At 48.6% G+C, this 72089-nt stretch overlaps 1 protein-coding gene across 3 annotated transcripts; it reads left to right on the forward strand.

The window, feature by feature from the left end:
• Window positions 1-46547: 46547 nt before the first annotated feature.
• vstm2a (V-set and transmembrane domain containing 2A) lies at window positions 46548-59891 on the forward strand. Of its 3 annotated transcripts, none has more exons than XM_072509892.1 (5): window positions 46548-47194; window positions 48261-48430; window positions 52138-52188; window positions 54696-55059; window positions 58386-59891. In XM_072509892.1, the coding sequence occupies exons 1-5, from the start codon at window positions 47116-47118 to the stop codon at window positions 58463-58465; spliced, it is 744 nt and encodes a 247-aa protein (XP_072365993.1). In that variant the 5' UTR covers window positions 46548-47115; the 3' UTR covers window positions 58466-59891. The 3 variants fall into 3 exon arrangements, with proteins under 3 accessions (XP_072365993.1, XP_072365994.1, XP_072365992.1); XM_072509893.1 differs by having other exon boundaries at window positions 46549-47194; window positions 58755-59891; XM_072509891.1 differs by having other exon boundaries at window positions 46550-47194; window positions 58636-59891.
• Window positions 59892-72089: the final 12198 nt, after the last annotated feature.

The raw sequence follows: 72089 nt of genomic DNA on the forward strand, positions 1-72089 counted from the left end.
TCTTAATGCGATGGCCAACGGCTCAATCGTGAGTGCAAACAGCAGGGGGGATATAGGACATCCCTGCCTAGTCCCATGGTGGAGAGAAAAGTATCTCGAGCTGATGTTGTTTGTATGGACACTCGCCCTCGGCTCCTTATATAGTTGCTTTACCCAGTTCACAAATCTTAGTCCAATCTCAAACCGCTCCAGAACTGTCATCAAGTACCCCCATTCTACCCGGTCAAATGCCTTCTCAGCGTCCAATGCCACAACCACCTCTGTTTCCTTCCCCTCTGCCGGTGCCATAACAATGTTCAATACCCTTCTAATGTTTGAAAAGAGCTGCCTCCCTCTCACGAACCCTGTCTGATCTTCACCTATCACTTTCGGGAGGCACTCCTCCAGCCTACCCACCAGTACCTTCGCCAATACTTTTGCGTCCACATTCAGAAGTGATATGGGCCTATACGACCCACACTCCGTTGGATCCTTATCTTTTTTTAGCAACAGGGAAATTGACGCCTGCCCCAAAGTTTGTGGTAACACCCCCTTCCCTATCGCCTCCTCAAACATCCCCACCATCAGGGGTGCCAGCTTATCCTTGAATTTTTTATAATATTCCACCGGAAACCCATCCGGCCCTGCCACCTTTATCTCCTGCTCCAGTATCACTCCTTCTAATGTAGCTAACTCACTATTGGCCCGGGTTTGCGTACTCCCGTGCAATTGGCCCCGAGCTGATCACATGGGCAATCAGGCACTCCCCTTAAAGGGGCCACGCTACCAGAGGGCCATAACGCGATTCACCTGGCTCCTGGAATTCACCCACCTGCCTCCGCAATGTGAAGCCGGCGTGAATCACAACTGGTCTCCAAAAACGGAGACCAGACATGATGACCATGCCGAGGCGTTGGGACCTGAGGCTGGCACCTTCGGCAACCCCGTAGCGGGGTGGCACTCACTTATCGGGTAGGGGGGCCTGAAGCTGGTGATTGGGAGGCTGTGGTCGACCGTCCTTTTTTCTTGCCGGCGTCTTTATGTTGCGAGACATCAAGTTCTTTTAATTCCACTTACTCTTGAAGTCGATTTAATTAATTTTAATGGCCTACTGTGGGCAAAAGAAGCCAGTCCCACTATTTCACTCATTCAATGACATTCTGAAGTTGCACCATTCGGTAATTAAATGGGATGTTTTCAGATCATGTTTGTGTGAAATTCTTTATGAAGAAATGTCATTGCAAAACCAAGAAATTACAACAGTTATTGTTTGCACCTCGTTATATTTAACTTCAGCTTATAACCATGCATGATGGGAATTTTGGGCAGAAATTCTGATTGGGTATGTTCCCCTTTTCTAGTCCATAAACAGCAGTTAATTCCACAATTAACTATAGCTACACTGTGATTTTGTTCTCTTATTAATGATCAATTTATATTTATGTACCTACTTATGATACAAAAATGCCTCAAAGCACTTCACAAAGTTACATTTTTTGAAGTCCAGTCTCTACTGTTACAATAAAAAAGGCTGCAATTATTCAGCACAGTTAAAGTAATAAAAACATCCCAAGGCCATGTTGAGCCACATAAAGTAATAGAAGAGAGGTGACCAAACCTTGGTCAAAGCGGTCGGTTTTAAGGAACATCTTAAAAGAGGAGAGAGAGAGAGGGGCAGTGCTGAAAACACGGCTACCAGTAGTAGAATGAAACAAAATCAGGGACAGATACTCAATGGAGTTTAGAAGGACGAGGAAAAATCTTATTGAAACTCACAGAATACTGAGAGGCCTAGATAGCGTGGACTTGGGGAAGATGTTTCCACGAGTAGGAGAGACTGGAGCCTGAGGACACAGCCTCAGACTGAGATGAGGAGGGGTTTCTTCAGCCAGAATCTGTGGAACTCTTTGCAGCGGAAGGCTGTGGAGGCCAAGTCACTGAGTGTCTTTGAGACAGAGATAGATAGGTTCTTGATTAATAAGGGGATCAGGGGACACAGGGAGAAAGCAAGAGGATGGGGATCAGAAACGTATCAGTCATGATCGGGTGGCGGAGCAGACTCGATGGGCCAAATGGCCTAATTCTGCTCTTATGGTCTTATGGGCAAGTGGCCAGAATCGAAAGAATATAGAGATCACTGGGTGCGCTAGGGATGGCACATGTTACAGAGGTTGGAACAGATGAGAATTTTAAACTCGAGGTGTTGCCAGACAAGCAACCAATGTGGGTTAGAGAGCACAGCAGTGATGCAAACTGGCAATTGCTGCATGTTCAGGTAAGGGTTGGGTTGAGGTTTGTAGGAATTGTAAGATAGAAGGTTAACTATGAGAGCTTTTGAATAGCTGTATCTTGAAACAACAAAGGCCTGGGTGAGGGTTTTCAGCAGCAGATGGACAGATCGAGGCAGGATTTGAGACAGAAGTGGAAGTAGATGGTCTCGATGATGATACAGATTTGTACGGAACCACACACGATGCTAAGGCTGCCGCCAGCCAGGCTCAGCTCTGGACAATTGCCAGTGAGAGGTATGGAGTCAGTGACTAGGTAATGGGGAACTGAATACAATGGGAGTGAACCTCATTTTAATAAATTTGAATGGATTTCAATGTTATTAATGCCCCCATTCACCCGCCAAATGATCCCCCACTCACTAAATATTCATACCTCGCCGAAATGATTGCAGGTTTGGCCAGGCGTGAGACAGTCGGGGGAAACTCTCCAGGGCGCAGATATACATATAGCCCTTGGGTGGGGGGGGGGTTGAGGGGCATGCCCTCTGGCACAGGTTGGCACTTCCAGGTTGGCACCTCCAGGTTGGCATTTCCAGGCTGGCACTGCCAGGGAGCAGTGCCGGGGAAGGGCTTAGTGGGAGCCTCATGGCAGATGTGGGGGGGGAGGGGATGCTGCTTGAATCTGTTGGATCGGGGGAGTGCCGGCTATACTTCCACGGTGTTGGTGGCGTGGTTCAATATCGACAGCAGATGTGTGAGGGTGGGAGTGAGCATTACGGTGTCAAAGATTGTCACGGAGCGGGGGAGCCGCCGATATTCCCGGGATGGCACCCCAATCTCTTTGGAGACTGTTCCCGGCTCTAAGAAGCCCCGCCCTGCCAGAGTGATGGCTTAAACCATGCCCACCCATTTTTGTGCAATAGACTCAATATTCCGTCAGAAGATTGGCCTGTGCAACTGGAAAGTTCCACGCAAGTTTTCTGTCTGAGTCCAAAGTCTGGTCAGATTCCGCCCAATATCTTTGGCCATCCTAATATTTAGTTGGAGGAAACTTCTGCTTTTCAAATGCCACTAAACAGATAACAGAAGAAATATCGATAAACACAAGAATCAGTAAACACATCAAACATTCTGTGACAACAATATTCCATAAACAGCTATCAGATGAATGACTAGTGTGCTTTTTGTTGGCATTGATTGAGGGAGAAATGTTGGTCAGGATATCAGGAGAACGTGCTTACCTTCTTTGTGCAGTGCCACAGAATCCTTTAACCTGAAACCTCAGAACAGGCAGTCGGACTTGGTTTTTTAATATGCACAAATAGAGGTGCAAGCCACATTAAGTGAGATGTGTAAAAGAGCAAACATGAGAGGATAGCTATGTGGCACCAAATTGGCTTCCTTCATGGTAGCCATCATTCTTTTCAGGGGTGAGCAAGAGAATAAGAAAATTCTGCAAGTCCACCTTTCCAGTTAAATACGCATTGCGCGGGACTTTGGCAAACAAAAGAGACAAAGGCACTTGGGTGATTTTCGCCTGACAGCTTCATGTTAGGTGCAGGACTTAAATTCACTTCAAGCTAATTCTCACAATCTTTACCTCAGTTAATTAACGTAAGAGCAGCCTGTCCCCACAGAATCTACAGACATTAATCAGTTTAAGGTCCACTCATATCTCTTGCCAGCCAAAGATATATTCCACCATCTTCCATCTTCTTACAGGGGAAACTTTCTTGTAATACATGGGAGAGATTGGCTGAAGAGGGTGACTGCCCAACCATGGCCTTTTCATGCATTGTGAATGCAGAGTCCATTCACTCCGAGAAAGATCAACAGTAGGAACGTTGGCATAGATGTGGGAGAGCAAATGCCAGCTGTAGCTTCAGCATGGCATTCTGATGCTCTTCTGTGGGGAGCTACATGACCGCGCATTTCATCTGGAGGCTGGTTTCTGCAAATTCACGTCACATCGATCTGCTGTGACTCACAAGAGGACACTCCGCTGCAGTCCATTTTAACCTCTACTCTTCCTCTTTTCCTCCTCCTCCACTGAACATTATGCAAGAAGGCGCTCCGGTTTGCCCCCCAAAAGACGTGCTTGTTAGGTGAATTGGACGTTCTGAATTCTCCCTCAGTGTACCCAAACAGGCGTCTGAGTGTGGCGACTAGGGGATGCAAAGCAACCAATGTGCCCTTTTACAGGGGCCAGTTACAAGGCTGACCCAGTCCTCAGGTTCTAGGATGAGGTGTGTGTCCTTGGGCATGGGCAGCTGGGGGTTTCTTCTTGCCAAACCTTTCCTAGTTGGACAGGACTAGTCCTACAAATGATTGCCATTGTCTTTCTCCATTCCAATTTTCCACTGGAGATATCACTGCAAAGTATGGAAACAGTTCCGCTGACACGAATATTCCACTGAAACCTAACCCAAGTCTGACATTTCAGGTATGAGCTTGCAGTCACAGTTGGCGGTGTGTTGATTTATGTGGCCAAGCAGGCTTCACTTGTCTCACCTCTGGAATCACTCTGGATTTACTCTGGCTCGTTTTATTCTGTCGCTGAGAGCATTCAGGTGCTTCTGAAGAACCAACGAACATTACAGTTAGTCAACCTACCTGTATCTCCGTCACTGAGGCCGTCCTTACCACCAATATTGGGCTTTGGAGCCTTCAGATAGGCTGGATCTATGCACAAGTGTGGTAGGTGCAGTCACCCGTGCGTGAAGGCTGATACAACCTTTTCAGGCTGGTGTCCTCCATTGATTCTCCTCTTCTTCCTCCAACAAGATCCGAAAGGGTGATTCTCATCGGAAAACTAGTTGTCAGTACCAGTGGTGGCAATATAGAAAAAGGCTGCCAATTAATTACCACAAAGGCTCTTCAAAGCTGACGTGGAAACCGAATGAAAATTAAGAAAACGGATATAGCGTAAAAGAAACCCAGTGATTTGATCATCTTATTTTGCTCTTCAAATTAATTTCCTGCGCTTCTCATTTTCTTTTTCTTTTCAATTAAGGGGTAATTTAGCATGGCCAATCCACCTACCCTGCACATCTTTGGGCTGTGGGGGTGAGACCCATGCATACTTGGGGAGAATGTGCAAACTCCACACGGACAGTGACCCGGGGCCGGGATCGAACCCGGATCCTTGGCACCGTGATGCACTCACTTTCAATTATATTGGATCGGACCATGTACAGGGATGATTTTTAATCTCACACTGCACCAGTGTTACAGCCAGAAAATAGCAGATGCTGGGTAAGGAAGTCAATCTTGAGTAATTTAATAAACTTTCCAGCTGTTTCAGGTGGGATCTACCTGTGCTCTCTCCCCATAGGGAAATGTGCAACTGGTACAACCAGAACAGGGACCCAAGATGAGACACAACCTGCAGTGCAGAAAGCAGTCCAATTGGTTCATGCCAATTTTATGGATACTCCACAGAGACTTCTTCCGACACTAAATATCTCCTCTCACTCTCCTCTTACTCAGCTCCCATGTTCCCCTGTTTCCATTTCATTCACGTATGCATAGTCTTTGTTTTTTTGTCCAGCATTCAAAGTTGTCATTCTTTAGTTCCCTGCTCTGAAATGTATTGATCCGTCATGGGCTATGATTCCATTTCAACCAGCAGAATTTCAGCACGTTCTCCTAAGAACTTTGATTATCACACGATACCAATGACGACACTTTCCACACAGGTATCTTTTCCACCAGGAGCTTCTGTATAGGAGCAGGATCCCAGGTAAGCATGGTAGCACAAGTGGATAACACTGTGGCTTCACAGCGCCAGGGTCCCAGGTTCGATTCCCCGCTGGGCCACTGTCTGTGCGGAGTCTGCACGTTTTCCCCGTGTCTTTGTGAGTTTCCTCCGGTTTCCTCCCACAGTCCAAAGACGTGCAGTTAGGGAGGGGGGGGTCGGAGAATCCCGCCCAATGTGTCTACGTGTGGGGAGGAGCAGAACTTGAGGCCATCAATACAAGAGTCACCAAGAAATCAAATAAGGAATTCAGAAAAAAAGAACGTATTCAAAGACTGGTGAGAATGTGCAACTGGGCACCAAAGGAATGTTGAAGTCAGCAGTGTTGGGAAAATCATGGGTGGGATTCTTCGTCCAGTGATGCCGGAATAACCAAAGGCAATTTGGCGGAGAATCGTACGTGAGCCGAAAATCGTGGCCGGCGCCAGGCGCCCGACGGAATGCCACGCTCTGGTGCCTCGACCGTGGTGCCAATGCATTCTACTCTGCACATACAGTAAACATCTTTGGCACATCATTAACAGGCCCAACCCGGTATTCCCCGGGGCTTTCGCGATGCTCTGTCTCCGCCAGGAGGAATTTCTGATGGCGAGTTTCAAAATTGGGAAGCAGGCGCCGTAGCTGCTGGGAGAGAGGAGGTAGGACATGTTCCCAGAAGAGGAACCATGGGCTGCCGGTCCTGCCGCTGGTATGGCTGGCTGGTGGGGGGATGGGTGTAGTGGGGCATGGAGGGGGCAGCCCACTGACTGCCCACCGTGGCCCGTGGCTGCGCAGAGTGACATTGGTCGTATGGATGCACCCACCCCCCATCCCCAAACGCTCCCTCCACCCTACCTCCACCAAATCAGACCTCCCTGCAAAGCTTTCCCTCCACCCCATCCCACCAACCAATCCCCCCCCCCCCCGCCCACAACTGGACACCGCCCACAGGAGGGGCATCACTCGGCCCTGGTAGCCGCTATAGAAGGGTGCCGGACAGGGGCTGCAGAGCGTACCGCTGGCATAGGTAGCACCAGCCACCGGTACCCCTGCCAGAAGGGACGAGTGCTGGAGCCAGCGGGCACCGACAGGGCCGGGGTGCAGTGCGGAGGGCCAAGTGCCAAGGTGAATGTCTGGGAGTGGATGTGGGGATGGGAGAGGTGGGAGGTGGGGAGAGGGACATGCAGGGCAGGGTGTGCAATGCAGGCCCCCGGTCCCTGGTAACCCATTGGACCTGATTGGGCACGGAAGTATATACCATGCAAACATGTCTGCCTTTCACCCCCTGTAGGCAATGCACTCCGGAATTCAACCAGGAATGATTGCCTTCATCTTAGCCGCTGCATCGAGCTGCTCGGGGAGGGCCATGCAGCAGCGGAGCCTGCCCCAGATCAACAGGAGCCAAACAGTGAGGATGGAGAGCCATAATCCGAAAGGGGTTCCACTCGATGAACGTGAAGCTGGTGTGCGACCACGAGATGCACATCATGCATGTCTGTCCTCGATACTTGGGCAGTGTACACAACACCTTCATCCTGGCACACTCGATGGTTCCCGACACTTTCGAGATGCACCCCTGGGTGAGGGGTTGGCTCCTGGGCGTCAGGGGTTATCTGCTGTGATCATGGTTGACGACACCTACCCGGAGGCCACAGACCAATGCGGAGACCGCTACAAGGGCGCCCATGCTGCGATCAGGGTCGTGGGCAAGTGGTGCATTGGCCCGCTCTCATCCCCACCACAGTCTCCATGCTCGCGGTTATGGAGAACACGGACTGGGGGGCCACCTCCCTCTGGGACTGGCTCAGGTCAGCCACCACCTGGGAAATGCCGTCGACGCCTGCAGCCATGACCCGTTGTGACTGGGCAAAGCTCTGGAGAGCCACTGCATGATCCAGGTGGCCCTGGTACATAGTTGCGTGTGTTAGGCCAGCCCTGCCCTGTGCCTCAGCCCCCACCCATACAGAGTTCCCCAGGCCTTCGACATCCTGATCCATGGTCGATACCTTCACCCCCAAGGTCTCCATCGCGGATGCACCCGTGTGGTGTTGGCCTGGATGGCACACATTGTCGGCACCGCCTCCTGCCCCTGCTGATGATTGGACTCCTCCAACTGCACCTGCAGGCCCTGGATGGTTGCTGACACCCCCTCATGTAGTCCCCGGCTCTGTGTCTGCATCTTCAGCATCGATTGGATCGCCTTTTCCAGAAGCCCGAGACCCATCTGGACAGCAGCTAGTCCCTTCGGTCGGGCTGCCCTCCAACCGTCTGCCACCTCTGGAGTTTCTATTGGTTTGGAGGTGATGTGGAGTACTGTGGTGGTGTGGGGGTGGTGTGTGGGCGGTGGAGTGGTATGTGCGTGGTGTGGGGGTGATGGGGATGGTGCACAAGTGCCATTGGAACACCGCAACTCAGCAGGGGCTCATTTGCTTGCCCGATGCCAACATCCGCCTCAGCAACTGCCCACTCCGGGCCCCGAAACCAGATCCAGTGACCGGCGCTCCGCAACAGTGAGAGGCCGCAGGTCGGGCAGTTTCCCTCTAGTCTTCTCTCTCTCGCTTGTAATTGTGCACCGCCTTCTCCTGGGAGGGCGGGTGGAGACAGAAAGTGCAAAGTGTTAGGCAGTCAGACGCATGTGGCTGGCACAGGGGGTGGGCAGCTGATGGCCTATGTGCCTAGGGCACTCGGCCCATGCGGGCACTATGGGTGCTGGCATGTGGTGCAGGGTGAGGTGCGTGCACACAGCCGGCCAGTGTGGTTCAATCACCCTCCGCATGGGGGGGGGTTACCGGTGTGTGGGATGGATGGGCTTCTTCCGGCACTGCAGGCCGGTCCTGGCAATGGAGACCACGGCGCTCATGACGTCTGTCACCTTCGCCCAGGCCCGGTGTACGGCGGCAGGTGGTAGCCTCCTTCCCGTCCCGTGGAACAGGATGGCCAGTCCCTCCTCCATGGCGTCCAGCGGGGTCTCCAGCTCCACATCTGCGGACGGAGTGCCATTCTTCGTCCTGCCTTCTTGTTGGCTGGAATGAGTCTGGATGGGGAATGTAGTTCTCATGTGCGGCTGCTGCTTGTCAAGGTCTCGAGTTGCAATCCCGACCTCAGTGAATCGGACACCTTTTGTCGATGGAATCGGTGAAGTTCCACGGGGGGCCGGTGCTAGCCTCTTAACAGATCATGGATTGCTCCGGGACCAGCGCCATTTTAGTGGTCAGAGAAGTCAACCGATTCAGTCCCGGCCTCAACACTTACTGCGGATTCTCTGTTTCTGAGACGAAGGCCGGGATTCTCCATTGGCTGACCCCGAAATCACAAAACACGATTGGGTGGAGAATAGATACTGACGTTAAAGTCGCGGCGGGCACGCTTCTCCGTCACCTCGACAGCGGCGTCAATGCGATCCAGAACACAGGTACAGTAAACACTTTGCATGTCATTAGTGGGCCCGACCTGGTATTCTCCAGGGCCTTCACGATGCTCCTCCTCCGATGGGCCGCTTTCCTGATGGCCCGGTTCACTTGAGCTTTTAAAAATCATGGAGACAGCATCATGGCTGCGGAGGGAGAGAGGGAGTACGGAAAGTGTCCAACATCGCCATAGTTTGCTGACAGTTGTGCCGCTGGCATGGGGGCTTCTCCCAGGGCTGGGGAGAGTACCAGGGGATGGCCAGGAGGTGGGTTGTGGACGGGCACGGAGCATCATTGCGGCAGCCGGCAAGGCAGTCATGCAGCTATACATGTAGCTAACAGCCCGCTGTGAACTGAGGGCCACTGGTCATGTAGGTTGATGTGTTGGGTGTTCTGGATCACATACAGGTCACCAACACTTGAAATAGTGCAACACTATTTTATTTAACGGTTAACTATTTAAACATACTTGAACTGTGGGTAAATATGATACCAGCTTTAACTAAAGTCCTTTACCTTGTCCTAACCAGTTGATTCCCTCAGCACATGGTGAAAATCTGTGTTACAGGCTGTGAGCTCTTTCTTCCTAGCTAGCTGCTACTCGAATGAGTGGGAACTCTGATGCCCCCTGTCTTTATAGTGCGTGTGCTCTCACTGGTGATTGGCTGCGGTGTTGTGTATGTTGATTGGTCCCAGTGTGTGTCCATCAGTGTGTGTCTGCACCATGATATACTGGTGTATATTATGACATCCCCCCTTTTATATAAAAAAATGTGCCTGCGTGACAATAAATAGTGTGTGGGGAATGTTCCTGACTACGTGTGTGCGAAATATTTACAGGACTATGTACATAAAACTAAGCTATTTACATGGGAAGGTGCCTGGTGCAGATAAAACAGTGTGTCACACAAATAACGAGATGAACACTATACACAAACCACTTGAACGATTAAATGGAAGAACAGAACAGACCAGAGAGTCCATTAGTGCACAAAGTTCATAAATTAAGTCTCTGAGGTGGGCGACGAATTCTGGTTGACCATCAGGGTGCACACCACTCATCGTCTGGATCGATGCTGTATACCGACAGCGGCTGGTGTCTTTGCTTCGGGGACAGCCTGTTTTTCGTTACGACACCGACTCAAAAAGGCGCCTTCGGGTCCTCGGTGTCACTGCTGTGTGGGAGGTCGGAATCGGACTCGGTGACCATGGGTTGAATTGCCTGAACGTTCCTGCGAGGCTGGCTGAAGCGATATGAATTGGAAGGCTGAGCTGCTCGACAGCAAGCAGCATAGTGGCCAAGTCTTCCACATCGTAGGCATTGTCGAGATTTTGCGGGGCATTGCTGCTTTAAATGGGCGGAGCCACAGTTGCCGCACGTCGTGACGTCAACACGTTGGCTGCGCCACCGCGCATGCGCAGTGCGGTCATGCGTGGTGCGCACCTGCGCATTACGTTCCTCCACGTCGCCGTCCCCTCGTTTGTTGCGTACAAGCGCGGGAATCTGCGAAAAGCGCGCGAAATGGCCGCCCTCATCCAGGCTGAGGCCCTGGAGGTGCTCAATCACTTGGACCCGTTCCGCCTCGCCGTGCCGTTTCAGCCGCTTGTATATGGGAGTACCGACTGGTGGCATTTTCATGTAGGACACAGGTCTCAATGGCGGTCGCTAGGGTGAGTTGCTTTGAGGAGCTGCTGACATAGGGGGTCCGACTGAACACCGAAAATGATCTAGTCGCGTTTCATGGAGTCGGAGGTGGGCCCGTAGCTGCAAGATTGCGCAAGGATGCGGAGGTGCGTTAGAAAGGATTGGAAAGTTTTTTCCTTACCCTGCAAACGCTGCTGGAACACGTAGCATTCAAAACTTTCATTCACCTCTACGCTGCAGTGAGTGTCAAACTTGAGGAGGACCGTCTTGAGCTTCGTCTTGTCTTCGTCATCTGCAAAGGTGAGAGAGTTAAAAATGTGGATGGCATGGTCCCCGCCCGTGGAGAGGAGAAGAGCAATCTTTCTGGTGTCCGGGGCGCCCTCCCTGTCCATGGCTTCAAGGAAGAGCTGGAAGCGCTGTTTGAAAATCTTTCAGTTGGCCCCGAGGTTGCCAGCGATGCGGAGCGGCGGCGGCGGGCTGATGTTGTCTATGTTGCAGGATGACGGAATGCTGGCGGAAGGCAGATCACTTGCAGGTAGGTCTAAGAAGTGCTAGTACACAACCACACCTGGTATCATGATGTGTTGGGTGTTCTGGATCACATGCAGGTCACCAACACTTGAAGTAGTGCAACACAATTTTATTAAAAGGTTAACTAAAGACCTTTGCCTTGTCTTAACCAGTTGATGCACTCAGCACATGGTGAATGTCTGTGTTGCAGGCTGTGAGCTCTGTGCTCCTAGCTAGCTGCTACTCGAATGAGCGGGAACTCTGATGCCCCTTGTCTTTATAGTGCGTGTGCGCTCACTGGTGATTGGCTGCGGTGCTGTGTATGTTGATTGGTCCTACTGTGTGTCCATCAGTGTGTGTCTGCACCATGATATACTGGTGTATATTATGAGATAGGTGTCCCCCCCCAGTGCACCTCCCTAGGTGCCCTCTGGCCCCAGCCGACCCATCAGCTGTATGGGCGCGCCCAGCACAACCAGTGCCTTCTTGTTGGCCAGGATGAATGTGCGTGGGGAGTGTAATGTGTAGGTGCAGCTGCAGCTTGTCAGCTTCCCGAGTGTTAATCACAGACCCGGCGAATCCTGCACCATTTTTCACTGGAATCGATTGTGTTCCACGTGGCGCCGGAGCTAGCACCTCAGCGGTAGCAAAACCGACCCAGGTTCGGCACCAGTTGATCTGCCGTGAAAGTCCACAAATTCTATGTCGGCGTCAACACTTACGACGGGATTCTGCATTTCCATTGAATCTCGCGAGACGTTTCAAGTGATGCAAATGTCACGAGAGGCCTCTCGCGAGATTTGATGGCCTTGTCTCGACAAGTCGATCGTGACGAGGCTGCTGAATCGCGCCCTATGTCTCTCAGCCACTCACAGAATCTCTAGATTAACCTACCAGAAATGCTAGCACTAGCTTTAGTTCCTGTTGCCTGCAAACAGCAATGACATTCATACTCCAAATCCCCCGTTTCCCCTGACCCTGTCACTTGTCAGGTGGAGGACGGGAGTCCATGATTTCTCTTTTCAGCATATCTTTGCATTCATTGTGTTGTGCAAGCACCATCTTCGAACTGGTACAGCAAAAGAATAACAGACACCAGGATATACTCAGAATGAATTAATTCAATAGGTGTTTCAATGCTTGTGGTTTGTCTTCCACGTGTACTTGGTTCAAACGTTCTCAGCTGTGTGGTGATTCATCTAACCAGATGGCGCTGTGAGCAGAATCCTTAACAGTTTGTTTTTATAAATTTAGAGCGCCCAATTATTTTTTTCCAATTAAGGGGCAATTTAGTGTGGTCAATTCAACCAGCCTGCACATCTTTGGGTTGTGGGGTTGAGACCCACGCAGACACGGGGAGAATGCGCTTAACAGTTTTTAATAGGGACGTGAATGGATATTCGAAAAGAACAAATATTAAAAGGTGTATGGGAAAGCGCTGAGGAATGCTGCTAAGTGTATAGCTCTTTCAGAGAACGAGCACAGGCCCATGGGTTGAATGATCTCCTCTTTGGGGTTTATGATCAGGAATTTCCTCTGTCACTGTGCCATCATTGTTAAATGTGTATCAGAAACACCATTCACTCACAATGAAGTTACAACCATGGGACAGGACCAACTTTGAGGACATTTCTGTCCTTTGATTCCACCACCAAGTGCACTGCCAGCTGAGAGAGTACTGGAACAGGCCATTCAGCCCTTTGAGCCAGTGTTGCCATTTAATTGGATAAGTATGTCAAATAGCTCCATGGCCAGTTGCAGGATACAAATTTAGTATTTACAGCTAACCCTGAAGAGCCGGAATCAGGAGCAGATCTCCCAGACTGGAGTTCCTGTCGGATCATTCATCTCAGAGGCCGAATCCACTGATCCGCTTGCAGGACTCTGATGGAGCAAAGCTACTGCTGAAATGAGTGATAACAGATTGCTCTTGTGCTATTCCCCACACTGCTGCTGATGCAGACACCCTCTACATGTCACTCACTGTCTAACCATTGAACACAGGACAGTTCAGTTGGAGAATCCCTCTCTCTTCATTGCCTGCAACCATTATGCAAATCATTTGAAGATAGCTGTGACTACAGTGCCCTCTCTTTGTCCCACATATATCTTTGGTTTCTCTTCTCTTGTCTGCTGCGAATATCAAATCATCCATTTAACCATCCCCTGTTCCCATCCAAGATTATTCTGCTCTTTTCTGTTTCTTCCGAGTTATGTTTTTATTTTACCCATTCCCTTCTTTTTGAAATTATTTCATTTAATAATAATAATATTCGCTTATTGTCACAAGTAGGCTTCAATGAAGTTACTGTGAAAAGCCCCTAGTCGCCACATTCCGGCACCTGTTCGGGGAGGCCGGTACGGGAATTGAACTCGCGCTGCTGGCCTTGTTCTGCATTACAAGCCAGCTGTTTATCCCACTGTGCTAAACCAGCCCCTACAGTAGCTTGCTGTTCCTCCTGGAAGCAAGGTTCAAGATCTGCAACGTTAGTGGAATATTGTTTTCGCGACGGATGATTTTTTTTAAAATTCATTTACGCGATGAGAGTGTCACTGGATAGACCAGCATTTATTGTCCATCCCTAGTTGCCCTTGAGATGGCGGTGGTGAACTACCTTCTTGAACCGCTGCAATGTCTGAGGTGTAGGTACACCCATAGTACTGTTCGGGGGAGAGTTCCAGGATTTTGGCCCAGCGACGGTGAAGGAACAGCGATATATTTCCAAGGAAATTTCCGAGGAAAGGCTGATGGACTTGAGGTTGTTTTCGTTAGAGAGAAGAAGGTTAAGAGGAGACTTAATAGAGGCATACTAAATGATCAGGGGGTTAGATAGGGTGGACAGTGAGAGACTTCTCCCGCGGATGGAAATGGCTAGCACGAGGGGACATAGCCTTAAACTGAGGGGTAATAGATATAGGACAGAGGTCAGAGGTAGGTTCTTTACGCAAAGAGTGGTGAGGCCGTGGAATGCCCTACCTTCAACAGTAGTGAACTCGCCAACATTGAGGGCATTTAAAAGTTTATTGGATAAGCATATGGATGATAATGGCATAGTGTAGGTTAGATGGCTTTTGTTTTTTGACTTCCCATGTCGGTGCAACATCGTGGGCCGAAGGGCCTGTACTGCGCTGTATCGTTCTATGTTCTATGTTCTAAGTGGGGATGGTGAATCTCTTCGAGGGGAACCTCCAAGTGGTGGTGTTCCAAGATATCTGCTGCTCTTTTCCTTCTAGATGGTAGGGGTCGTGGGTTTGGAAGGTGCTGTCTAAGGAACCTTGGCGAGTTACTGCAGTGCATCCTGTAGATGGTACACACATCTGCCACTGTTCGTTGGTGGTGGAGGGAGTGAATGTTTGTGAAAGAGGTGCCAATCAAATAGCTGCTCTGCCCTGGGTGGTTGTAGAGATTCTTGATTGTTTTTGGAGCTGCACTTGTCCACGCAAGTGGAGAGTATCCCATCACACTCCTGATTTGTAGCTTGTGGATGGTGGACAGGATGTGGGGAGTCAGGAGTTGAGTTACTCGCTGCAGGATTCCTAGCCTCTGACCTGTTCTGGTAGTCATGGTATTTATATGGCTTGTCCAGTTCCCCAGATGTTGATAGTGGGGGATTCAGTGATGGGAATGCCATTGAATGTCAAGGGCGATGGTTTGATCCTCTCTTGTTGGAGATGGTCATTGCCTGGCACTTGTGTGGTGTGAATGTAACTTACCACTTGTCAGCCCAAGACCGGATATTGTCCAGGTCTTGTTGCATTCAAACATGGACTGCGTCTGTATCTGAGGAATAGCTATTATACTGAACATTGTGCAGTCAATAGCAAGCATCTCCACTTCTGACCTCATGATGGAAGGAAATCCATTGATGAAGCAGCTAAAGATGGTTGGGCCTAGGACACTACTCTGAGGACCTTCTGCAGTGATGACCTGGGATTGAGATGATTTACCTCCAACCACTACAACAATCTTCCTTTGTTCCACGTATAACTCCAACCATCAGAGCGCTTTCTCTCGATTCCCATTGACTCAAGTTTTGCTGGGGATCCTTGATGTCATACTCAGTCAAATGCTGCTTTGATCTCAAGGGCAGTCACTGTCACCTCACCTCGAGAGTTCAGTTCTTTTTCTTCATTCATTTACGGGATGTGGGCATCTCTGGTTAGGGCAGAAATTATTGCCCATCCCTAGTTGTCCTTCAGAAGGTGGTGGTGAGTTGCCTTCTTGAACCACTGCCATCCCTGAAGTGTAGGCACACCCACTGTGCTGTTAGGGAGGGAGTTCCAGGATTTTGACCCAGCGGCAGTGTAGGAACGGTGATATATTTTCAAGTCGGGGTGGTGAGAGATTAGGAGGGGAACCTCCAGATGGTGGGGTGCACAGGTATCTGCTGCTCTTGTCCTTCTAGATGGTAGTGGTTGCGAGTTTGGTTGGTGCTGTCTAAGGAACCTTGGTGAGTTACTGCAGTGCATCATGTAGATGGTGCACACGGCTGCCGCTGTTCGTCGATAGTGGAGGGTTTGAATGTTTGTGGAAGGAGGAATAATCCAGCAGGCTGCTTTGTCCTGGATGGTATCGAGATTCTTGAGTGTTGTTGGAGCTGCACTCATCCAGGGTAGTCGAGAGCATTCCATTACACTCCTGACTTGTGACTTGTAGATGGTGGACAGACTTTGGGGTTCATGAGGTGAGTTACTCACCATGGGATTCCAAGCCTTTGACCTGCCCTGGTAGCGACAGTATTAATATGGCTAGTCCAGTTCAGTTTCTGATCAATGGTTACCCCCTGCATGTTGGTTGTCCATGTTTGAACCAAGGCTATAATCAGATCAGGATCTGAGTGACCCTGGCAGAACCGAAACTGAGCATCCGTGAACAGGTTATTGCTGAGTAAGTGCCACTTGATAGCACTGTTTTTTTTAAAGAATATTTTATTGAAAAATTTTGGTCAACCATCACAGTACATTGTGTATCCTTTACACAATAATATAACAGTATAAATAACAATGACCTGTTTTATAAACAAAGAATAAATAATATATAACAAAAACTAAAACTAAATGGCAACTGCCTTGTCTCAGATAAACACTCTCCAAAAATATGGTTTAACAATCCAATATACAATTATTTATAGCAACGACCTATACATATTATACATATATATTAATAACCCTGAGACTCCTTCTGGTTCCTCCCCCCCCCCCCCCTCCCCCCTGGGCTGCTGCTGCTGCCTTCTTCTTTTCCATTCCCTCTATCTTTCTGTGAGGTATTCGACGAACGGTTGCCACCGCCTGGTGAACCCTTGAGCCGATCCCCTTAGGACAAACTTAATCCGTTCCAGCTTTATAAACCCTGCCATGTCATTTATCCAGGTCTCCACCCCCGGGGGCTTGGCTTCCTTCCACATCAACAGTATCCTGCGCCGGGCTACTAGGGACGCAAAGGCCAAAACATCGGCCTCTCTCGCCTCCTGCACTCCCGGCTCTTGTGCAACCCCAAATATAGCCAACCCCCAGCTTGGTTCGACCTGGACCCCCACTATTTTCGAAAGCACCTTTGTCACCCCCACCCAGAACCCCTGTAGTGCCGGACATGACCAGAACATGTGGGTGTGATTTGCTGGGCTTCTCGAGCATCTCGCACACCTATCCTCTACCCCAAAAAATTTACTGAGCCGTGCTCCAGTCATATGCGCCCTGTGTAAGACCTTAAATTGAATCAGGCTTAGCCTGGCACACGAGGACGATGAGTTTACCCTACTTAGGGCATCCGCCCACAGCCCCTCCTCAATCTCCTCCCCCAGCTCTTCTTCCCATTTCCCTTTCAGCTCATCTACCAGAATCTCCCCCTCGTCCCTCATTTCCCTATATATATCTGACACCTTACTGTCCCCCACCCATGTCTTTGAGATTACTCTGTCCTGCACCTCATGCGTCGGGAGCTGCAGGAATTCCCTCACCTGGTGCCTCGCAAAAGCCCTCAGTTGCATATACCGGAATGCATTCCCTTGGGGCAACCCATATTTCTCGGTCAGCGCTCCCAGACTTGCGAACTTCCCATCCACAAACAGATCTTTCAGTTGCGTTACTCCTGCTCTTTGCCATATTCCAAATCCCCCATCCATTCTCCCCGGGGCAAACCTATGGTTGTTTCTTATCGGGGACCCCACCAAGGCTCCCGTCTTTCCCCTATGCCGTCTCCACTGTCCCCAAATTTTCAAAGTCGCCACCACCACCGGGCTTGTGGTGTATTTCTTCGGTGAGAACGGCAATGGGGCCGTCACCATAGCTTGTAGGCTAGTCCCCCTACAGGACGCCCTCTCCAATCTCTTCCACGCCGCTCCCTCCTCTTCCCCCATCCACTTACTCACCATTGAGATATTGGCGGCCCAGTAGTACTCACTTAGGCTCGGTAGTGCCAGCCCCCCCCTATCCCTACTACGCTGTAAGAATCCCTTCCTCACTCTCGGGGTCTTCCCGGCCCACACAAAACTCATGATACTCTTTTCGATCCTTTTGAAAAAAGCCTTCGTGATCACCACCGGGAGGCACTGAAACACAAAGAGGAATCTCGGGAGGACTACCATTTTAACTGCCTGCACCCTCCCTGCCAGTGACAGGGATACCATGTCCCATCTCTTGAAGTCCTCCTCCATTTGTTCCACCAATCGCGTTAAATTTAACCTATGCAATGTACCCCAATTCTTGGCTATCTGGATCCCCAAGTAACGAAAGTCCCTTGTTACCTTCCTCAGCGGAAAGTCCTCTATTTCTTTGCTCTGCTCCCCTGGATGCTCCACAAACAACTCACTTTTCCCCATGTTCAGTTTATATCCTGAGAATTCTTCAAACTCCCGAAGTGTCCGCATTATCTCTGGCATCCCCTCCGCCGGGTCCGCTACATATAACAACAAATCATCCGCATACAGAGATACCCGGTGTTCTTCTCCTCCTCTAAGTACTCCCCTCCACTTCTTGGGGTCTATGTTCATACATCTTTGAAAGTTGCCACTCAAGTGGATAGAGCTGTGAAGAAGGCCTATGGTGTGCTCGCGTTCATTAACAGAGGGATTGAATTTAAGAGCCGCGAGGTGATGATGCAGCTGTACAAAACTTTGGTACGGCCACATTTGGAGTACTGTGTACAGTTCTGGTCGCCTCATTTTAGGAAGGATGTGGAAGCTTTGGAAAAGGTGCAAAGGAGATTTACCAGGATGTTGCCTGGAATGGAGAGTAGGTCTTACGAGGAAAGGTTGAGGGTGCTAGGCCTTTTCTCATTAGAACGGAGAAGGATGAGGGGCGACTTGATAGAGGTTTATAAGATGATCAGGGGAATAGATAGAGTAGACAGTCAGAGACTTTTTCCCCGGGTGGAACAAACCATTACAAGGGGACATAAATTTAAGGTGAAAGGTGGAAGATATAGGAGGGATATCAGAGGTAGGTTCTTTACCCAGAGAGTAGTGGGGGCATGGAATGCACTGCCTGTGGAAGTAGTTGAGTCGGAAACATTAGGGACCTTCAAGCAGCTATTGGATAGGTACATGGATTACAGTAAAATGTTATAGTGTAGATTTATTTGTTCTCAAGGGCAGCACGGTAGCATTGTGGATAGCACAATTGCTTCACAGCTCCAGGGTCCCAGGTTCGATTCCGGCTTGGGTCACTGTCTGTGCGGAGTCTGCACGTCCTCCCCATGTCTGCGTGGGTTTCCTCCGGGTGCTCCGGGTTCCTCCCACAGTCCAAAGATGTGCGGGTTAGGTGAATTGGCCAATGATAAATTGCCCTTAATGTCCAAATTGCCCTTGGTGTTGGGTGGAGGTGTTGAGTTTGGGTAGGGTGCTCTTTCCAAGAGCCGGTGCAGACTCAAAGGGCCGAATGGCCTCCTTCTGCACTGTAAATTCAATGACAATCTATGATTAATCTAGGACAAAGGTTCGGCACAACATCGTGGGCCGAAGGGCCTGTTCTGTGCTGTATTTTCTATTTTCTATGTTCTATGTTCTTGGAACCCCTCAATGCTATTGCCAGGGGCTCAATCGCCAGTGCAAACAGTAATGGGGACAGAGGGCATCCCTGCCTTGTCCCTCAATGGAGCCGAAAGTATGCAGATCCCCGTCCATTCGTGACCACACTCGCCACTGGGGCCCTATACAACAGCTGCACCCATCCAACATACTCATCTCCAAAACCAAATCTCCTCAGCACCTCCCACAAATAATCCCACTCCACTCTATCAAATGCTTTCTCGGCATCCATCGCCACCACTATCTCCGCTTCCCCCTCTGGTGGGGGCATCATCATTACCCCTAGCAGCCTCCGTATATTCGTATTCAGCTGTCTCCCCTTCACAAACCCAGTTTGGTCCTCATGGACCACCCTCGGGACACAATCCTCTATCCTCATTGCCATTACCTTGACCAGAATCTTAGCGTCTACATATAGGAGGGAAATAGGTCTATAGGACCCGCATTGCAGCGGGTCCTTTTCCTTCTTTAGGAGAAGCGATATCATTGCCTCAGACATAGTCGGGGGCAGCTGTCCCCTTTCCTTTGCCTCATTAAAGGTCCTCATCAGTAGCGGGGTGAGCAAGTCCACATATTTCCTGTAAAATTCAACTGGGAATCCATCCGGTCCCGGAGCCTTCCCCGCCTGCATGCTCCTAATTCCTTTCACTACTTCCTCTATTTCAATCTGTGCTCCCAGTCCCACCCTTTCCTGCTCCTCCACCTTGGGAAATTCCAGCCGGTCCAGAAAGCCCATCATTCTCTCCCTCCCATCCGGGGGTTGAGCTTCGTATAATTTTTTATAAAATGCCTTGAACACTCCATTCACTCTCTCCGCTCCCCGCTCCATCTCTCCTTCCTCATCCCTCACTCCCCCTATTTCCCTCGCTGCTCCCCTTTTCCTCAATTGGTGGGCCAGCAACCTGCTCGCCTTCTCCCCATATTCGTACTGTACACCCTGTGCCTTCCTCCACTGTGCCTCTGCAGTACCCGTTGTCAGCAAGTCAAATTCTACGTGTAGCCTTTGCCTTTCCCTGTACAGTCCCTCCTCCGGTGCTTCCGCATATTGTCTGTCCACCCTCAGAAGTTCTTGCAGCAACCGCTCCCGTTCCCTACTCTCCTGCTTTCCTTTATGTGCCCTTATTGATATCAGCTCCCCTCTAACCACTGCCTTCAGCGCCTCCCAGACCACTCCCACCTGGACCTCCCCATTGTCATTGAGTTCCAAGTACTTTTCAATGCACCCCCTCACCCTTAGACACACCCCCTCATCTGCCATTAGTCCCATGTCCATTCTCCAGGGTGGGCGCCCTTCTGTTTCCTCCCCTATCTCTAAGTCCACCCAATGTGGAGCGTGATCCGAAATGGCTATAGCCGTATACTCCGTTCCCCTCACCTTCGGGATCAACGCCCTTCCCAAAACAAAAAAGTCTATTCGCGAATAGACTTTGTGGACATAGGAGAAAAACGAAAACTCCTTACTCCTAGGTCTGCTAAATCTCCATGGGTCTACTCCTCCCATCTGCTCCATAAAATCTTTAAGCACCTTGGCTGCTGCCGGCCTCCTTCCAGTCCTGGACCTCGACCTGTCCAGCCCTGGTTCCAACACCGTATTGAAATCTCCCCCCATTACCAACTTTCCCACCTCTAGGTCCGGGATGCATCCTAGCATACGCCTCATAAAATTGGCATCATCCCAGTTCGGGGCATATACGTTTACCAAAACCGTCTCCCCCTGTAGTTTGCCACTCACCATCACGTATCTGCCCCTGCTATCCGCCACTATAGTCTTTGCCTCAAACATTACCCGCTTCCCCACTAATATAGCCACCCCCCTGTTTTTCGCATCTAGCCCCGAATGGAACACCTGCCCCACCCAACCTTTGCGTAGTCTCACCTGGTCTATCAGTTTCAAGTGCGTTTCCTGTAACATAACCACGTCTGCCTTAAGTTTCTTAAGGTGTGCGAGTACCCGTGCCCTCTTTATCGGCCCGTCCAGCCCTTTCACGTTCCACGTGATCAGCCGGGTTGGGGGGCTTTTTACCCCCCCCCCCCTTGTCGATTAGCCATCCCCTTTTTCCAGCTCCTCACCCGGTTCCCACGCAGCTGTGTCCCCCCAGGCGGTGCCCCCCCGCCCATCCCACCCCATACCAGCTCCCCCCTCTCCCCAGCAGCAGCAGCCCAATAATTCCCCCCTCCCACCCCCCCCCGCTAGATCCCCCATTAGCGCAGTTACATCCCCCATGTTGCTCCCAGAAGTCAGCAAACTCTGGCCGACCTCGGCTTCCCCCCGTGACCTCGGCTCGCACCGTGCGATGCCCCCTCCTTCCTGCTTCCCTATTCCCGCCATGATTATCATAACGCGGGAACCGAGCCCGCGCTTCCCCCTTGGCCCCGCCCCCAATGGCCAACGCCCCATCTCTTCCACCTCCTTTCCTCCCCCCACCACCTCCTGTGGAAGAGAGAAAAGTTACCACATCGCAGGATTCATAACATAAAACTCCTCTTTCCCCCCTTCTTCGCCCCCCTTACTCGCCCCACCACGTTGTTTCAAACGTTCTTTTTTTTAATAACCCGCTCATTCCAATTTTTCTTCCACGATAAAAGTCCACGCCTCATCCGCCGTCTCAAAGTAGTGGTGCCGCCCTTGATATGTGACCCACAGTCTTGCCGGTTGCAGCATTCCGAATTTTTATCTTCTTTTTGTGAAGCACCGCCTTGGCCCGATTAAAGCTCGCCACCTCCGCACTCCAGTCTTGGTATACGCGGATCACCGCGTTCTCCCACTTACTGCTCCGAGTTTTCTTTGCCCATCTAAAGACCATCTCTCTGTCCTTAAAACGGAGGAATCTCACCACTATGGCTCTAGGAATTTCTCCTGCTCTCGGTCCTCGCGCCATCACTCGGTATGCTCCCTCCACCTCCAGCGGACCCGCCGGGGCCTCCGCTCCCATTAATGAGTGCAGCATCGTGCTCACATATGCCCCGACGTCCGCTCCCTCCGCACCTTCAGGAAGGCCAAGAATCCTTAGGTTGTTCCTCCTCGCGTTGTTCTCCAGCACCTCCAGCCTTTCCACACATCGTTTATGGTGTGCCTCGTGCATCTCCGTCTTCACCACCAGGCCCTGTATGTCGTCCTCATTCTCGGCAGCCTTTGCCTTCACGACCCGAAGCTCCCGCTCCTGGGTCTTTTGCTCCTCCTTTAGCCCTTCGATCGCCTGTAATATCGGGGCCAACAGCTCCCTCTTCATTTCCTTTTTGAGTTCTTCCACGCAGCGTTTCAAAAATTCGTGTTGTTCAGGGCCCCATATTAAACTGCCACCTTCTGACGCCATCTTGGTTTTTGCTTGCCTTCCTTGCCGCTGCTCTAAAGGATCCACCGCAATCCGGCCACCTTCCTCTCCTTTTTCCATCCGTATCCAGGGGGGATTCCCTTCTGGTTCACCGCACAGTACTTTTAGCCGTTAAAATTGCCGTTGGGGCTCTTATTAAGAGCCCAAAAGTCCGTTGCACCGGGAGCTGCCGAAACGTGCGACTCAGCTGGTCATCGCCGCACCCGGAAGTCCTTGATAGCACTGTTGATGACCCCTTCCATCACTTTCCTGATGATCGAGAGTAGACTGTTGTGGTGATAATTGGCTGGGCTGGATTTTCCCATTGTTTCTTGTATGAAAAACAGACCTGGGCAATTTTCCACATTGCCGGGTAGATGCTGTACTGGAACAGATTGGCCGGGGGCATGGCAAGTTCTGGAGAACAAGTCTTCAGTACTAATTGCTGGAACATTGTCAGGGTCCAAAGCCTTTACAGTATTCAGTACCTTCAGCCATTTCTTTATATCACGTGGAGTGAATCGTATTGGCTGAAGACTGGGGACCTCTGGAGGAGGCCGAGGTGCATCATACACTCGGCACTTCTGGCTGAAGATTTTAGCATTTACTGCATCGCCCTGCTGAGTATTTCCATCATTCATACCATGACTGCTTGAGAGACTCGATGTTTGCCTGAAGACACTCTCAGGAATAAACCACATCAGATAGTAGCGACATGGAGGAGTGTACAAGAGCAGATGGTCAACTTTTGCCCCTCAACCGACACCAACAGAGATTCACTGGTTTTCTATCCCATTGCTCTTTGTGGACTTTGCTCTGCTCTGTGGAAGCTGGCAGGATCCTGGGCGGGATTCTCTGATCCTGAGGCTAAGTGTTGATTATCATAGATTATCATAGAATTTACAGTGCAGAAGGAGGCCATTCGGCCCATCGAGTCTGCAACGGCTCTTGGAATGAGCACCCTACCCAAGGTCAACACCTCCACCCTATCCCCATAACCCAGTAACCCCATCCAACACTAAGGGCAATTTTGGACACTAAAGGTAATTTAGCATGGCCAATCCACCAAACCTGCACATCTTTGGACTGTGGGAGGAAACCGGAGCACCCGGAGGAAACCCACGCACACACGGGGAGGATGTGCAGACTCCGCACAGACAGTGACCCAAGCCGGAATCGAACCTGGGACACTGGAGCTGTGAAGCAATTGTGCTAACCACAATGCTACCGTGCTGCCCTCGTGATGCTGCCGTAAACGCCGTTGCATTTCTCGAATTCGTCAACATGGCCTCAGGAGACTTCCGGTGGCGGCTATGAAGGAGTAAGTCACACATTTGGTGGCTCGCGCTCTGGTCGGACTTTTGCACCTTTTCCCCCGATCTTTTAACCGACTTGAATTGTAAAACGGATGTTAGTGGCAATTCTCTACTGAATTCCCACTTCGGTGCATGGAGAAAAGGACTAAAAGTGTTCGTAAGGGCAGGAACAGGAAGACAGAGAAGACTTGGGCTGTAGTTGCAACAGGGGACAGCATGGCGGAGGGGCGAACCTCGGGCTTGTCGACCCAGCAGTCTATGGAGCAGCTGATGCAAATCATCCAGGAGGGCTTTGCTACACAGAAACGGGACTGCTTGGACTCGATAAAAGTGTCGATTGAGAGGCTGGAGCTCAGGTTGGACGCCAAGGATTGGGAGATACAGAAGGTGGAGAAGGCGCTGGCTGAGTAGGAGGAGCATCAGACCGCGGTGGAGCTGGAGGTTGGGCTGCCAAGGGACCAGCAAAAGAAGCTTCTGGAGAAGGTGGAGGACCTCGAGAATAGGTCCTGCCGGCAGAACTTAAGAATTGTCGGGCTCCCGGAGGGGTCCGAAGGAACGGACGCTGGGGTATATGTCGCAGGCATGTTCGAGAAGCTGCTGGGGGGTGGGGCATTCTCCCAGCCCTTGGAGGTGGATAGGGCTCACAGAGCACCTACGAAGAAGCCGCGAATGGGAGAACCCCCGAGGGCTATGGTGGTGAGATTCCACAGGTTCTCGGATAAGGAGCGTAATCTGCAGTGGGCCAAACGGATACGGAGCTGTAAGTGGGACAATAGCATCCTGCGGGTTTACCAAGACCGGAGCGTGGAGGTGGCCAGGAGGAGAGCAGGCTTCAATCAGACCAGGGCGATCCTTTTCAAGAAAAAGGTGAAGTTTGGACTGTTATACCCAGCCCGTCTCTGGGTCACGCATGAGGATCAGCACTTTTACTTTGAGTGGCCTGAGGACGCGTTGGACTTTGAAAGAAAGAAAGGGCTGGCGAAGGACTGAGAACTTTTGAACTTGGCTGCAACATTCGTGTTTCTTCTTTCTCGGTTTTGTTTCTCTGTTTTTGTAAAACGTTTCTCGTTTTGCTTGGGACCAGCAGTAGAGCTGAGTGAGTTTAGGTTTTTATCTGTTGGGGGATGGAGGTGCGCTAGTTTTGATCTGGGTAGTTTTCGGTTGGGCAATTGTGTGGGGATTGTTTGATGTCGGAACTGGTTTGTATGAGCGGGGGAGAGGGTGGGGAAGGAACAATAGGTGGGAGACTATCTGGCGCCAGCGATGGGGCGACCAAGCTAGCAGGGTGAGCTGGCTCTCGCAAGTGCAGTGGGGTGTGTGCATATGTTTGGTTTAGGAAAGGGATTGGGTTACAGGGTGTTGTTGCGGGGGGGGGGGAGGGGGTGAATGTTCTGCTGGCGAGGGAAACACTTGGGCTGATGGATAGAGAGGAGGTCGGGGGCAGGGGCTGCCTGGGGATGGACCGGTGAAGGCGCGGATCACAGGCCGGTGGTGGGCCTAGAAAAAGGGGATGACTGATCGGCGGAGGGAGGGGGGCAATGAGCCCCCCAACTAGGCTGATCACCTGGAATGTTCGAGGGTCAAAAGGGCACGTGTGTTTGCGCATCTTAGGGAATTGAAGGCGGATGTGGTGATGTTGGTGATGTTGCAGGAGATGCACCTTAAGGTAACGAACCAGGTTAGACTGAGGAAAGGCTGGGTCAGCCAGATGTTTCATTCGGGACTAGATTCAAAGACTAGAGGGATCGCGATCCTGATCAATAAGCGGGTGGTGTTTGTTAGAATAGTCTCGGACGTGGGAGGTCGGTACATTATGGTCAGTGGGAAGCTAGAGGGGGTGCAGGTGATATTAGTAAATGTGTATGCGCCAAATTGGGATGATGTGGAGTTTATAAAGAGAATGCTGGGGAAGATACCGGTCCTGGACTCGCACAGGGTGGTCATGGGAGGGGACTTCAATACAGTTATGGACCTGGGTATAGACCAGTCAAGCTCGAAAACGGGCAGGGTGTCAGCAATGGCAAAGGAACTAAAAGGGTTCATGGAACTGATGGGGGGGTGGATCCATGGCGATTTGGGCAGCCGAGGGCGAAGGAGTTCTCTTCCTGCTCACACGTGCATAAAGTGCATTCCCGAATCGATTTCTTTATTTTAAGCAGAGCCTTGTTGGCTGGGGTGGTGGACATGGGGTACTCGGCGATAACAATCTCAGACCTTGCACCGCACTGGGCTGGCCTGCAGGTTAGTAAAGACAGTAATCAGCGCCCGCATTGGAGGTTGGATGTGGGACTTTTGCACAGCAGCTTAGGAAGAGGGAGGCAGCTAGGGAGATAGGGAAAGTAAAGGACGGTGAGGGGAACCTTGTCGGTGATTCGGTGGGGGTGAATAAGGCGTTTAGAGATTTCTACAGCAGGCTGTACAGGTCGGAACCCCCTATGGGGCCGGAGGGGCTGAGGCGCTTCTTGGAGGGGCTGAATTTCCCAATGGTGGACGGAGAGCGGGTGGAAGGGCTGGGGGCCCCAATTGAGCTGGAAGAGATAGTGGAGGGCTTGAAGGCCATGCAGGCGGTAAGGCCCCGGTCCAGACGGGTACCCAGTGGAGCTTTAGAAAAGATTCTCGGGGATACTGGGGCCAGTGTTGTTGAAGATGTTTAATGAGGCAAGGGAAAGAGGGGTGCTGCCCCCGACGATGTCACAGGCATTGATTTCGCTGAGTCTTAAGCGGAACAAGAACCTGGAGCTGTGTAGATCCTACAGGCCGATCTCCCTGTTAAATGTGGATGCCAAGTTGCTGGCCAAAATCTTGTCCTCCAGGATTGAGGACTGTGTTCCGGACTTTATTGGGGAGGGCCAGACGGGGTTTGCTAAGGGTGGGCACTTGGTGGCCAATGTAAGAAGGCTGCTAAATGTGGTCATGTTGCCCCCGGAAGGCAGGGAGGTTGAAGTAGTGGTCGCAATGAATGCAGAAAAATCTTTTGATCGAGTAGAATGGGACTATCTGTGGGAGATACTGGAACGGTTCGGATTCGGGCGGGGCTTTATTGACTGGGTCAGGTTACTGTATCAGGCTCCTGCGGCAAGTGTGCGGACGAACACGACAACTTCGTACTATTTTAGACTGTACCGGGGGAAGAGACAGGGATGCCCCCTCTCCCCACTGTTGTTTGCGCAGGCTATAGAGCCCTTGGCGATTGCTCTGAGAGCTTCAAGGGGCTGGAGGGGACTGGTCCGGGGGGGGGGGGGGGGGGGGGTGGGGGGGGGGGGGAGCACAGGGTTTCGCTCTGTGCAGATGACCTGCTTCTGTACGTTTTGGACCCAGTAGAGGGGGTGGAGGAAATCATGAAGATTTTAGGGGAATTCGGCCCGGTTTTCGGGGTATAAGTTAAACGTGGATAAGAGTGAGATGTTTGTGGTTCAGGCAAAGGGACAGGAGGGGAGACTGAGGGTGCTGCCGTTTAGGTCAGTAGGGGGTAGTTTCAGGTATTTGGGCATTCAGGTGGTGCGGGAATGGGACTGGCTGCATAAATTGAATCTGGCTAGGCTAAAGGACGATTTCCGGAGATGGGACGCGCTCTTGTGTCATAGAATTTTTATCATAGAATTTACAGTGCAGAAGGAGGCCATTCGGCCGATCGAGTCTGCATCGGCTCTTGGAAAGAGCACCCCACCCAAGGTCAACACCGCCACCCTATCCTCATAACCCAGTAACCCCACCCAACACTAAGGGCAATTTTGGACACGAAGGGCAATTTATCGTGGCCAATCCACCTAACCTGCACATCTTTGGACTGTGGGAGGAAACCGGAGAACCTGGAGGAAACCCACGCAGACGTGGGAGGATGTGCAGACTCCGCACAGACAGTGACCCCAGCCGGGAATCGAACCGGGGACCCTGGAGCTGTGAAGCAATTGTGCTATCCACAAGGCTACCGTGCTGCCCCGGAAGGGTACAAACAGTGAAAATGACGGTCCTCCCGAGGTTCCTATTTGTATTTCAATGTCTCACCATTTTAATTCCACGGTCCTTTTTTAAGCGGGTCAGCAGGGTGCTCACGGGCTTCATCTGGGCGGGCAAGACCTCACGGGTAAGGAAGGTAATGCTCGAGCGGAGCCGGGGGAGGGCGGGCTGGCGCTGCCAAATTTCAGCAACTATTACCGGGCGGCTAACATAGCCATGATCAGGAAGTGGGTGGTGGGGGAGGGGTCGGTGTGGGTGCCGATGGAGGCGGCTTATTGTAAGGACACCAGTTTGGGGGCATTGGTAACTGCGCCTCTGCCGCTCCCGCTGGCGCGGTACTCCACCAGACCCGTGATGGTGGCGGCCCTGAGAGTCTGGGGCCAACGGAGGCGGCATGTGGGAGCGGTGGAAGCATCGGTTTGGGCCCCAATTTGTGATAATCGCCGGTTTGCCCCGGGGAGTATGGATGGGGGATTCCGGGTCTGGCGGAGAGCGGGGATTGAGAGGATGGGGGCTGTGTTCATAGAGGGGAGCTTTCCGAGTATGAAGTCGCTGGAGGAAAAGTGTGGACTGGCGAGGGCAAACAAATTCAGATATTTGCAGGTGTGGGACTTCCTTCTTAAACAGGTGGCAACATTCCCGCTCCTACCGCTGAGGGGGGTTCAGGATAGGGTGATTTCCAGAGGGTGGGTAGGGCACGGAGCATCTCGGACATCTATAAGGAGCTTATAGGGTCGGAGGAGACGCAGACCGAGGAGCTGAAAGGTAAGTGGGAGGAGGAGCTGGGAGGTGAGATAGAGGATGGTTTATGGGCAGACGCGTTGAGTAGAGTCAACGCGTCCGCAACATGTGCCCGGCTCAGCCTAATACAATTTAAGGTTGTTCACCGGGCTCACATGTCAGTGGCCCGGATGAGCAGATTCTTTGTGGTGGAAGACAGGTGCGCAAAATGCGCGGGAGGACCAGCGAACCATGTCCACATGTTTTGGACATGTCCAAAGCTTAGGGGATTTTGGCAGGGGTTTGCAGATGTCATGTCCAAGGTGTTAAAAACAAAGGTGGCGCTGAGTCCAGAGGTGGCGATTTTCGGAGTGTCGGAGGATTTGGGAATCCAGGAGGAGAGTGGGGCAGATTTTCTGCCCTTTGCTTCCCTGGTAGCCTGGAGATGGATACTATTAGCATGGAGGGACTCAAAGCCCCCGAAGTTGGAGACCTGGCTATCAGACATGGCTAGCTTTCTCTGCATGGAGAAAATTAAGTTCGCCTTGAGAGGGTCACTGTTAGGGTTCACCTGGTGGCAATCGTTCGTCGACTTGCGGAAAATTAATCGTCAGCAGACAGGGCGGGGGGGGGGGGGTAGTTTAGGTTCGAGTAGGGGGTAATAAGGGTGGGACTTGTACGAAAAGTTAACGGTTTTTGCACTATGTTGATGGTTTCATGTATCTTGTCTATTTTGTTGTTGTTTCTGTACCAAAAATACCTCCATAAAATGTTTATTAAACAAAAACATGGCCTCAGGAGCAGCGATTCTGACCCCTACAGGGGGCCAGCATGGCACTGGAGCGACCCACGCCGCTCCAGCTGCCGATCCCTGGCATCAGATGGGTGCCGCAGGATTGCATATGCGCAGTGGGACGGGCGCCAATGCACGCATGCGCAGTGGCTCCCTTCTCTGCGCTGGCCCCGACGCAACATGGCGTAAGGCTACAGGGGCCGGGGTGGAACAAAAGAGGCCCCCAGCCCGAGGTTGGCCCCGATCGCCAACCAGGCCACAGTGGAGGCCCCCCCCCCCCGCGGTCGGACACCCTCCCCCCCACCGGGCCGCCCCCGGATGCTCCCACACCGAGGTCCCACCGGGTAAGAGCAGGTGTGAACGGCGGGGCGGGACTCGTTTTTTTTTGCGTGGCCGCTCGGCCCATCACGGACCGAGAATCACCAGGGGGCCCCATAGAGCAGCCCCCGACCGGCGCCACGTCGACCGCACCGGCGCCAATGGCGCCGATTCTCCACTCTCCGGAGAATAGGCAGACCGGCATCGGCGCACGATTCGCGCCTGTCCCAGCGATAATTCGGCCCAGCCCGAGGTGAGAGAATCCCGCCCCCTATCTCTGAGTAATGTTATTTTGCCTTCATCCATGAAAAACAAAGGACACAATCCTGAATCCTGACTCGTTCTATATGCCAAAGCTTGTTCTGTGGAAGGCAATAATAATCTTTATTAGTGCCTCAATAAGCTTACATTACCAGTGCAATGAAGTTACTCTGAAAATCCCCGATTCGCCACACTCCAGCGCCTGTTCGGATACACGGAGAATTCAGGACATCTTTGTGGGAGGAAAAGGCAGCACCCGGAAGAAACCCACACAGACACGGGAAGAACGTGCAGACTCGGCACAGACAGTGACTCAAGCTGGGTATCGAACCTGGGACCCTGGCACTGTGAAGCAACAGTGCTAACCACCAGGCTACCGTGATGGGTGGGCTGCAAATGACCCCCAAGCCTTCTTGTTCTACTGACCTAGACATTGAAGATATCATTCAGTGTAACAATAAGCGATATAGGTCATGATTCTCAATTTGCGCCATGAGGTATAAAATCGTCAGCTGGAGCACCACAGTCTAGGGTTATAGTGGGGTGGGATTGGGGAATTTCTAATCGTTATCCAATAACCTTTCTAGAGAGTGCAGAGATTGAGTGAAATTTGGATCCACAGTGGTGACTCCCATTGGCGATATAACCTGTTGGAACTCAATCTCTGGTACTTACACATATCAAATGGACACTTACACAAGGTTGTCTCAGCTTTTCCGTAGAATTCCTACAGTGCAGGAGACCATTCAGCCCATCAGGTCTGCATCAGCCCTCCGAAGGAACACTCTACCTAGGTCCACCGCCCCGCTCTATCCCCATAACCCCGCACATTTATCATGGCCAGTTCACCTAACCTGCACATCTTTGGACTGCGGGAGGAAACCGGAACAGCCGGAGGAAACCCACACAGACGCGGGAAGAAAGTATCTCAACCCAAGGATAACTTATCTCAGAGCACTTGGCTAAAGGACAATCTCAAAACACTTATGCAAGGTGCCTCAAAGTGGTTCATCAGGACAAGAGTCATTTATTTAAAGGGGGAGGGGGAACCCAGGAGAAAAAACAAAAAAGCAAGTGCAAAACTAAAATGGGAAAATAATCCAGATAAATGAAACTAGAATACCCACGAGAACCGAAGTGTACTTTTGAAATGTTGCTAAGCAGTTCCAGAAGGGATCAGGGAATTAATTCCATATTTGAGACATTTGCATGTTCACATATTCATGGAACTAATCACAAAGCCATTCTTACATTGACTAAGTACAGAAAGGTTTAGATTTTCCTTCTCCTTGTTAACATCCAGTTGCTGCAAGCTATGATGTTGCATAACATTGTGCAGACGGTGTTATATCTTAAAATAACATTGGATCGACATTAATCAGAAATGGCTTGAAATTATATTAGAAAAAGGAGTCTGTGAGAATCTCTGATAACGTGCGAGTAATGTTGTTGCCTGAAATGTTTCAAAGCTTTAAACGCAGCCTTTAAAGTTTGTGATAAATATAGGTTTGAATCTTTCAGCTGAATAACAGTGAAGCAGAAATGAAATTGAGAGGGATTTGAAATGGTATTTTCATTGAATTTGGTTTATTTTGTTACATTTCTTTGTTTATTTTTGTTACATTGTGGCTTCTTCCGGTTTTTGTTAAGGTGAACAGACATTTTATACTCCTTTAGATGTAACTCTGCAACATATTTTTTTTCATCCTGGGAAATTTGAGCATTGCTGGTAAGGCAATTTCAATTTTAACCCTGAGTGTCCCTGGAAAGTGGCAGAGGATCTTCTTGAACCGCTCCAGTCTGTGACGTGAAGACCAATATTTGTCAATCTTTTTTTTTGCTCTGCCATGTCATAGAGGATTGGTATCACATATGGGCCAGACTGGGTAAGGACGACCCATAAAAGACATTAGCGAGCTCGATGGGTTTTTTCATTATTCCAACAGCTTTATGATCACTGTCTATTTTTTATTTTCAGATTTTGTTTAAACTAAATTAAAATTCTCAAGCAGCGATTGAATTTAACTCAAGGGGCTGGATTCTCCGATCATGCGGCTATGTCCGCAGAATCGGTCTGGTCTTACGACCAGAAAGTCGATGCCACACCCACACCGATCTGTTGGGGGGCTAGCAGCCATGCAGCGTAAAGCCCCCTTTACCTGTGGATACGGTCGGAGAATGGCCGGGTCCGTGCTCGCGCATGTGTACGGTAGTGGCCTGCGGCAGCCGCACCGTGCAATATAGCGCCAGCGGCGCGTGGACCCGGCCTGCCAAAAACTGCCCCCCTGCAGCCAGCCTCCCCATCCCGGACCACCCCCATCAGTGCCCCCAGCACCCGCCAAAGACTCACTGCCAGCGGAACGGCTCCCCCCACCCCCCGACTGTGGCACCGCTGAACTCAGTCCGCAGCTACCACGCGAGGTCCCCGAATGGTGTGAGCACGCACGAGCGATGGCGTCGGGGACTCGGCCCATCGGGGGCGGAGCATCGGGGAAGGGCCTCAGGTGACGTCCTGAGGCCGTCCAAACGGCGTCCGGCATATTCCCCGAGTATGCTGTTTTTGAGGGGACGGAGCATTGCAAAAACGGCGCTGCCCGAATTCTGACATAAATGGGGATTCTTCGGCCAATCGCCAAACACGATTTCGCCGGTCAGCGATCGGTGAATCCAGCCCAAGGTCTCTTGATGATTAGTCCACGCCAACACAGTAATTTAACCACTACAGCATCACAGAATCACGACAGTGCAGAAGAAGGCCGTTTGGCCCATCAAGTCTGCACTGACCCTCTGAAAGAGCACCCTACCTACGCCCACACCCCCACCCTATCACCTTAACCCAGTAACCCGATCTAACCTTTTGGACACGAAGGGGCAATTTAGCATGGCCAATCCACCTAACCTGCACATCTTTGCACTACATACCTACAATATCTCCCCGATTCCCAAGAAGGTTCAACATCAAAGGTTTATTTCGGCAAACAAAAGTAAAGGCCGCAGCATGGCATGCAGCACATAGGTCCCAGACGGAGCTACTGTTTATGCCAGTCCTGATCCTGGCTGGCTTTTAAGTACCAGGGGCTGGATTCCCTGCCGGCGGGATGCTCCATTTTGCCAGCAGCCCGGGGGTTTCCCGACGGCGTGGGGCTGCCCCACAATGGAAAGCCCCATTGACCGGCCGGCGTAACAGAAGATCCCAAGTTGTCATTAGTCAAATGTGATGATATACTGGCACTCAGAAGGAAAAATATGTTTCCCCCAGGAACTAAATTAAATTAAATATGGGTGTATGACTTAAGAAATTGTACTGCTTTGAGTATTTATGAAATTAGATAATGGGGACAAGAAAATCTTTAGTGTCTGCAATTTTGGATGAGTAATGTACAGACCTGTAAGATTCCTGAGGCTGTTATAGAATGGTACAGTGAAAGGATGATTACAGCGCCACCAAAGGAGAACTTTTGCCCATCAAGCCCAAACGGGGTCACTGTCAGAGCAATTTAACAGGTCCCACTCACCCGCCCTTTCCCATAGCCCTGTTTTCCTTCACGTGATTATCAAATTCCCTTTCGAAAGCTGCAATTGGACCTGCCTCTTCCACCCTTTCTGGCAGTGCATTTCAGATCATGGTTCCTCACTTTGGAAAATAAGTTTTCCTCATCTCCCTGTTGACTCTCCTGCCAGTCACCTTAAACCTGTGTCCTCTGATTCGCTACTGCTTTCAAATATCTCCTGTTGATTTTGCACCCCTATAAGTTGAATACATTTTTCCACCAAGGATGACACCTCTGAATCTGAGTCAACTGAACCAGGTAGCTCATTCATTTGTTATTATTAGCTACTAAAAGTCCTATCTAATTTTGCATTAACTGCAATTTTTTTGATCCCCTTGCTTTTATTACTACTTTATATTCACTGGAGAACTCTTGGTACGACAGTGTCTGCTGGTTGCTGTTTATCATTGGCTGGAGAGCATCCTCTGCTTAACACTTGTCTGGTTTTGTTAACGTGCCAGTGTATTCCGCTGAGCTGTCACACATCCATAAATGCTATACAGGGAGATAACACTTTAGTGTCATCCTTACCTTGCCGATTGTAGACTGCTGGTCAGGCAGTATACAGCAACAGCACAGCTATAATAAAAAGAAGGCAGGACCAGAGTTTACTGAGCTTCACCTTGGGAAGAGGTCCATCAAGGGGTGACACGGTAGTTAGCACTGCTACCTCACAGCACCTGGGACCAGGGTTCAATTCCAGCCTTGGGTGAGTTTGTGGAGTTTGCACGTTCTCCCCATGTCTGCGTGGGTTTTCTCCCACAGTCCAAAGATGTGCAGGTTAGGTGGACTGGCCATGCTAAATTGTGCCTTAGTGTCCAGGGATGGCGTTAAGGGACTTCAGGGGGTAAAATGGGGGCCTGGGTAGGGTGCTCTTTCAGAAGGTTTGTGCAGACTTGATGGGCCAAATGGCCTCCTTCTGCACTGTAGGGATTCTATGATTTCCATAATTTCAAACGGAAATAGGCAACAGCAGTAATATATGTTGTGTATGTGGTGGTGGGGGGGGGGGGGGCGGGGGGGGGGGGGCACCATCTTTACTGTCTATCAAAGGATTGAAGAAAGTTTACGACGCAACAGAAGGCCTTTGGCCCACCATAATGTGCCAGGGTTAACCGGGTGCAGGGTTTACTTTGGCTGCAGAACTTCAGGAAAGTGTTTTACTTATTGCACCTTTTGGTGAAAGATTTTTAGGGGACGGAACCAAAGTACAGGGTTATTGAGGTCCTGATACTGGTGTGTACAGAACCTCGGAGTCACAATGAATTACTGAATACCTGTACTTTGAGCACCAGTCACCTGTGAGTTTTGTTTGCAAAAATAGCCTATGGCTCAACTGTTCACTTTATGGATGTGGATTGCCAGAGCTTCTGGAAGGTGAGTGGCTGGGAACTGGCAGGGAACAGGGAAGTCAGGGTGAGTCTCTGAATCTACAAAAATATTGTGTGTCAAAAACTGGATGACATTTCTGGCTCATTTTCAGGCACTGCGGCAAATTTGTTTTCAATAATTAACTTCAGAAACAAATCTCAACAGACTAGTAAAGACCTAATAGCACTCAATTCTCCAGCATTATTGTTCACAGTGTCAAACTTGAGTTTGAACACCCCATTGGTGGGAATGGAAAACTGATTATTTCAGGCAAAGGCCTATTAAAAAGAATTGACATTGTGCTGTTCTGACGTACTTTTTAAACTTCTGCCATTTTCTTGCTGTAAACAGATTCTTTGATTTCCACCGGAGAATTTATTTTATTGATATCCCAGAAAAGAATTCCTGGAATAATTTTGCCTTCACAAGAGTCATGTACAGAGCTGAACCGATCGCCCAGTGTTGTATTCCTGCCTTCGGCCCTTAACGCCGGAAATTACAATTTATTGGGGTAGATTTAGTACAAGGTTTTGGTTTAATTGACAGCTAAATTCCTGGGCCTAGGAATCCCACAGCTCCATTGGCATGAGTATTGGAATGAACTCCTGTCCACGCTTAGGCCTCAAACAGCTCAAGTCCTGAGGAGAGAGTTATTTTAATGACTGTACGAGTGCTCCCCCTCTAACAAACTTCTGGCGGAATATTAGAACAGTGCTCTGCTGCTCCAACAACGGTGACGAAGCCCTGAGGAAACATCTCCCCTTCTGTTGCCAATCGAGTAATGTCCCTTTTCAGGAAGCTAATTTCCTTGTGACAAGTGCAATCTCTTCAATCCATATTTGCAACTATTTGGGTTGAGGCACTGTGACTCCGAGGAGCCCCCCAGTGGCTGGTTACACAGGGCCATTGGTAGTGTAGCCTGAGGAAACAGAAAACAAAGACAGAAAGAGTGAGAGAGAGCAAGAGAGTGAGGCAGATAAAATACTGAACAAAACTAAAATGGCGCCAGGCATATATTTCCTCATGCCGAATGAAGATTCTTGATCCAGACTTCAGATAGACATTCCGACAGTGCTCATGATGATCTGAAACTTTCCAGAATGATTGTGCTGTTTGCTTAATTTGTGTAAGTCTCTAACCGAAAATTCAATTTATATCTTTCTGAAAAGCTATGCGGTAAGCTCTGAGCTCTGTCTAGTGTCTTGAATGATGTCAAATAGGAACACCAGAAAGACATTCAGTGCTTGAATTGTTCATGGTATTATAATAATATAATAATCTTTATTATTGTCACAAGTAGGTTTACATTAACACTGTAATTAAGTTACTGTGAAAATCCCCTAGTCGCCACACTCCGGCGCCTGTTCGGGTACACGGAGGGAGAATTCAGGATGTCCAATTCACCTAACAAACACGTCTTTTGAGACTTGTGGGAGGAAACTGAAGCACCCGGAGGAAACCCACGCAGACAAGGGGAGAACGTGCAGACTCCGCACAGACAGTGATTCAAGCGGGAATCGAACCTGGGACCCTGGCGCTGTGAAACAACAGTGCTAACCACTGTGTTACCATGCCGCCCACTACTATTACAACAGTGACTGCATTTCATAGAATTTACAGTGCAGAAGGAGGCCATTCGGCCCATCGAGTCTGCACCGGCTCTTGGAAAGAGCACCCTACCCAAGATCCACACCTCCACCCTATCCCTATAACCCAGTAACCTCACCCAACACTAAGGGCAATTTTGGAAACTAAGGGCAATTTAGCATGGCCAATCCACCTAACCTGCACATCTTTGGACTGTGGGAGGAAACCGGAGCACCCGGAGGAAACCCACGCACACATGGGGAAGATGTGCAGACTCCGCACAGACAGTGACCCAAGCCGGAATCGAACCTGGACCCTGGAGCTGTGAAGCAATTGTGCTATCCACAATGCTACCGTACTGCCCAAAAGTATTTCAAAAGTATTCATTAGCTGTAAAGCACTTTGAGACATCCAGCGGTCTGGAAATGTGCTATATAAATGCACATTCTCTTTCGGGTGATAACTCCTTGCTCGTGAACTGGAAAGAGACTTTTTTGTTCTATTCCTGCCTTCGTATTTGGTTTCGGAAAGGAAAACAGGTATAAGTAAAACCCCCAGACATTTAACAAATAATACTCCAGGGATTTGCTGAGCGTTCTGATATTTAAATGCCAATAATAACCTCTGGCTTCTTTAAGTTTCTTTTCAACCAATGGTATTTGTCTTAACTCAAACTGAAATCTTTCCGAATCCCCACCTGCTACCAGTGCAGAAAGGGGGATGTCATTTTCCTCTCTGCTATCCAGGCAATTACATTGATACAGAATGCTGAAAAAAGAGCATTGCAACAGAATATAAGAAAAGCCTGATTTGACTGATGCCTTCTCCATTCTTATTATCAGTACGCTGCTCACCAAAGCTTAAATCTCCCACAATACAGGGGTCCGCAAGTTATTGTTCCTCCAAATGCCTTCCATGGGGGTCTTAGTTCATAAAGAACAAAGAACAAAGAAATGTACAGCACAGGAACAGGCCCTTCGGCCCTCCAAGCCCGTGCCGACCATGCTGCCCGACTAAACTACAATCTTCTACACTTCCTGGGTCCGTATCCTTCTATTCCCATCCTATTCATATATTTGTCAAGATGCCCCTTAAATGTCCCTATCGTCCCTGCTTCCACTACCTCCTCCGGTAGCGAGTTCCAGGCACCCACTACCCTCTGCGTAAAAAACTTGCCTCGTACATCTACTCTAAACCTTGCCCCTCTCACCTTAAACCTATGCCCCCTAGTAATTGACCCCTCTACCCTGGGGAAAAGCCTCTGACTATCCACTCTGTCTATGCCCCTCATAATTTTGTATACCTCTATCAGGTCTCCCCTCAACCTCCTTCGTTCCAGTGAAAACAAACCGAGTTTATTCAATCGCTCCTCATAGCTAATGCCCTCCATACCAGGCAACATTCTGGTAAATCTCTTCTGCACCCTCTCTAAAGCCTCCACATCCTTCTGGTAGTGTGGCGACCAGAATTGAACACTATACTCCAAGTGTGGCCTAACTAAGGTTCTATACAGCTGAGCTGTAAAGGTTTCCCACTGTCAAACAACTTTATTGAGATAGTTTATGAAAAGATCTCTTGGCTTTATCAAAAATAAATACTTTTAAGAATGCAATACATCTAAAATAGAGCAGCTGACAGACTTCACTCACATTACACTCAGAGCTCCATAATTTTCAGACAAGATTTTGAGATGAAATGTAACCCTATAAATTGCATCAGAAAACATGGATCTACTTTGAGTCTGACTTAGAATATGCAGATCACACATCCATGTGTATCAAAGCCTTAAACTTTGGGAATACCTTTTTAATGTAAACATTAGCAGAAAAAATAAAGAGTGTAACTAAAGTTAGACATTTGAATTCTGTACGTTTAGCCTTTTCCTCTGCCGTGTGGGGATTTTTGGAAATTGAAATCTGAGAGTGAGTACCCTCATTGATGTAGGTACAGTTCCATTCAAGTCAGGCAGTAAGGCAGTCAACCTTTACCAGAGCATGGGAGAAGTCACTATTGGCCCAGTTAGCTTGTCTTGTGTATTTAATCACTGCTCCTGTTGTGTGTTGTGGGGACCTCATCACCACTGTCATGCCATGTGAATCTATGCGTTGCTCCTGGAGATAACAGTAAGGAACATGGCTGAGTAATCAGTCTATTCCCTTGAAATCAAAGCTCTCTGGAAAGCATGGAAATCCCTTCTCTTTGAAATCTGTTTTAACCAGTTCACGCTACAAATGATCACCAACTACTGTTCTACTTAGCTCAAAGTCAGCAAGTACATTTAGAGGAGTACAGGAACAATGAGGAAGCATTAAATGTCACACTGCTGCAGTGAAGTTTGAATGTTAGAACATTGCCTGGGTGATATGCAGAGAGCTCCCAATTGTCTGATTACTGTACGCACCATAGGAGTGATTGATATCATTACTGAATGTTCCTGGATGGTGTCTGCCCATCTCTATGATTACAAATAAATAAAGAACGTTTCATAGCACTGATTTTACCTTTGCTGTATTATGTATCGCAGAACAGCTCATCAGTCATTCCATGATCAGTCTATGACTAAAACCTGCCAGCGGTGGATCATTTCACTTATCTCAGTAGTATGCACCCTCAAACTGTCTATATTGACACAAGACACATGCAAGAATTGCCAAAGCAAGTGTAGACATCAGCAGACCACAAATATCAGTCTGGGCAAAAAGAGAAGCAAGTCTGCCTATCAAACTGAAAGTCAATCGAACAATAGTCCTGCCCATTCTGTTCGACACAGGTGAGATGTGAACTGTGTATCATGTCAAGAAGTTCAACCACTTTCACTTGAACTGCTGAAGGTCAGTTGGCAAAACAAAGTACAAGGGACTGCGATGCTCACCTGGGATGGGATGCCAAGTGTCCAAAACATATTGAGGCAGTCAATGTCTGAACATTATTGGGGAAGTTGATTTTAAGGAGTCCTTTTTTTTTGAAGAGTTGGAGATGTAGGAGTTTAGGATGCCAATTCTAGAAGAAGGGGCTGTGACAGGATAAAGGTTACAGCTCTTTTGTTTTCACTGCTATGGTGTGTTACCAAGGCAAATGTGCAGCAAAAAAGACTGCCGGAGCCTGGGAGCTGTGCTGAATTCCATGTGTGAGGGAAGATATCACAGCCTGGTGAGTCAAGCACTCTAATGATACAGGAGCTGCATTGTGAGAAATGTCAGTAAACAAGAGGAATCTAGAAAATGTTTTTTGTATGAGCCATGAGCAGGGACACGTCACTGGAGATATAGTGATAGGTGTGTTGACTAACTGGGCTACTGTAAGTCAATTAACATGCACTTCCATGTTGTTCAGTATGTTCTAATGTAATCTTTGTATGGCTAAATATCAATTAATATTTGGAACATGAAATTGGATTTTGAGTGCATTCCAAGAAATTCATGGACACAAAAATACTTGACGTGTCATGGCATGGTCACTACCATTAGTTAGTTGGATGCGTGACTTTGGGAAGATTCTGCAGATCAAAAAGAAATGTGCACTTAGATAATCTGGCGAGGCTAGCATACTAGTTCATACTGTGAGGCTAAAGATGAAGAGTAGATGCTGAAAAAGGGGAGGCAAAGTAGGAAATTCTAAGGACGAAAAAGGAGACAATTGTTGCAGCGTCAAGGGGGCTACAGCACAGTGACAGAGAAATTAGAGGCCGAGAGAGGAAAGGGGTAAGTTGAGAGGGAGTATGGATAAGTGGGGAAGAAAGAACTCCAAGGGAAGATGGGATAGACATGGAAGATAGAGAAAACAGAACCCATAATGCAAAGAAAGAAGACAGCAGAAGAATACGGGACTGAGAACAGGGATAACAGCGGGGAATGGGAATATTAGGAAAAGAGGAGAAGCATCAATAGGAAGAGGTTAAACGGGGATATGGGAAATGAAGAAGCATTCCAAAAAAAACATTGGTCATCAGATGGATAGAGGGATCTGCTCTGCCTGTAAATTATTTAAATTTGTGAGTTACCAGACGTTAAGGTGATGAGGGGGTTACTCCATAATGTAAGATTGACCTATGCTATTGCTTGCCCATTTATTTTTGCCAATAGTGAAAACAGAACCGACATGAAATGCTTATTTTCTGAGCACCTTATTTGGATTTAATAGTTTTTGTGTTACTGTTGGCAATAGTGACACTTAGAAACATGATTGATAGCAGAGTGTAACTAAACAAAACCATTTAAAGGTAATAAAACATTCCTGAATCAAAATGAACCATGTTATGTTCTTCCTAAAGCAAAGGATGATAAACTGAATGACTCCCAAAATGTTCTTCATGATTGCTCATTGCCTGAGTGCTGAATAACAATCTTGGAGGGCACTGTGTACAGATACTGTTACATGTGGAATGTATTGTCATTTCTGAGTAACCTACACAGACACTAACAAGCAGTGTTACAGAGCATATAGAGGATGTGACATAGGGCACATGGCATATGGCATATGGGGGAGTGGAGCACAGCCTGAAACTCTCAATCTGTTCTGCAAATGATGTTAGTCCACCACCTCTAACCTACTGATGAAGCAAAGGGTTATCTGAGCATCCCGAATCTTATTGTTCATCATTTGAATAATTGCCACAGTGAACATGGAACAACAGAAGACTAAGAGTGGGCCCTAAGGATATTTGGGAAGTAGGGATCAGGTGACATTACTATCAAAAGCAATCTGTTTCTGCCAGATAACATTAACCAGAGCCAAAATTATACAAGGATCATTTTTAGGGCTTGTGGAAAAACTCTATTGTGAACAAATAATACATTTGATTATTCCCATTAAGCTGCTGACCACCCAACTCCCCTTACTGGATACCATGTTCGCCAGTTTGTTAATGGTCTTCCTCCTCAGTTAATGTCACCTTCTCCTTCAATCTGCTCTCAAAAGACACTGGAGTCAGGGAAAGTCCCAGAGGATTGGAAAATCGCTGTTGTAACCCCCTGTTCAAGAAGGGAACAAGGAAAAAGATGGAAAATTATAGGCCAATTAGCCTAACCTCGGTTGTTGGCAAGATTCTAGAATCCATTGTTAAGGATGAGATATCTAAATTCTTGGAAGTGCAGGGTCGGATTAGGACAAGTCAGCATGGATTTAGTAAGGGGAGGTCATGCCTGACAAACCTGTTAGAGTTCTTTGAAGAGATAACAAATAGGTTAGACCAAGGAGAGCCAATAGATGTTATCTAGTACAAAAGGTGAAGTCACACGGGATCAGGGGTGAGCTGGCAAGGTGGATACAGAACTGGCTAGGTCATAGAAGGCAGAGAGTAGCAATGGAAGGATGCTTTTCTAATTGGAGGGCTGTGACCAGTGGTGTTCCACAGGGATCAGTGCTGGGACCTTTGCTTTTTGTAGTATATATAAATGATTTGGAGGAAAATGTAACTGGTCTGATTAGTAAGTTTGCAGACGACACAAAGGTTGGTGGAATTGCGGATAGCGATGAGGACTGTCAGAGGATACAGCAGGATTTAGATTGTTTGGAGACTTGGGCGGAGAGATGGCAGATGGAGTTTAATCCGGACAAATGTGAGTTAATGCATTTTGGAAGGTCTAATGCAGGTAGGGAATATACAGTGAATGGTAGAACCCTCAAGAGTATTGAAAGTCAAAGAGATCTAGGAGTACAGGTCCACAGGTCATTGAAAGGGGCAACACAGGTGGAGAAGGTAGTCAAGAAGGCATACGGCATGCTTGCCTTCATTGGCCGGAGCATTGAGTATAAGAATTGGCAAGTCATGTTGCAGCTGTATAGAACCTTAGATTGGCCACACTTGGAGTATAGTGTTCAATTCTGGTCGCCACGCTACCAGAAGGATGTGGAGGCTTTAGAGAGGGTGCAGAAGAGATTTACCAGAATGTTGCCTGGTATGGAGGGCATTAGCTATGAGGAGCGGTTGAATAAACTCGGTTTGTTCTCACTGGAACAAAGGAGGTTGAGGGGAGACCTGATAGAGGTATACAAAATTATGAGGGGCATAGACAGAGTGGATAGTCAGAGGCTTTTCCCCAGGGTAGAGGGGTCAATTACTAGGGGGCATAGGTTTAAGGTGAGAGGGGCAAGGTTTAGAGTAGATGTACGAGGCAAGTTTTTTATGCAGAGGGTAGTGGGTGCCTGGAACTCGCTACCGGAGGAGGTGGTGGAAGCAGGGACGATAGTGACATTTAAGGGGCATCTTGACAAATACATGGATAGGATGGGAATAGAGGGATATAGACCCAGGAAGTGTAGAAGATTGTAGTTTAGTCGGGCAGCATGGTCGGCACGGGCTTGGAGGGCCGAAGGGCCTGTTCCTGTGCTGTACATTTATTTGTTCTTTGTTCTTTGTTCTTCCCGGCCCTGTACTAAAACAGGTTGTACAAAAGTCATGAATGACATGCTATGTGATTGTGACAAAGACGAACTGTCCTTCCTCCTCCTTCTCAACCTATGTTCAGCTGTCGTCATTGCTGACCACATCACCATTCTCCAACACCTCTCAATTGTGGTCCAGCTGAGTGGGAATGCTCTCATCTCGTTCCACCATCAAGCCAAAATACCACCTGCAATGGATCTCTTCCCCCTCCTGCAAAGCTGCATTTGATGTCCCCCAAGGATCTGTCCTTGGCCCTCTCCTATTTCCTATCTACATGCTGATATTTGGTGGCATTGGCTAGGATTTTGTCAGGCAGACAGGGGTCATGCCCAGGTCGGAGAACCAAATAATTAATTGACTCCATTAATAACTCCATTATTGACTGTAATGAGCCTAATTGATAGCCTACCACTGGGAATCCCGCACCAGTCCCGTTTGCCCTCTAAAACAACCAGGTAATATTCGACTCTGCTAGGATACTGATGCAGGGACTATCTTTTTTTTAATAAACATTTTATTGAGGTATTTATGGTTTTGTATAAACAGAGGAAACAATGTACATGCAAATATAAACATAGTGCAAAAGCCCTCTTCCTCTCTCACAGGTCCCACCTTTACTAACACCCTACTCTAAACTAAACTAAACCCCTTTTGCTGACAGTTAATTTTCCCCCAAGAAGTCAACAAACGGCTGCCACCTCCGGGCGAATTCTAACATTGACCCTCTCAAGGCGAGCTTGATTTTCTCCAAACAGAGAAAGCTAGCCATGTCAGTAAGCCAGGTCTCTGACTTCGGGGGCTTTGAGTCCCTCCAAGCTAATAGTATCCGTCTCCGAGCTACCAGGGAAGCAAAGGCCAGAACGTCTGCCTCTTTCTCCGATGCAGGGACTATCTAGTGATTAAAGTCATCCAACCGCCATGATTCCCATCATGATGAGCTGCATAAAATCCAGCCTGTTGTTTCATGTGTGCACAGCTCTATCTTACCACCACCACTTTCAATCTCTCCACTATCGCTAAATTATCAAACTGCTTATCCAACATCCAATGCTGGATGACAAAAGTTTCTTTCAATTAAATATTGGGAAGACCAAAGATGTTGGGCGGGATTCTCCATCCCGTCAGTCCTGTTTTCCAGCACAGCACGTTCCTGCCGGCAGTGGGATCCTCCATTCCGGCAGCCGGCAAATGGGGTTTCCCATTGTGGCCATCCCACGCTTCCAGTGAAGCGGAGGATCCTGCAGGTTTTCTTTGGTCCCTTCTTTGGTGTAACCTTCACTCCTCAGCTATTAACTCTAGCCCTCTCCCAGCCATGTGTCTGAGACTGAACCAGTCTGTAGGTCATGAAGACTCTGCCTTCTCAACCTTGTCCTTCGCCTGAGGTGTGGTGATCCTCAGGTTAAATCACCAGCAGTCAGCTCTCTCCTACTCAAGGGGGAAAGCAGCCTTTGGTCATTTGGGACTGTAGTGCATTTGCTTTTACTTTCTAATATTTGACCCCAGGTTGAGCTTTCAATAAGATATCTGTTCCATGGCCATGCTTTGGCAAAATTTCCCAATATCACCCTTACTTCAGCTCATCAACTGCTGAAAGCCTCATTCAAGCCTTTGTTAACTTTGGGTTTGACTATTCCATTGTGCTCCTGACCAGCCCTCCCATATTCTACCTTCTGTAAACTTGAGGTCCAAAGCTTTGCTGCTCATGTTCTAACCTGCACAATTTCCTGTTAGGCCTTTGCTCCATGACTTTCATTGACTCTTGGTCAAATCTCTCCATGACATCACCCTCACCCACCCATCTCCTCCAACCAACAACTTTAATCACTCCAGCATTGGCAAGCCTACCTTTAGCTGCCAAGGGCTTAAACTCTGAAATTCCCTCTCTAAACCTCTCTGCCTCTTTAGCTCTCGTCCCTTATTTCAGAAGCCCCTTAAGCCTACCTCATTCATTGGGAAGGCAGTGACACAGTGGTATTATCACTTGACTAGTAATCTAAAGACGTGGGAACCTGGTTCTCATCCCACCATGGCTGATGGTGGAATTTTAAAACTCAATTTAAAAATATCTGGATTTAAAAGTCACCTTCCAAAACCATAACCACTACCATCTAGAAGGGCAAGAGCAGCAGATACCTGGGAACACCACCATCTGGAGTTTCTCTCCAAGTCACTCACCGCCCTGACTTGAAAATATATCGCTGTTCCTTCACTGTCGCTGGGTCAAAATCGTAAACTCCCTCCCTGACAGCACTGTAGGTGTACCTACACCTCAGGGGCTGCAGCGGTTCAGGAAGGCAGTTCACCACCGCCTTCTCAAGGGCAACTAGGAACGGGCAATAAATGCTGGCCTAAACAGCGATGCCCACATCCCGTAAATGAATAAAAAGCAAATCTGCCTTAACATCTCCGTACGTTGCTTGTGTGAAGTGCCTTGAGACATTTTACAAGGGTAAAGACGCTCTATAAGTACAAATTTTTGTTAATGATAGCATGTTAATAAAATGATGGGCCTACTGTTTTGTTCTAGTGCTTATGACATCCTTGGTAGTGGATTAGACTGGTAAGACAGGAAGTAGTCCTGGGTACCATGTGATGGCGGGGAAAATGGTAAGGGATGTGTTTCCAGTGTGGTAAATTGATCCTGTTGATATTCAAATCAAAGAACCTGTTTGCAAATGGTGGCTGCCTGCGTTCCACTCGTATGGTAAGCTTTCTGGTCCCTTCTATCAACTTTCTGGTCTTTTTTCAGTGTTAGGGCGAATATAAGACAGGATCTGAGAATGCCCTGTCCATATGGAGATGGCAATTGTTAAATTATGTATTGCTATTGAAGCGGCCATTCTGGTTAGCATTTTAATACTTAGGGGGGATTAAACTAGTTGCAGAGGATGGACTAAGAAAAAGCACTTGATTGGATAGGTTCACTGCCCACTTGTGAAGTGTGATTTTACTCGTTGCCAGTCACTGAAACCTCTGCTCCTGGGGGTTAACCTGGCAAAACTGGATTCTGCAAAGGGACTGCTCATCTTCTCCTCGCTCGACTGAACAATCTAGGCAACCCACTGCTTTCGGGGACGTGCTATAGAAGTTGCAGTGCACAAATAAAGCCGACTGCATTAAGCCTCCGCCCCGGTACACAACACACACACACACACACTCTGCGAAGCTATCCAGCGTTTTAAGCTGCAATGGGGGTGAATGTGAAGTAGTCAAGTTTTTGCATTCGCTGCATTAGTTGGATTGCGAGCATTTGTCACTAACACGGAGTTTTTTTCAGTCGCTCTGGTTTGATCCGCCTTTTTTTCCCCTTGCCCTCTGAAAAGTGTGTGTTGTGTGTTTCCTATTTTGCATCGCGCTCACATTTGCTGCTTCCCACCCACTCGGAGCGGGGGGAGGGGTGGGGGGAGAGAGAGAGGGAGAGAGAGAGCTGGGGGGAAGTTGCAGCGTGCAAGGTTGATTGGCCGGGATGATGGGCGGATATTTCCTGGGGGCTGCTGCTCGCACTCTGTGATGAGGGCGAAGACGCAATGGGGAGAAGGGACTGACGCACTGGAGACGGGCGGGCAGGTACCGAAAGAAAAACAGCGGCAGCTCCGCGCTCCTCTCGACCAAAGGCAGATTCTCTCTCTCTCGCCTCACTCCGGAGCTAGCCATTGGGCTAATGAGCTGCAATCGAGCTCACCTCCAGGAACCCTGATCTCCATCCAACACACACACACAGATACATACGCACAGAGAGATACACAGAGATACAAACACACAGAGATACAGACACACATACACACAGATACAGACACACACATAGAGATACATACATAGACACACAGAGATACAGACACACACATACAGATAGACACACATAGATACAGACACACGCACATAGAATCACACACTCAGACACTCAGCAAAGCGGGAGCAGAATGCAGCAGCTATCAAACCGGCTCCCAAGAAGAATTGCAGTTTCGCGTTACTGATTTTTTTCCAGGACACTCGGCTGCTGATGTCTGTTTGGGATGATGGGGACCTTCCCTCTTTCTCTTGGATTTGGGTGCCTTTTTGTTTTTTGCGCTCATCTGGGTTTTTCATCCCAAGGTAAGTGCGTGTTTCATAGATAAACCCCTTTTCTTAAGGCTCCTGTGGCTGAGATTAAAGCGAGAGGGAGAGAGTTTCATGTTGCTGTCTGTTAGAAGCACCCTCGCTGATAACTGCAATTATTGAAACTGCTTTTTATTTATTTTATTTTTTTCGGGGGTGAGGGGCAGATAATTTATTGGAATAGGAAGGTGCGGAATAAAAAAAATAGCCGCGCTGGAAAGGGATTCTCTGGGATTCTGGGCTGTCCGTGGAGTCGGTCAGTCAGATATTGAGGGAAAGTGGGAAATTGGGCAAGGAATGGACCCACACAAACAAGCACCCACCAAGAGACTCATGTCTCCCCCAGCACACACACACACCCGGCTGCCCTAGCATTTGGAGGTTAAACAACGATCAATGCCTCCTCCTGCAATATATATATTTTAAACAGGATACATTTGTGTGAGAAGCTGTGGGGGGCTTCTTCTGCATGGAGCATCAGGGGAAGAATTTGATGAAACGGTAGAGCGCAGGGTACTCAAGAATAGGACGGAGGAAAAATTGAACGTGAGATGGGAAATGGGAGAACAGGAAGGGGGGGGGGGGTCTGAAATGAAGGATAAATGGGAAGAGTCAGAGGAAGGAAAACCAGAAAGTAACAAAAAAAAATCGAGTGAATGATATAATGGGGAATGTAGAGAGAATAAATGTTACTGCCAGACATTAATGGGCAGCATTACTTTGTGTTCCAGCGTGAGAAGGGTGGCATTATGTGCGGGACTCCCGATTCTCATTTGTATTCACCACCTGCCTTGTATTTTTAAATGTTGAATTATAAATAATGGTTAATACATGCACGGTGGAAAGGATGGAGAGTGCAGACTGTTTTCACAAATGGATCAACACCAGGTCTCTTCAAAACAAACAGCGAGTCCAGCTGTTGCTGGCGAGTGCGCTGCGTGTGGGGTGGGGGGGGGGGGGGGGTGGAATCTCTCTGCTTTGGGTTGCAGAATGTTTTCAGTAATGGTTTGGCGGGAGAAGTTGCTGCGCTTTTTGATCGAATCTGAACATTTGTTCACTCTAGCCCGATTCACTGAGCTCCCCGAGAGTGTGACGGCGAGAGAAGGGGACAATGTGGAAATGGCCTGCGCTTTCAGGGGCAGCGGCTCCCCGTCCTATTACCTGGAGATCCAGTGGTGGTTCATTCGAGCTCCATCCGAGCAGGAATACAGTCCAGAGACCAGCAAGATCCAGGTAGCCGCGACTCCACACTTCTGGGGCGGCATGGCTCGATTATTTCAACTCGCCTCTTTGCATCCTTCTCTCGACAAGCCCTTACACCCTGACACACATACAGTGTCACACACCCCTTCACATTCACACACCTTCACACTTACACACCTTCATACACACATCTTCACACTCACGCACACACCTTCATACGCACAGCTTCACACACACACACCTTCACACTCATATACCTTCTCACACACACCTTCACACACGCACCTTCACACACACCTTCACACTCATACCTTCACATACACGTTCACACACCTTCATACACACACCTTCACACTGATATACCTTCACACTCACACCCTCACACACAGACCTTCATAAACACACACCACACACCCTCATACAAATACCACACACCTTTACACTCACACACCTTCATACGCACACACCTTCACACACACATACCACACACACTCACATATCTTCACACTCTCACACCTTCACACACACACGCACCTTCATACACACACACCATACACCCTCATGCACATACCACACACCTTCACACACACATATCTTCACACTCTCACACCTTCACACACACACACACAAACCACACACCTTTTCACTCAAACACCATATATACACACCTTTAAACACACATACACCTTCACACGCACACACACACACGTTCAAGCACACCCTGACACACACACCACCTACTCCCTCCCACACACATCTGCTCACACATCATGCATGTACTCCCACGTACATACCATGCACACATTCCCTCTCTCACAAACACACACCCTCATACACACACAAACACACCTTGCTCACATTCCTTCACACATAGGCCTCCTTACACATATACTCTTTAATATACACACATACACCCTCACACACATACACCATTACACACACTCTACACACCCTCAAATATACTCCACACACTACCTATCACACAAACACCCACACCCTCATACACAAACAGACACAATCATTCATACACCCTTGCACACATTCCCTCATGCACATGTACCCTCACGAACACATCCTCACACACAGGCACCCCCCCCTCCCCCACACACACATTAACTCTCTCAAATGCACAACTTCACTCACACACATACACCCCTCACACACAAACACCCACTCCTTCACATGGAGGTGTGTTACACAAACACACTCAAGATTCATACCCCACACAGCCCCTCTTACATTCAAACACAAATCCTGTGACTCACACACTCCTTCATACACAGACACCCTTGCAGACACACTTCTCTCGCGCACACATACACACTCCCTCACAAACAAATACACACACTCCTTCACACACAAATGTACACTCTCACACACATCCTTAAACACATACACATAGATGTTCAAACACACTCACCCTCAAACACACACACTCACTCACACACAAACACTCTTTCACATGCTCTTTCCCATACATGCCCTCACAAACATATTCTTGACATGCATACACTCAAATTCAAACACACGCACCCTCAAGCACACACACATGCCCTTCCACACATCCCTTCACACACTCTCCCACACACTCCTTCACATACACCAGTCCCTCACACAGATACAAATACATTTCCTTGCACGCACTCTCTTACACATAAACACAAGCATAAACACACACACATTCCCCCAAACATATGCACCTGCACATACTCCTGTTTTCTCTCTCACATGCATACACTTAAAAACATGGGCTCTCACATTTACATACATTCACTCCCAAGCACTCCCATATTTACACAATCCCTCACACACACACAAAAAGCACCCACACACACTCTCAAACAAACCCACCTACATACTTACACTGCCAATGACATACACGTACTTCTTCACACCCAGATCCATACACAATTATTTTTTTACAATTTTTAAAATATAAATTTAGAGTACCCAATTATTTTTTTCCCCCAATTTTGGGGCAATTTAGCGTGGCTAATCCACCTAACCAGCACATCTTTGGGTTGTGGGGGTGAAACCCACGCAGACATGGGAGAATGTGCAACGTACATAATTATTTCCAAACACACTCAAACAAGCATTCACATGGACACAGACACCCTCACATACACTCCCTCAAACACACAGATAACTCCTCAACCACATTGTTTTAAATACGGCACACCATTGAAAACGCGCACACACCCTTGCTTGTCCTCACCCTCCCTCCAACGTCCCTGGCACACACACGCCCCCTCGTGCTCCATCACACACCTGCTCACACACACCCTGCACACATTCCTTTTCACATTTTGCCACGCCATCCTTCACACACTCTGAAACTGCACACTCCCTCACACCCCAGCACATACTCCCTCCCGCATTCTTTAAACACCCCCATCCCACACGTACACCCTCACAAAAAAACTCCCACCCGCACACTCCCGTATCCACTCACTCCCACCCCCACACACACTCACTCCCACACATTCTCCCACCCGGCTAAATTCTGAAGCCCCGTTTTGCGTCTGTTGGATTGCTCAGTTGACTAAAACCTGCGCGTGCTGATTCCATTGCGGCTCTGGGGTTAGCTGGATTTGGGAGGGTATTTCTCCAAAGGCTGGCATCTGCTCTCCATGTACCCTTCGGTGCAAAGAGAACAGCCCGCAGTAACTGGGACACAGGGATGAAAAAGCGACTGTTGTCGGGAGCAGATCTGCACTCCCTGTTTTGTGGCGTTAGTTTTTTTCCTATGTGAACCCTCGAAAGAAGAATGTGATTTAAAATGGTTCTAAACAATGACAACCAGCCAGATTGACTGGAAATCCATGTAAAGATATTTGAAGAGATGGCCTCAGTTGTTGCTCCTGCTAACGTTGGGCGCGTCTCTCCGGGTTTAGGTGCTGTTTGTCAGAGAAACTCGGTCATTTATACAAAAAAGAAAGAAATCTGTCCTTTTGACAGTTAAGACAATAAATGTGTTCGCTATCAGAGAACAGTGTTCCAGGGTGGGATTGAGGGGGGGTGGGTGGCCTAATGTGAAGGGACTGGAACCTAAATATACAAGAAACAGGGAAAAGCTCGAAGCAGTGTCACATGTCGAGTGAAGAAGCACAGCCACACGAAGACATCAGTTAATATCGTCCCTAACACCCAGAACCCTTTCACACTGCTACGAATGTGAGGAGAGGGTGTCATTCTGCCTCACCCCCGCACTCTAATGCAGTGATGCAGAGCAGGGTTGGTAACTGACGCGGTGCCCCGTCCAAACTGCTAGAGCCTGTTAAAAAGTGAATCCGAGCCCAGCACGGGGGAAAGCTGGCTGTTTACAATCTCATGGATGACGGCGTAATATCAGCAAGTACGGGAAATGTGCCAAGCCTTTCGCGCGCCGAGCCAGAGCAGTTCTATCTGGCGACTGGGATAAGATGGTTGGAACAATGCGCCCGCTTTACGCATCAGATGCTGTGAACCTGGGCCGGTTTAAAGCAGGCACTGAAATCGCGCTGATCCGCACATCCGAAACGGTGGGAGTGCCAGGTTTGCCACTTGACGCTCTGCCATCTGTATCCTGCCTTATCAGTGCTGCCCATGAGCTGGCGTGTCATTTCATTTTCACCTGCACATTTCCAAGCTGAAATGTCACGGTGCCGGCCTTCTCCTTGGCCTGACTGGGGAGGGGGGGGGGGGGGGGGGGGTGTCTGTATCTCATGTTGTCTTCTCTCCTCTCTTCCTAATAGTTGGACACTTTGCCACAAAGCGAAATGATCAACGACGAGACGAAAATAAGTGTGAGTATGTGTCGGGACATAGGCGGGACAGCTGTCTCCACCGTCCCGCCGCCTTCATTCAATTGCGTCAATCTTCGGGTGGGTCTGGGGGTTGCGGGGGGGGGGTGGGGGGGGGGGATGTTGTGGCCTGTCTGCTGACGGGATTCTGAGATGTGTAGTCAGCTCTGCGGGCTCTCAAATGGGCGGGGGCTGGGTGGTGTTGGTGGCGGGGGAGGGGGTTGGTTGGTGGGGGGCTGCAGGTTGGAGGTGGATGGGGGAGGGCGAGGCTCGGCGGGTTGGTGGAGTGTGGGGGCATAGAGGTGGGGGGGGGGGTAGCGATGAGACGGGGTTGGGGTGTAGTTAGAGTTGGTGGGGGTTATGGGGTAGAGGTAGTGGGGTAGTTGAGGGTGGAGGGGATGGGGTTGGTAGAAGTGGTGGGATAATTGGGGTAGTTGGGGACTTGGTGGATGGGGTAGAGGTTGTAGGGGATGTTGAGGGTGGGGTTTGGGTGGGTAGAGGTGGTGGGATAGTTGGGGGTAGTTGAGGGTGGAGGGGATGGGGTGGGTAGAAGTGGTGGGATAATTGAGGGTAGTTGGGGGTTTGGTGGATTGGGTAGAGGTAGTGAAGGTAGTTGAGGGTGCGGGGATGGGGTGGGGTATAGTTGGTGAGGTAGTTGGGGTTTGGGGGATGGGGTAGAGGTAGTTTGGCAGTTGATGGTGGGGATGGGGTGAGGTTGATTTGGTGGGCGTAGCTGGAGGTTTACACGGTGGAGCGATGAGTAGAGGTGATGGGGTAGTTGGGGGTTCTGGGTGGAGGATGAGGTAGAGGTGCTGGGGTAGTTGGGGATTTTGGGAGTGGGGGGTTTGGGATGGGGTGGAGTAGAGGTGTTGGGTGCATTTGGGGGTTCTGGGTGGAGGATGAGGTAGAGGTGATGGGGCGGTTGGGCATTTTGGGGGTGGGGTAGAGAGAGGTTTGGGTGGAGGGTGGGGTAGAGGTGGGTGTCGTTGGGGGTTTAGACAGTGAGGTGATGTGGTAGACGGGGTGGGGTAGTTGGGGAATTTGGGACTGGGGTTGGTGGGGGTTCTCGATGGGGGATGGGGTAGATGTAGTGTCGATTTTGGCGGTGGGGTAGTTGAGGGGTTTGGGTGGGGTTGGGAGAGATGGTCGGGGTAGTTGGGGATTTTTGGGGTGGGGTAGTTGGAGGTTTTTGATGGGGATGGGCTAGAGGTAGTGAGGCAGTTGGGGATTTTGGGGGTGGGGGTTTGGGTGGGGGATGGGGTAGAGATGTTAGGTTGGTGTAGTTGGGGCTTTTGGGGGTGGGGGGTTGGGTGGGGGTGTGCTAGAGATGTTCGGGGTAGTTGGGGATTTTTGGGGTGGGGTAGAGGGTTTTGGGTGGGGATGGGGTAGAGGTAGTTGGGGATTTGGGGGCTGGGGATTTTGGGTGGGGATAGGGTAGAGGTGCTGGGTGTAGTTGGGGGTTTAGATGGTGGGGGTAAGAGGGGTTCAGAGGGTGGGGGTAGAGCTGCTGGGCGTGAGGTGAGTTTATCAGCCGCTTGTAAAGCACAGCTACTGTCCGATACCTACCAGTGAAAACACGGACACGGGGAGAGAAAATAATGCAAATGTTAACAGCAGCAACATGTTACATCAATGTAGCCAACGCCTGCCGCCATTGTGCGCGCGTCGTGTTTCTGCAGATAGCGACAATGTTAAAGGAAAATGTGCAACTGGTATTTTGTTTGTGAATGTAATCAAATTTCGCAATTGAAGTTCATTTAAATTCGATTAATTCCTAATGGAGTAAAAGCGATGAATGATAATGTTAATTAACAAGCTCGCTCCTTTAATTGGTCACTGTCACATTGTGGAACCAAATGCACACCGGGAGATTTGCCATGAGAAGCGCAATAAACTGCTTTGCAGTTGTAAATCGGCGTTGCTGCGTCCTTCAGACCCATCTCAACACGAGGGAGGATATTCAGTCATAGGAGTGAGGAATGACCGAATGGGGCACAGTCCTGGTTGGCGTCTATTTGCTCATTAACCTTAATCTGCTTCTGAATCACATCATCCAATCTCAACATAGAAGCACCGCTCCCAGTCTCCCGGAGAGACGTCCTTTCACCCAGGGTGTCATGCAGAAACTGCACTTGTTTTTTGCTCCTTTTTATCTTGAGTAATTGACAGCAGAGCCTCCGGACCTCGCCAGGGGCACATTGGCCTGTGTGAATAAACAGCAGGGTGCAGTCATGTCGTTAACACATTGGATAATTACAGGAAGATGTACCCTGCCCTGGTACATCTTGAACAGCAACAAAAACGTTGTTACTCGTCTGAGACTTGGCCCAGATTATTATTAATTTTTTGTTAATTTCTTCCTGGGGACTTTGTTGGTGATTTTGATTTCTCTGGGCGGGAGATGAGGGTGGGTGTGGATGTGGGTGGGTGAAGAGGGGCATTCTGCTGGTGATAATGATCTATTTATTAGCCTGGTCATTTTCTCTCTCGTTTCCCCCACCCTGTTGCAGACAGTGAAAGTGATGGGCAGTGACATCTCACACAGACTGCAGATTTCCAAAGTGCGGAAAGAGGACGAAGGCTTGTACGAGTGCCGGGTGACCGACGCCAACAACGGCGAACTGCACGAGTTCAAGGCCCAGGGGCACCTCTACGTGAACGCCAGTCACGCCCGGGCCCTGCAGGCACTCGAGGCGCCGCCGCTGCCCCTCCACGACGGCAAGGGAATGCGGGGCCCGCCCGGGGCCTCCGAGCCCTCCAGCGAGCGGCCGGGTCGCCGCTTCCCCAACAACCGAAGCGCTCAAAAGGGACAGACAGGAGCCACCAGCAGGCCCGCCACCACAATCCTCAGGCAGAGTGCCACATCGACATCAGGTAGGCGAGTTACCGCCTTCAGAGAGAGTACAGGTATCAGGCTCACAGGTCCAATTGTCACCCTCCCCTCGATACAGCACACTTTTCCTCAAGCATCTTGACACAATACCTTGACACATGATACCTTGACACATAATACCTCGACATATGATACCTTGACACATGATACCTTGACACATAATACCTTGACCCATTATACCTTGACCATAATACCTTGACACATGATACCTCGACACATGATACCTTGACACATGATACCTTGACACATGATACTTTGACCCTAATACCTTGACACATGATACCTTGACACATAATACCTCGACACATGATACCTTGACACATGATACCTTGTCACATAATACCTCAACACATGATACCTTGACACATGATACCTTGACACATAATACCTCGACACATGATACCTTGACACATGATACCTTGATACATTATACCTTGACCCATTATACCTTGACCATAATACGTTGACACATACCTTGACCCATAATACCTTGACACATGATACCTCGACACATAATACCTCGACACATGATACCTCGACACATGATACCTTGACACATGATACTTTGACCCTAATACCTTGACACATGATACCTTGACACATAATACCTCGACATATGATACCTTGACACATGATACCTTGACACATAATACCTTGACCCATTATACCTTGACCATAATACCTTGACACATGATACCTCGACACATGATACCTTGACACATGATACCTTGACACATGATACTTTGACCCTAATACCTTGACACATGATACCTTGACACATAATACCTCGACACATGATACCTTGACACATGATACCTTGTCACATAATACCTCAACACATGATACCTTGACACATGATACCTTGACACATAATACCTCGACACATGATACCTTGACACATGATACCTTGATACATTATACCTTGACCCATTATACCTTGACCATAATACGTTGACACATACCTTGACCCATAATACCTTGACACATGATACCTCGACACATAATACCTCGACACATGATACCTCGACACATGATACCTTGACACATGATACTTTGACCCTAATACCTTGACACATGATACCTTGACACATAATACCTCGACACATGATACCTTGACACATGATACCTTGTCACATAATACCTCAACACATGATATCTTGATGCATGATACCTTGACCCATTATACCTTGACCCATTATACCTTGACCATAATACCTTGACACATACCTTGACCCATAATACCTTGACACATGATACCTTGACACATAATACCTCGACACATGATACCTCGACCCATGATACCTTTTCACATGATACCTGGACCCATAATACCTTGACACATGATACCTTGACACATAATATCTTGACACATGATACCTTGACACATGATACCTTAACACATGATACCTTGACACATGATACCTTGACACATGATACCTTGACACATGATACCTTCACACATAATACCTTGATCCATAATACCTCAAAACATGATACCTTGACACATAATACCTTGACCCATGATACCTTGGTCCATAATACCTTGACACATGATACCTTGACACATGATACCTCAACACATGATACCTTGACACATGATACCTTGACACATGATAGCTTGACCCATAATACCTTGACACATGATACCTTGACCCACAATACCTTGACCCATAATACTTGACACATGATACCTTGACACATGATACCTTGACCTATAATACCTTGACACATGATACCTTGACACATGTCCTACTAATGGTAGCCACAATGTGGAGATGCCGGCATTGGACTGGAGTGGGCACAGTAAGAAGTCTTACAACACCAGGGTAAAGTCCAACAGGTTTGTTTGGAATCACCAGCTTTTGGAGCTGATGAAGGAGCAATGCTCCGAAAGCTCGTGGTTCCTAACAAACCTGGTGGGCTTTAACCTGGTGCTGTAAGCTTGTCACTGTGCCTATAAATGATAGAAAGAAGATTGTCATTATTTATTGAAAATCGATCATCCAAAATCTATATTCTACGCTTTAGAACACCCTAGGCAATAGATAGTATCTACACAATGTATTCACAAAGAATAACGTGGCATGTAAGATAGATTGTAATTAGCACAGGTACATCTAGACTAACAGCCGCTTATGGTTGAGCAATCTGGAAAGCATGAGGTATACAAACAGAAACATCCCATTTCTGTGACACTTTTCAGCAGGGCTTCAACATATTTTCAAGAGCTTCCCAACCATTTGTTTTCTAAAGTTACGCACAGGCAGAAGACAGCTTGCTGCAAAGCATGGTCCAACCAAGGCCAGATGGGCTGAAGAACTAGTTATTCCATTGTCAGTGGTGCCCGAGGGAAGAATGTTGACCGAGAAATCGGAGCCTAGAATTTATTCCGGTGCTGGCCAACAGAGGGAGCTAGGTGCTCCATAATCTGTTGATGTAGGCTGCCTAGTCTGAAAGCTGTGCCTGGAGTATATGGCGATATAAAGGCCAGCGGTGAGCTGCAATTGAATCCAATGGCACCACAGACCCATAGAGGGAAGGGTGAGCAGATCAGGAGGAGGGCTGAGGCTTTGAATGAGAGTCCTGGAGTTTGCAAGTGAACACCATTCTTTAGGACCATTCAGACCAGGGCACGTTTCACAGGAATAATAAAGGTCAGGTGATGACGGTCGCAAGAGTCACGTGTGCTGCAACATTGCCAGGATTTGTCACCACTGGGCTACTGCCAAGTAAACTGCAAATAGCCACTACCATACAACCATGTAAAAAACACCATTCATCCAGGACACAGTATAACCACATCTTAACCTTGTTCTATGGGTCATTTTACTTCCATGTTTAGATGAAATGAAAATCGCTTATTGTCACAAGTAGGCTTCAAATGAAGTTACTCCGAAAAGCCCCTAGTCGTCACATTCCGGCGCCTGTTCGGGAAGGCTGTTACGGGAATCAAACCGTGCTGCTGGCCGACCTTGGTCTGCTTTCAAAGCCAGCGATTTAGCCCTGTGCTAAACAGCCCCTGATGGCCCTTGTCTCCCTAAAATTTACTCTGGGTAGTATGTATGTGATACATTTAATTGTAATTGCGAAACATTTATATGAATGTATGTACCCAGCTGTAATTATTACTGTGATGTGGAGTTAGCCCCGTATGTCAGCTAGTCATGATTGTGCCCAGTCTGCAGAGTGCAGTGTTGTTTTAAGATTACATTTGATAAGATCGAATCGAGGTCCTGCAGACGAGAACCTCTTTGATGAAACTATAATGCAGCAGATACACCATTCTCACGCTGTCTTGTTCTTTCAGTAACTAGATGCTGGCTCGCTGAGAATGCTGCTTTCCTCTTAAGATCACTTTGCAGCGCCCCTTTGGGTTTTTTTTTGTAAATCAGGGTCGGACTGTGTCGTGTTGCGTGAATGCATGCCAAGCCAAAGCGACGGGTGTTTAAACCGGAGATGTCAGCGCCAATGTGAAATACATGTGTCGAGAAACGTTGCTAAGAAATATTGGGAAACAAAATCTTCCAGATGAGCGAATGTTTTAACTTCTTCCGCAGGTACGACGATCGTAACTGCAAGCGATGGACTAGGTGTCCTGCTGCTTTTTTGTGGCTTTGTGAAGGGTGCTTTGCTATAGTCTGAGTGCTGACTTTTCCACTATCACTTTCTCTTAAAGCAAAGAGCGGTTGGATGGTTAAATCCATGGACTGGAGAGCAAAATCGACTTAAAACACCCACCCTTCTGCACCCAATGTACTGTAATTCTCTAGAAAACGGGAGCCCCTTATAGAGGCAGCAAAATGGCAGAGAAATAGAGCACCATTGCTCAGGATACTTACTGCAAATGGACTGCTTGTTGATAATGAACCACTTTGTGTGGGGAGGGGGGCAAGATCACAAGTCTAGGGGCATTCTCTTACACAACCTGGCACCAGGGGGAACCATCAGTTCAACTAAACTCTGTCCGCCACCGAAGCGGCGTCTGGCAACATTCAGCGTGTGGGTGTGCGAGATTTCAACTGCACCTCCTCCACTTTAAGGACACCCTGACCATCCATCCTTCGAAGGAGCCTCGATTCCCATTATAACTCTCTGTGTTTAAGTGTGTGTGTGTGCAGGATTCTCATCGCAATAGAGACACCTTTTGGACATGTGCAGCATCGCTTTCAGCACCTGGGCGTGTGTTATTTTCATTTTACCTGTGCCGGTTTGATATATCAACTCGTTGGGGGACATCTGTGTGTGCAGAGCGGACCTTAAAAGCCAGATGATTGACCGCTTTTCAGTGTGCTGTCGTTCTACCCCCACACCCCAATCTTCCCCGTTTGCCATTTCCAATGCTCGCTGTGACACCAGTAAGGTATTTTTGTTCCTTTCTAAATAATAGGCTGAATTTTTAATTTTAAGAACGCTGCACTGTGTGACCACCTCTCCCCCCCCCCCCCCCCCCCTCTTTAATTTCCACCTCCGTTAACGTGTTCACGAAGATATTCCGGAGAGATATCCAAATGCAAGTTGTGTATTTAACAAACAAAAAGACAATTTTCGAACGGTCTGTGACACCGATAAAGAAAGTACCGGTACCGCGCGAGTGTTTTGTTTCTTAAAGAAGGGCGAGTTGAAGGGAATATTACCAATCGGGCGCTAATGTTGACTTCAAGGCCGTGTTTACTTTCTCTGTAATTAAATGTCATCTTCGTGTGTTCCGCCCTCACCCAATCGCAACCACAGTGAACGTTAGACCGCAAAGATACCGACTGGAAATATTATGTAGAGACTAAAATCACGTAGAATTAAACAACAACAAAAACGATGAAGGAGGGTGTTCTATTTTTATAATTTTTTTGTTTCATGCGCCTTTGATTGGAAACTGCAGTTAAAGGATAGTTCCCGCTGTGCTGGTCGGATCACATGTTGGAATTAAGTGCGCAATTTATGTGTCCCACCCCCCCCCCCCCCCCCCCTACTGTGTTAATTTCATCAGCTCATTTGCTGTGCGGAAGGATGTGAAATTGACCAGGAAATGTCCGCTTCTCTCTCGCGCGTTAATTTCACTTGTCTGCAAACGCTGCCGGTTGCAGGGTACATTCAGTAACTCACCACCCACTCACTCCCGCCATGTGTCACGGCGGGGGGAGGGGGGGGGCATATTTATGTGCAGAGGTATTTAGAGTATCCATGAATTGCTAAATGTTATAGCCAAGTTCCGCACACATGAGTGAGGCCTCAACCGGGACCTGGGATTCATGTCGCATTACATTCATCCCCCACCATCTGGCCTGCGAAATCCTACCAACTGTCCTGGCTTGACACAATTCATACCTCTTTAACCTGAGGTTACCCCATCTCTGGATCTGTAAAGATTTAATCACCTGCTAATGCTCGCATTCCAAGCATTGTCTGGCAGCTTCGAATTTGTCTATATATGTGTTTCTGGAACATACCTCTTCATTCACCTGAGGAAGGAGCAGCGCTCCGAAAGCTAGTGACATCAAAACAAACCTGTTGGACTTTAACTTGGTGTTGTAAGACTTCGTACTGTGCTAAATGTTCAAGTAGGGGTCTCTCTCCGAGAGGGTGGTTCATTGGACCATATTTTTCTTGAGGGGGAGGGGGGTAATGTCATATTCAGCTGATGCTCTCCAGCAGCACTGAGGGGGGATGCAGGCGCTGTGGTCATGTCAATGAAAAGTTAAAAGGGACATAAAAGATCCCTAGTGGGGAGCCGAGGACGCCATGCCTCAAATCAACATGAGTGGGGGGGGAAATGTATATTATGTGGTAATCTTCACATTGATGCTGTGAGATGTTGCTGTGTACAAATTGGCTGCCACCTTTCCTCCAGTAATCGACATTGACCACCGTTCATTGGTTTGGGACATCCTCGGGTCCTAAGAAGACACTCTAGAAATGCTATATCTAATAAGCTATAAATTATATTTATAGAGTCATCCACACTCGAAATATTAGCTCCCTTCTCTCTCCACAGATGCTGTCAGACCTGGTGAGATTTTCTGGTTTTGTTACATTTTATGTTGTCCATGTTGTAGAACCACGAATAGTCCAACACAAAAGGAGACCATTCGGCCCATTACTCCTGCTTCCCCCCAATGCTCTGCAGATGTCTGTTTACAGCTTTATCGCAAAGAAATATAATGGACACTCTCCTTTTGATGCGCTAGCTGACTCCTGTAAGGAGATAAACTGCAGGGGAACAGCTCGTGATTTCTCCCCGAACGGGCTGCATTAGTGATTATGGTCCGTGTGCCTCAGGCTCTGAAACAATAACTGCGGTGTGAATCACCAAGTTTTATTTTAAATTTGTTTTTATTCAAAATTTTTCAATAATTTTTACAAACCACTACAAAAAGAAAACAACAAAAGCATAGTAATAATGAAGAAAACAACTTAACAAATTAGCAAAATAAGGTGGGGTATATGCTCTTTACAAATAAAATCTATCCATCTCCCCCTCCACCCCCCACCCACCCCCCCTCTGGTTTGCTGCTGCTGCTGACCTCCACTTAGCGTTCCGCGAGAAAGCCAAGGAACGGTTGCCACCGCCTGGAGAACCCCTGCAAGGACCCTCGCAAGGCAAATTTTATCCTCTCCAACCTGAGAAACCCCGCCACGTCACTGACACAAGCCTCTACACTTGGGAGTTTCGCGTCCCTCCACATTAACAAGAGCTGCCTCTGGGCTACCAAGGAGGCAAAGGCCAGAACTCCGGCCTCTTTCGCCTCCTGCACTCCCGGATCATCTGACACCCAATCGCTATCCCCCAGTTCGGTTTCACCTGAGTGTCCAAGACCTTGGACATAGCCTTTGCAAAGCCTTTCCAAAATCTGTAAGTATTGGGCATGCCCAAAACATATGGACATGGTTTGCTGGGCCCCCTGAAGACCTCACACACCTGTCCTCCACCCCAAAGAACTTACTCATTCTCGCCACTGTCATATGAATCACCAAGTTAAGCGGAGGGGTGAGTTGTTTCCCACTCGGGGGAGGGGGGGGGGTGACCGGCCCTGCAGTAAAGTACTCTCCGGAAGTTACCGCTAATGACTGTAGCTGGGACTGACCCAAGACTCCGGATGGATTGGAATCTCCCCTGCAGAATGAGGAAACAGTTGGTTATACAGGATGTCTGCCGTATTCATTCAACTGGTGATCGGACTGTACACAAGGGATTATTATCGAGGGAGTGCTGGAAATGATCAGCAGGTTCAGTCAGCATCCTTGGAGGGAAGGAATTTAACATTTCAGGTGACCGATCTTTCATCAGACCTGAAACTTTAACCCTCCTCCTCTCTCCACAGATGTTGCCGGACCCGCTGGCGTAACCAGCAGTTTCTGTTTTTATTTTAGATTCACCCACAATGATTTTGTTTTTCTCGCTGAATATCACTCCTGGCAGTAACATACGATTAATTGCACAAATAAATAATAATAACCGTAGATCATAGAATTTACAGCGCAGAAGGAGGCCATTCGGCCCATCGAGTCTGCACCAGCCCTTGGAAAGAGCACCCCACTTAAGCCCATACCTCCATCCCTATCCCCGTAACCCCACCTAACCTTTTTTTTTGGACACTCAGGGCAATTTAGCATGGCTAATCCACCTAACCTGCACATCTTTCGGACTGTGGGAGGAAACCGGAGCACCCGGAGAAGATCCACATAGACACGGGGAGAACATGCAGACTGCGCACAGACAGTGACCCAAGCGGGAATCGAACCTGAGACCCTGGAGCTGTGAAGCAACAGTGCTAACCACTGTGCTACCGTCCCTAATTTCCTAGATTCTGCTTTATTCTCTCTCGTGCTGATACAAAGGGATTGGGGTGAGTTTAAAAGTGAATGGACTACCCACCCGTCAGCTGAGAATCCTCCCTGTGACAAGTCCTATCACATCAGGCTAGCGCCCAGTACCTTTCAATAATTCCCTCCAAAGCTAAGTTTCCAATCAACTGTAGTGGCATGGTTCCAGTGTTTTTATTTAACGAAAGCAAAAATACGGCAGATGCAGGGAATCTGAAATAAACCACAGAAAACTGCTGAATAAATTCAACCGGTCTGGCAGCATCTGTGGAGAGAGAAACATGTTTTTGAGTCAAATATGACCCCCTCATGGGAGCTTAACTCTGTTCCTCTCTCCACAGATGCTGCCAGACCTGCTGAGTTTTTCCAGCGTACTTTATTTGATTTAACTCTCTTACCAGACAATGCACATTTCACTCAGTCAAATTCCCCCCCTTTCTCTCAGGAGTGGGAATGTGCTTACGAGTTCGTTGACACTGCAAGGGGCGTCCCATCTGGTCCAACCCATATCCGGGGTCAAATGAATTGCGATGCTCCCCCAGTGGAAAGATTTGGGTTGTATAAATCCAGTTTTAGAGGTGAAACGTAGTTTGCAATTGGCTGTGGGGCGTTTGGCCCGGATTAATTTATAAACATACCAAATCTTAATTTAAAATGTGTAGACAGCAGGATGTTTCCCAGCATGCTATCACAGAATCAAACAACACAGAGGGATTTGGCCTACCATGCCTGGGGTTGTCAGAGCTACTGGCCTACTTTTAACCCATAACCATGCAATGTCTTCCCTTTTAAGCAGAGATTCAATCCCCGTCTGGCAGATACTGCTGAACCTGATTCCATTACTTGCAGCAGTGCATTTCATGTATACTGTCTGAACATCAGCACTTTTATCTGGGGAGAACTTTCAATCCCAAACTGCCGCCTGGGACTGAACTGTAAGTGCAACTAAATATTCGCTGGATGATTATTGCTATGTTTCAGTTCGACAGATATTTCTAGATTTTTCTTCAAAGCAAACCATCCAATTCGAAGAATTGAAGTAACTCCACCACGATTAGTAAGTTTCAGGTTGCAATGCATTTCAAATCATTGTAAGTTTTATGTCCGAGATGGTTTTCAGGATAACTTCACGTAACCTTCCAAGGAGTTCCAGATGAACCAAGGTAACCTTTTCCTTCTTTTGTAGAATGTTCCCTTACCCCTTATCTCTCCCCTCATTCCACCCTCACACACATCTCAGACGCTCCCCCCCCCACCCCCCAACCCCTCTCCTGCAGCCTCGCACCAGCTCCTGGGACCAGCTATCTCAGAATGGACAGCACTGAAAGGTTAGATCTAGCATTTGTCCAGAATTGTTTGACTTCATGAACCCACCATCTAGGAAAAAGGACAATGGTAGATCAGCGCCATGGTTCTCACTGCCTCTCGGAAGATGATAAAAGGAGGCGGAAGATGGTAGCACAGTGGTTAGCACTGTTGCTTTACAGCACCAGGGTCCCAGGTTCGATTCCTGGCTTGGGTTACTGTCTGTGCGGAATCTGTACGTTCTCCCCGTGTCTGTGTGAGTTCCTCTAGATGCCTAGGTTTCCTCCCAGACGTGCTGTTAGGTAATTTGGACATTCTAAGTTCTCCCTCCATGTACCTGAACAGGTGCCGGAATGTGGCGACTAGGGGCTTTTCACAGTAACTTCATTGCAATGTTATTGTAAGCCTCCTTGTGACACTGATAAAGATTATTGTCATTAGAAGGTGCACTGTCCCTCTTATACTTGCCCACAGGGACCAAATGCCACAGACACCATTTAAGAATTTAGTCATAAGAAAAAGTACATCGTCATTCGACCACTCAGGTGTGTTCCACCATTCAATTAGAATGGTCATCGGTGACCCATATTCTAACTCCATTTTCCCACCTTGGCTCTAATCTCGTTACACCCTGAACCAATATATATCTATTCATTGAAACATAGAATTCCTACAGTGCAGAAGGAGGCCATTCAGCCCATCGCATCTACACCAATTCTCTGAAAGAGCACCCTACCTAGGCCTAGTCCTCCGCCCTATCCCTGTAAATCCATCTAACCTGCAAATCTTTGGACACTGAGGGGCAATTTAGCATGACCAATCCACGTAACCTGTACTGTTTTGGGGAGGAAACCGGAGCAACCCGTAAAGAATCCTTGCAGATACTGGGAGAACATGCAAAATCCACACAGACAGTCACCCAAGGCTACAATTGAACCTAGGTCCCTGGCACTGTGAGGGAGCAGTGCTACCCACTGTACACCCATGCTGCCCCACCACCCCAGTCTTTACATTTTCAGGGTTTTTTAATTCATTCAAGGGATGGGGGATTCGCTGGTGAGCCTAGCCATTATTGCCCATCCCTAATTGCCCCTGAGAAAGTAGTGGGAAGTTGTCTTCCTGAACTGCTGCAGTCATGTAGTGTAGTTACACCCATGACACAGTTAGGGAGGGAGTTTCATGTTTTTGACCCAGCGATATATTTCCAAGGCAGGAAGGTGAGTGGCTTGGAGAGGATCTCCCAGGTAGTGGTGTTCCCGGTAATACTGTCCTTGTCCTTCTAGATGATTGTAGTTGTGGATTTGGAAGGTGCTGCCTAAGGAACCTTGGTGAGTTCCTGCAGTGCATCTTGTAGATGGTACACAAGGCTGCTACTATGCATCGGTGGTGGAATATTTGTGGAAACGATGCCAATCAAGCAAGCTGCTTTGTCTAGTGTCGAGCTTCTTGAGCGTTGTTGACCTAAACTCGGTTTTATGACGGAAAGATTTCCACTAGCCCTGGTGAGAAGAAATGGTTCCCAACACCACCCTTGAAAGTCCTAGCTCTATTGGTATGATTACACCCCATTGTTCTGGAGTCCCCCTCACTTTCATAGTTTCACTGTATCCACTTTATCAAATCCTTTAACCATTTAGAGACCCAAATTATATCACCCTGTCTTCTGTACCCAAGAGAGTGCAAGTCTAGTCCATACAAACTGTCTTTATAATATAACCCTTTTAGCCCTACTAGCAGTCTAGTACACAGGTGGTGTGTTTATGACATGGCCAAACAGGATGATTATCAGCCTGCAAAACCTTCCAATACACCTGATGGCAGGTGGTAGAGAGCGTGAGAGTTTCCTTTTCAGCCATACTGCAGGAGGCAATGGTAAACCACTGCAGAACTTTGCCAAGTATAATCACAAGCTAATCCAATGGAAGTTCATGGTCACCAATACCCTATTAGGACATAGTACCTGAAAGAGAAGGAGGATAAGTCCAGTGAATCTGCATTGCACTGCTTTCCATCCCGATATCCTTCTCGAGAGATGGTGCCCAGACGGACTGCAGTCCTCCAGATGCATTCTAACCAGAGCTCTACATAATGGCAGCTTAACTTCCAGCCTTTTTATTCCTCCCCCCCCCCCCCCCCCCCCACACACACAAGATGAAGGCTGGTATCCTATTAACCGTTCTAATTATTTTTCGTCTGCCCATTCACACTTAGTGCTTTCTGTGCAAAGCCCCTTCTTCTCTCAACTCCTTCACAGTTCCCAGCGTCTCGCCATTTAGAAAGTTCAGAGTCTCACTCTGATGCATCCCATTGCAACCCAGCAAGGCAACTCCCTGAGGTGAAGTGCCCGGAACTGAGGAGTGTAGTGCCCTCACTCTCAAAGTCAAAACCATCATGTTCAAAAATACAACAGGGAAAAAGAGTCTCCTTTCTGCTTCATGGAGCACTGTGTTCACATAAAAACATTTCTGAGAATTGTTATAATATTTGCAATGGGAGGAGACCGTGTCTTTGATAACAATGATTTAATATCTAAATAACAGAATGTTGGACGTCAAAGTGAATTCTGTGGTTGCAATGTGTGCTTAAATAAATACATACCTGAATAAATTTGAAGGAAGAGTGCTTTTCTTAACAATTTCAGATATTTATTACAAATTTTTTTTTAAACTGCTATCGCCACAACACTCATTTTGTAAAGACAATTAGGTGGACTTTATTAATTATTAGAAATACATAGAGAGAGTAAACAGAACCAGAAAATACCGGACAATCTCAGCAGGTCTGACAGCATCTGTGGAGAGAGAAGGGAGCTCACGTTTCGAGTCTGGGATGACTGGAGAGAACTGGAATTGGGGTCAGATTTATACTGTTGGGGGGAGGGGGGGGGGGGGGAAGCAGTGGGGCTGGAGAGAGGGCCAACGAAAGCTGAAGGCTGACAAAGATGCCGTGGACAGAAAGGCAAAAGGAATGTAAATAGAGATGATTAAGACCAAGAAGAGTGCTGATTGGGGCACATAAAGAGGTTAGAATGTGGCAATGGCCGAACTAAGGTAAGCAGTGTGACAAAGGGCAACTGGGACCAGGGAACAGATGGCCCAAGTGAAGTGGCTTGGGAGGAGGGGAACAATGGTGAGGAGAAAACATCAATGGAAGAAATGAAAATAAATTGATTGAAATAAGAATGGGGTGAAGGTGGAGGACAGAGTCAGCATAGAATTTACAGTGCAGAAGCAGGCCATTCGGCCCATCGAGTCTGCACCGGCTCTTGGAAAGAGCACCCTACCCAAGCCCTCACCTCCACCCTATCCCCATAACCCAGTAACCCCACCCAACACTAAGGGCCATTTTTGGACACTAAGGGCAATTTATCGTGGCCAATCCACCTAACCTGCATATCTTGGACTGTGGGAGGAAACCGGAGCACCGGAGGAAACCCACACACACACGGGGAGAATGTGCAGACGCCGCACAGACAGTGACCCAAGCCGGGAATCAAACCTGGGACCCTGGAGCTGTGAAGCAGTTGTGCTAACCACTATGCTACCATGCTGCCCTAGACTGGAGTTGTTGAATTCAATGTTAAGTCCGGAAGGATGTCACGCGCCTAGTTGGAAGATGGGGTGCTGTTCCTCCACTTTGAGCTGGGCTTCACTGGGACATTGCACAAGGCCAAGGACAGACATGTGGATGTGAGAGCAGGACGGTGAGTTAAAATGGCAAGCGACAGGAAGGTCTGGGTCCTGACTGCAGATGATCCAAAGCGATCACCCAGTCTGGGTTAATCGCTCCAATATAGAGTAGGCCGCATTGGGAGCAGCGAATGAAATAGATCAGATTGAAAGATCTGCACGTGAAGCGCTGTCTCACTTAGAAAGAGTGTTTAGGCCCTTGGATGGTGAGCAGGCAGGAGATAAAGGGACAGGTGTTGCATCTTCTGCGATTGCATGACAAGGGGCCGTGGGAAGAAGATGAGGTGTTGGAGGTAATGGAGGAGTAGACCAGGGAATGCAAGCTGAATTGATGTGTTTCTGGTGTGAATTGGGGGATAGGGTGGAGGTGTGGGTTTAGGCAGGGCGCTCTTTCCAAGAGCCAGTGCAGACTCGATGGGCCAAATGGCCTCCTTCTGCACTGTAAATTCTATGTATGTAATTCTATGCATATGGGGAGATATTGAGGCAGTTAAGATTGTATTTGCTGGAGTTCAGAAGAATGAGGGTCATAGAAATCTATAAAATTCTAACAGAGCTAGACAGGGCTGATGCAGGAAGGATGTTCCTGATGGTGGGGGTGTCCAGAACCAGGGGCCACAATCTGAGGAAGTGCAGAGACTGAGACTGGTTGGCCTGTGGAATTAATTACCAAAGAAAGCGGTTGAGGCCAAAACATTGGAAGCTTTCAAGAAAGAGTTAGACAAAGCACCTGGGTGAAGGGGATCAAATTTTATGTGGGAAAGCAGCGTCAGGCTATTGAGTTGGATGACCAGGCATGATCATAATGAATGGCAGAGCAGGCTCGAAGGGCCGAATGGTCTCCTCCTACTCCTATTTTCTATGAAACCTGAACAGTGTTTTCCAGAACTCACCCTCAGCTTAACACTTGGAGTGTTTTAACTGTTTGCCAAACATAGTCACAGTTGAGACAGTAGCTCCACCATCAGCAGTATTGCCTGCTTATACAAGATAGTTTGAGGGAAGTGTTCAGTAACAAATCTGCACAAATGGACACTTCATTTCAGCAGTAATTCTGGTTGGATTAGCTTTTCTCTATTTTATTGAATGGCATTGAGAAGGGGGATAAAAGCAAATGACTGCGGGAATCTGAAGCAAAAACAGAAATTACTGGGCAATCTCCACAGATGCTGTCAGAACTGCTGAGATTGTCCAGTATTTTCAGCTTTTGTTTGAGAAGGGAGAATTGATGAGTGGCCATCGATGCAGAAATATAAGTTCTGACTGTAACATTACATTCTGTAGTCTCTCCTTCTTTCCCTATGTACAGTATGCGTTGTCAGTATAGCATGCAAGAAACAACACTTTTCATTGTATACCAATACATGTGACAATAATAAATCAAACCAAATCAAATAAGGGGGTAGAATGTGATTTTTTTAACAACAGAACGCTTCCCCCGAAGGTGGAAACAATGACAAATTACCATTTCTTATACAGTTTCCTCCCATACTGCGAGGCAGACACAGACAGGATTGAGGCAAATGCCAGCGTGTGAGTCCGCTCAGCCAGTTAACTGTTAGATATCCAGATCAGTCCAGATGGACTTGTTGCTCAGAAACATAAAACCAATGTCTTTTTGCTTTGCCACGGATTGCTTGTCCATATTGGCGTTGGAACTGATGACATCCTGAGGCTGGGTAATGTATTTGAATGATCTTTTGACATGCTTGACCCTGGGGAGGGGGGGGGGAGAAATTGACAAAAGCCACATTGACCATGGAACAGGCAGTGAGCGGGGCAATGTGGATATTAAAATTGTATCAAGCTCAGGAACTCATTTTCGATTAGCGGATGAATTTGTGTTCGGAATTTTCATTTAAACCAAACACGCATATGCCCTTTCAACAAACGAGATTGAAAATAGCCCTATTAGCAGCAACCAGCGAGATGGAGTAACACCACCTTTCAAATGCGGGCCTTTGTCTGGGAGAAAGCGATCGAATGATTAGCACCTATTCGTTTTGTGAGGCGAATTACTGATTTAACAGCAGGATTGTTTCAATGCACAAGGTCAGTGAAGTTAGCATGACCTCGAAAATAGGCGACAGGCATTCTCGACCATTCAGAAAGATTCAATTACATTCCATAAACACAGAACCGTTTCTATTCCTTTTGTGAGGAAGATCTTTGCCTTAACCAACTCTTTCTGTCAAACACCCATTTCTAAGATTAAAAATGAAGGCATAGCAGAGAAGAATGAAATGTTACCCATTAAAATGATTTACAAGTCACACATTTTCTTGAATTATCCGCTGTAATTTTACAGCAACATTTTTCAGATTCCAAAGAATTATTTTTTGTAGTGCAACATTATTGCAAATTTGTAAAACTAAACACCTTCCGAACGGTGCCGAGGTCCCAGGTTTGATCCCCGCTCTGGGTCACTGTCATAGAATCATAGAATTTACAGTGCAGAAGGAGACCATTCGGCCCATTGAGTCTTCACTAGCACTTGGAAAAAGCACCCTACCTAAGCCCACACTTCCACCGTATCCCTGTGACCCAGTAACCCCACCTAAGCTTTTTGGACACCAAGAGCAATTTATCATGGCCATTCCACTTAACCTGCACATCTTTGGACTGTGGGAGGAAACCGGAGCACCCGGAGGAAACCCACGCAGACACAGGGAGAACGTGCAGGCTCCGCACAGACAGTGACCCAAGCCGGGAATCGAACCTGGGATCCTGGAGCGGTGAAGCAACTGTGCTAACCACTGTGCTACCATCCCGCCCACATCATGCCCATGTGGAGTTTGCATATTCTCCCCATGTTTGCGTGGGTTTCGCCCCCACAAGCCAAAGATGTGCAGGGTAGGTGGATTGGCCACGCTAAATTGTCCCTTAATTGGAAAAAATGAATTGGGCACTCTAAATTTATGTTAACAAAAAACACCTTTGAAGGAACTCCCCATTCCTGAGAATGCTGAGTGTTGCTGCCGGGGAAGGATTTGCAGAGTTCTACAACAGCAAAACCGGTGCCAACCTGGACCGATTCAGCGACTGTTGAGGGGCTAGCACTGACGCCACGTGGAACACAATTGATTCCAATAAGAAACGGTACGGGATTCGCTGGATTCACAATTGACACTCAGGAGGCTGACAAGCTGCAGCCGTACATACACACTTCATTCCCCACACACACCATCCCAGCCAAGAAGATGGCAGCGAGGAGAGCGGCACTCCGTTTTATGGGCGCCGTGGACGAGACCCTGATGGATGCTGTGGGGGAGAGGCAAGTGACCATCTACCCTTGCCCAGGGAGGAGGGTGGCAGTCACCCCCATTCATCATGCCTTGGCAGAAGTGGCAGAGGCTGTAAGCTCCAGGAGCAACACCGTCTGGGCCGGCCAGTCGTGCTGTAAGAAACTGCACAACCTCCTCAGGGTGAGTAGCCAGCACTGTGCCCCTGGCATCCCAGACACTAACACTACACCCCCTCCCCCACCAGGAGGGCACTGAACCCCCACCCTGCACCACATGCCGGCACTCATACTGGCTGCCGTGGCCGGGTGTCCTGACCACTGAAACAACCAGCTACCCATCCCCATGTGCTGCAAGCATCAGACTGTCTAAAGCGGTGCATTTTCTGTTCCCCGACCACCCCAGGAGAAGGCTGCCCAAAACCGCCAGGACTGGAAAATGACTGGAGGGGGGCTGCGGGACCTGTGGCCCCTCACCGTGGCATAGCAGAGGGTCCTGGATATGGTCAGCGGGCTCGAGAAAAGGGCAGTCGCCTGGGTGGAGATTGGGATCAGGCAAGGAAGTAACACACTGCTAAGGTGCGGTTCCCCATGACACGTGTGTCAATCGCGCCCCCCCCCCCAACATCACCCTCACCCCATCCACTCACAGACCACCTTCACCCCCACATCCACACCACCCCCACTCCCTTCCCCCCACCCCTCCCCGGCCTGCGGTCTAATCATGCCACAGCTACAGCCAGGTGTCAAGCAGCGACGGGGACACCAACACGGATGTGAGCCATAGACCTGAGACCCAGGACACCCTGGAGCTCCAGTCCAAGGGTGACATGGATTTCCCGTCACAGCTGTCTCCAACACCTTCCACCATCCCACAGACACTCACCTCGGTTGGCCACTTTAGTGAAGAGGCTTCTGGGACACTATCTGGAGCGCACCACACACATGCTCCGGTGCA

This window comes from Scyliorhinus torazame, chromosome 6 (assembly GCF_047496885.1).
Source record: "Scyliorhinus torazame isolate Kashiwa2021f chromosome 6, sScyTor2.1, whole genome shotgun sequence".
NCBI classification, from domain to species: Eukaryota; Metazoa; Chordata; class Chondrichthyes; order Carcharhiniformes; family Scyliorhinidae; genus Scyliorhinus; species Scyliorhinus torazame.

Bases quoted from the DNA above. Each gene is read 5' to 3' on its own strand.
- vstm2a (XM_072509892.1), top strand. From the start codon at position 47,116: ATGATGGGGACCTTCCCTCTTTCTCTTGGATTTGGGTGCCTTTTTGTT. The intron at 47,195-48,260 runs GTAAGTGCGTGT...TGTTCACTCTAG, and splicing joins TCTGGGTTTTTCATCCCAAG to CCCGATTCACTGAGCTCCCC. The intron at 55,060-58,385 runs GTAGGCGAGTTA...TTGTTCTTTCAG, and splicing joins GAGTGCCACATCGACATCAG to TAACTAGATGCTGGCTCGCT.